General features: G+C 40.3%; 3 protein-coding genes across 3 annotated transcripts; 1 reads left to right on the plus strand and 2 right to left on the minus strand.

Moving 5' to 3' along the window:
• The first annotated feature begins 21,136 nt into the window (after nucleotides 1–21,136).
• LOC147420646 (pentatricopeptide repeat-containing protein At4g18520, chloroplastic-like) lies at nucleotides 21,137–24,711 on the plus strand. Its single transcript, XM_086504866.1, has 2 exons — nucleotides 21,137–21,543; nucleotides 21,844–24,711. Exons 1-2 carry the CDS (start codon nucleotides 21,478–21,480, stop codon nucleotides 23,785–23,787), a joined length of 2,010 nt encoding a protein of 669 aa, XP_086360992.1. The 5' UTR covers nucleotides 21,137–21,477; the 3' UTR covers nucleotides 23,788–24,711.
• A 1,297-nt stretch (nucleotides 24,712–26,008) lies between these two features.
• On the minus strand, nucleotides 26,009–26,548 carry LOC147420647 (uncharacterized). Its single transcript, XM_086504565.1, has one exon. It carries the CDS (start codon nucleotides 26,546–26,548, stop codon nucleotides 26,009–26,011), a length of 540 nt encoding a protein of 179 aa, XP_086360691.1.
• Nucleotides 26,549–27,819: 1,271 nt separating this feature from the next.
• On the minus strand, nucleotides 27,820–30,255 carry LOC147420648 (uncharacterized). Its single transcript, XM_086504566.1, has one exon. It carries the CDS (start codon nucleotides 30,034–30,036, stop codon nucleotides 27,820–27,822), a length of 2,217 nt encoding a protein of 738 aa, XP_086360692.1. The 5' UTR covers nucleotides 30,037–30,255.
• Nucleotides 30,256–72,089: the final 41,834 nt, after the last annotated feature.

The following is a 72,089-nucleotide window of genomic DNA, read 5'->3' on the forward strand; positions in this document are numbered from 1 at the left end:
GCTTTTGAAAATCTTAAGTACCTTCTCACCCATGGACCTATCCCATTTGTACCTAATCTCCAAAAACCATTTGAAGCACATTGTGATGCTTCAGACAATTGCATTGGCTCAATTTTAAATCAATAAGTCCACTCAATAGCTTATGAAAGTAGACGACTTTGTTATGCAAAGCGTCATGCTTCCATCTATGAGAAGGAACTCATGGCAGTTACTCATGCTCTCTCAATTTAGAAACATTGCCTTCTGGGAGCATATTTTACGATCAAGTTAGGCCTTCAGTATTTTTCTTTCTCAATGTAAGTTGTTTGAAAAGCAGATGAGGTGGGTCAATTTTCTGTCCATATTTCATTTCTAAATTCTACACACTTCTTGAAGTAAGAACGTGGTGGCAGATGCTCTCTCTCCATGGCCCCAAGTAAATGCATGATGAGTATACATCATCAAGAGTTGGAATCTCTAAAAATGTTCCTTGGTGACTCCGACTTTGGTGAAATCTGGCAACAACTACAAACTTGTATTGAAATTTTTCCCTACTCTAATAAGGATGGTTATCTTTATTTTCATCAAGCTCTTTGTGTGGTGCATCCACTTAGAACAAAGGTGATGGATGAAGCACATGCTTCTCCTTACACGGGACATTGAGGCATAAAGTCCACAACATAGGCCTTAGAAAGATATGTGTATAGGCCAACACTAAGAGCTAACATAGACAATTATGTCAAAGAATGTATACCATTCCAAAAAGCTAAGTATAAAGCTGCTGGTTTACTTCAACCCCTACCCGTACCTTAAGTACCCTGAGAAAGTATTGCCATAGATTTTATAATTGATTTGCCCCACAAACCCCAAATAGAAATGATGCAATATGAACTATTTTAGACACATTCAGTTAGAAAGCTCATTTCATTCCATTAAGAAAGACCATTAAAGCTGATCACATGGTCAAGATCTTTTTGGCCCATATTTTTAAGCATCATGGTATGCCCAAAATGATTATCAGTGATCGCAACCCACAAATGACCAGTAATTTTTGGTGAGCGTGTTTTACGAACTTAGAAACTAAGTTGAATTTATCTTTAACTTATCATCCTCATCTTTAACTTATAATCCTCAGAGAGATGGACAAAGCAAAATCGCTAACTCCACAATCCTATATATTGTAAAGTGCTATGTCTCAGATAACCAACAAGAATGGAGAAGTATCTCCCTCTTGCAGAATTTGCCTTTAATAGCACTGTACATTCTTCTAAAGAAAAAGCTCCTTTTGAGGTTATTTATGCCAAACCACATCTTCCCCCAATCCTTCTCACCAAGGATAAGATATTCGTAGTTGATGAATTTGTTCGAGATCTGGATACCGCTTACACACAAGTGAAACGCGCTTTCTTTGAATCTCAAGAAAAATATAAGGAAGCAGCGGATAGACATCGTTGTGATCTCAAGCTAAGTGAAGAACAATGTGTTCTTCTTAAGTCTAGTAAAGCACAACTTAAGAACCATACCAATCAAAAAGGCAAAGTCGTCAAATTTTCCAACAAATACTATGGCCCATTTAAGATTACAAAATATATAAATGGCATAACATTTAGATTGGATCTTCCAAAAACTTGGAAAATCCATAATGCTTTTCACACAAGCCTTCTACAACCTTTAGTTGGCAAGCCTCCTGCAAAACCAATTATAAAAGATCCCCCTGAGGTAGATGAAACTGATGAAATTAGGAGCAGCAACTAATTAAAGCTCGAAAGTACTCATCATAAGTATTTAGTAAATTTTAAGAATTACTCTCCTCTAGATGCTCAGTGGATGACGGAATTAGAATTGCAAGATTTTTCAAACATCCTACATTAGTATCATGAAGCTCTACAGTTGAGAACAATTGTTTAGAAGCCAGAGGGATGTAATATTTTTAGCTACAGTTACAGATAAATGAAAATGATTTTTGTGCACACATAATAAATTTATGAATTGGTACCAATTATGAACAGGTATATTTTCCATTGCAATGTGCCATTTGGAAATTTATTTGTGTTGAAATATTATGATAAGTAGAACAATAGCCGGACGCAGTGCAGAATAGCTCAAAATAAGCACATAAATAATATGGCGTTCTCAGTTCGCTCAAAAAAGCTATAATTTAATAGTTTTGTTGTGGTTGCCCAAGAAGTGGCTAGCCGGACACAGTGGAAAAACGACTCAACGAGAGCCGACAAATTGAGCTGGGAGAGTCATGAATTCGACCAAGCTATCAATGCACCAGATTGGCCAGAAAACCGAGTCTTAATACTCGTATTTAAGTAAAAGCTTTAAAACCTTGAGAAAATAAGCGACCACCAATTTGAACATGATTAGACTTAATAAACTTTAAAAAAATCCAATCCTAGCGTAAGAAAAATGCAACAACTAAGATTTTCTATTTTGCGAGCTGTTCTCTCTCTCTCTCTCTCTCTCTCTCTCTCTCTCTCTCTCTCTCTCTCTCTCTCTCTCTCTCTCTCTCTCTCTCTCTCTCTCTCTCTCTCTCTCTCTCTCTCTCTCGCCATCTAGCCGAAATTAGCATGTGCTAGGCATGTAAGCAGGTAGCACTACCTATTGGGTGTGCTTTGCACCATTTGTGGGACACAGAGAGAGGTCCCTCTCTCTTAGTACTCAGTTCAGCCCTCCTTCTCTCTCTCTCTCTCTCTCTCTCTCTCTCTCTCTCTCTCTCTCTCTCTCATAAGCCATCTCTTGCTGCTCAGAGCTCTTGTGAGAGGAATACAGAGTCTACACAACTTGCAATGAAGATATAGGATTGAGCTTGTGTGCATCCCTGTGGGGAATAAATGCACTCAGACAAGCCCAATAGTGGCTGCCCACACCAAATTTTGATATTTTGACGAATTCTAAAAGCAATTTTCAGCCAAGAAGCATGCGAGTAGATAATAGTAGAAGCTTTTTTACTGTAAGAAATTACAGTACGAAATAGACATAGTCGTTCTTGGCTATAGGTATGATTAATTTCAATCAGCTTATGAAACCATGCGTCTTTATGCATCAAAAAAGTATTTGGGACATGAACAATGAATTCAGTTTTGGGTTCACGTAATTGTAACCGTTTAGAAATCAACAAAAATCTCCTTCAAGGGGGGGACCAGCACATCCTTTGGTCCCTAGTGATGTGTCAATTTTTTGCATTGTTTTTTCAATTTTATGTTGCACAAAATTCCACGTGAAGTAGTAGATTGGCTTTAAGATATTAAGTACCCGCTTTTGTTTTTTGTAACATACAGAAAAGCAAAAATTGTACTCGCAAGAAGAGTTTGACGAAGCTCTTGAACACAAGTTCAGTCAATTGATGAAGGGAAAAAAGCCCTTTCGAAAGAAAAGCAAAACAGAGGATTACAACGGTTATTTGGGCCGGAGATCGACTTTCGAGGTGGTTGGTGGATCTAAGAAGCATGTTTGTTTTGAGAATGAACCCCAGTTCTTCTTCATCGACATCAGAGTGTTTCAATGATTTCTCTTCCTCTAGTTTCGATGAGGATGAGAAAAGGTGAAAGAAGCAAAGAAAGACCAAGAAAAGAAAATCCGAGAAAAAGCCTAGAAATCACACAAGGCAATTAATAGTTTAGAGGAAGAGACCTTGTCCTCTTCGAACATATTAGATAGTGATACCCACCCTTTTGATACCATTTATAGTAAGAAGAAAAATCACAAGTTGAGAGAGTCACTGAGTACAACAACTTTGAGAAGAAGAAAAAGAAGACCAAAGAGTTCAAGGATAGGGGTCAAGCAGTAAAGTTTGACACTCTTTTGGGCTTTAGGGATTCCCATCAAGCTCTTACTTACACACAACAGTTTACACCAATTACTCTGGGGCCAATTTTTATGAAGCCCCCAAAGTATAAAAGACGTATCTTTTCTTAAGGATAATGCTCAGACATGGTGTTCAACCCTACTTTTGAACAAGAAAGTTCCAAAGACATGGTAAAGTTCAAGAAAGTATTCCCTTCGACATGGTTGACTAAGGAGTACGAACAGGATGTCATCACTGTGTGATGACATCAAATTGTGAACCCATCTGAGGTTGATGAAAGACAATAGTTGTGCGACAGATTGTCAACAATTTTCGAATATCTATTTTCCAGTTGCTTAGCAAAAGTCCAAGAGCATTTGGCACACACAAAGGACATATTTTCCATGCATTCAAGCTCCTTAACTTACCCGTCGGACAAGCTAGTGTCCAAGTCAATAGCAAAAGAGTCTTCCAAGGAGGAGAAGAAGAAGAAATCGATAAGGCCCAAAGTGACAGAAAAACAACGTGCTCAAGGAGGGCAAGTGTTATGGATGTGGCGTGAACAGGGGCACATCATTTTGAAGTGTCTAAAGAAAGAACGAAAGGAAACAATCAATGGTTCATCAAAGAGCTCCAAAGATTCATAATGATGTGCCAATGGAACTATCAAGTCCCTAAGGCATATGAAAAAGAACAGAAGGGTAGGCTAGGTTCACCCATAATTTGGCCAAGGGCAAGAAATTTTTGGCTCTTGAAGTAAAGTGCATGGAGTACTTCGTAGATTCCCCTCAATTTTGAGCTATACCTAGAGGCTTTTGGACTTTTAGCAATGTCTATTCCTTAAGTGCGCATCCCCAATCAACGGGTTGAATGTGGTGCAGTGTGTGTCGTACGAGAGGGCATCCACTCCACTCCTTTGTCACAGATTACCTAGATTGAATAAAGTCACTAATTTCTCTTTGAGATTTTAGGGGATTGTTAGGCCGACATTACTCTATAGAATGACTTCATGAAAAGATGTATACTGAATTGGAAATTTTCTCAATCGAACTTGTTTACATATGATCTTTCATGTGTGTATTGTTAGAGCATGTACTAAAAAAATAAAATATCTGTAGCATTTTGTTTGATAAATATAGTGCATCTAAATATTTGTTAGAGATCAATGAGATATGGATGTGATGGCTGAATGAGTCAAGAATGTGACTGTAGTCCATCAATACTTCTATCTGAATGAGATGACTAGATACTAATCTTAGTGTATGAAGTGTTTTGAAAGGATGAGATGGCTAGATAGTAATCTATGTGTATCAAGAATTCTAGATTAGATGAGATGATTAGATTGATTGTTTGCATCTCAGTGTTCAATGTGAACTAAGGGTTTGATTTGTGTCGTGCATGCTATGTGAATATACTGTCTTGTTTGAGATGGTCAACTCTGAGAAAGGATATGAATCTGATAGTAACTAGATTTAGTAGATCGAGACATCTATGAAGGAATTGGTAGTGCTAAATGGTAGTGCAACAGGCTGCAACACCGACTCGGGCAGAGGAGCACCAAGTATCAGGAGCCTAGAGCAAAGGAAATTTTGGGAAGCAAGTGACTTGAGAGGCAGGGATCGAGCAGGTAGAGGACTGCAGGCAGCGAGTTGCACACATCAGACACTATCATACAGTCGGGAAGCTATTGCAAAGCTTGGCATCAGCAGAAGGACGAGCTCACAGTGCAAATGTGTAGGAACAGCTAGTGAATCGAGGGCAGTTCAATTGGGTGGCAAGCCATTGAAGACCATCCGAGCAGTGTGCAGGAAGCAGGTCCGTGAGCAAGAGTCGGGGCAGGTAGCACTGGCACGCAGCAGGCAAGGCGCACACACTCGTCATCTCGTCAGCCTGCCGACAGTCGTAAGGTTCTGCAGTTTTCCATAGAGAATTTTATTTTAGATTTTCAAGCCCACACACTTTAGTGTGTGCAAGGGCTTGCTCCCACCGAGCTTACGACAAACCCTCCCCCTTGATCCATTTGACCCCCGATTCTCCGACTCCTCACCCCGAGCTTGAGAGAGACCAAGCTTGGGATATCAGCTGAGAGAGAGAGAGAGAGAGAGAGAACCACTCCTCCACCATCTTAAAAGGAGCTGCAAAAGAGTGACAGAGAGAGCGAGTGGGATTTGTGAAAGAGATTTTTCTCGAGAGAGAGAGAGAGCGAGTAAGAGAGAGAGAGAACAAGATTTTGACTCGGTTCAACACAGGACTTCTCGACATTGACACCGCTCTTGCCGTCTCGACACCCACATACTCGCCTCGACGTCGACGATTCGCCATCGCCTTGACATTCCACAGTTTCAACACTGTGTTTGCACCACGGCATCGACTTTTTTGCCCTATAGCTATTCGGCTAGCCACTCTCGTTCGACGACAGGGGAAGACATCGACATCGGCGATTAGAGCCGTTTCGACACTGATTCTCGCATTTTGGTATCGGCTCAACATTACTTCCATTACGTGCGGATTTTTGACATCCAACCTAATACCGATTTCACTTGGACGACATTTTTTCGTGATCGATAGCTGTGCTTGTCCACACACGGGTGAGGTGCCTCTCCCATAGAGGAGTGCCACTCGACATTAGCACCGAGTGTACCAATTGCGCTCTACATCACGGTTTGCGGCTATGACACCTTTGGCGGGTATTCAACTAGCGCATTTGGCGAAAATCGGCACATACCGACACCGACACGCAGGTTACAAGTTACAGAGGGCTTTTCAACCCGTTTACACGCAGATTCTCCAAGTTTCTAGACACAGCACTTTCACAGGCTATTTAGCAGTCTTTTGGACATCAGTTTTTCTGGGAATAGATGCATTGACAGATGCATTTTTGTGTGAGCTACTGGAATTAGGGTTGCAGAGAAACGCACACAGCTTGGAAAAGACGAAGGAAGCTCAAGGCACACAATAGAGAGTGTGTTACTTAGTATGCAATGGAAAGATAGATAGCCCTAGAGTGATGGGCGTATATACAATGCTCGGGAGGGAAAACCTCCCGACAGTCACTACCACATGTATATGGTAACAAAATTGTTGGAACTAGGGTTGCAGAGAAACGCACACAGCTTGGAGAAGATGAAGGAAGCTCAAGGCACACAATAGAGAGTGTGTTACTTAGTATGCAATGGAAAGATAGATAGCCCTAGAGTGACAGACGTATATACAATGCTCGGGGGAAAAAACCTCCTAAAGAGGGAAAAAATGCCCCGGTGGTCCTAGTGTGTTCACACACATCACTACCACATGTATATGGTAACAAATCCCCCCTGGAGTGATGCGGTGAACGAGAGCTGGCACATGAGTAAAGGGAAGTGCCATGCCCTGAGGACATGATCAGTCCACAAAGGGGAGTAAGCCCAAAGCTTTGCGGAAAGATTCAAGCTTCTCACGAGACAATGCCTTTGTGAAAAGATCTGCAAGGTTGTCCTATGTTGGCACATAAGCCAAGCTGATCTCTCCTGCTGAGAGCCTCTCCCTGACAAAGTGGTAATGCACCTCAATGTGCTTTGTGTGAGCATGAAAAACTGGGTTCCTCGCAACTGCCAATGCGCCCTGACTGTCAGTGTAGATAGTGTTGGCAGTGTCCTGTCCAACACCCAAATCAGCCATAAGGCGTCTGAGCCATACACACTCAACCGTAGCTGTGAAGCACTAGTGCCCTGTACTCAGCCTCACAACTCGAAGTGGCCGCAGTTGGTTGCGTCTTACTCAACCATGATATACATGAACTGCCAAGCATGAAACAAAAACCACTTGTGGGCACTCGCGTGTCAAAACACCCAGCCCAATCTTAGTCCGAAAAAGCATGTAAGTCTGGCAGCAATGATCCCCCCTTGGGATAAAACAAGCCAAGATGTAAAGTGCCACTAAGGTAGCGGAAAATCCTCTTGATAGCCTACCAATGGTTAGACCTTGGGCTATGCATAAATTTGCTGACCTGTGAGACTGCAAACTGAATATCTGGCCTCGTGTTGCATACATAAATGAGGCAGCCAACAACAGTTTGGTAAAGAGTGACATCAGCAGGATCGCTAGCATCATGTAGACTCAACTTCAAACCTGTTTCCATGGGAGTGGCAATAGGTTTGCAATCCTCAAGTCCAAACTTACATAGCAATGTCTCTATGTAGCTTTTCTAAGACAAGGCAATACCACCATCACACTGCTTAAACTGTATACCCAAGTAATGATGCAATAGCCCCAAATCTTTCATCTTGAAAGTAGCATTCAAATCAGCCTTAAATTCAGTAATATGTCTCTCATTTGGTCCAATGATCAACAAATCATCGACATAAAGAACCACAATGAGAAGTACATCACCCTCACGCTTTACATACAATGTGCTTTCTATTGGACTGTTACGAAAGCCTCGTTTAACCAAATGAGTGTCGGCTTTCTCAAACCAAGCACGAGGAGATTGCTTCAACCCATACAAAGCCTTCTTACATCTGCACAATCTGTCCTCTTGTCCTTTTATGACAAAACCACGAGGCTGGGTTACATAAACTTCCTCAAATATGTCAGCATTCAAGAAAGCAGTAACAATGTCTGATTGATGTACATCCGAACCAAAATGAGCTGCCAATGCACATAGAAAATGCACAGTAGTCATACGACAAGTGGGAGCAAAAGTTTCTTCATAATCGATGCCTTTTTGCTGTGCATAACCCTTTGCAACAAGTCGAGCCTTATGGCGATCGATCTCACCATCCGGCTTGCATTTCAACTTGTAAACCCACTTCATACCAATGGCCTTTTTGCCAGGAGGCAAATCACATAAAGTCCATGTGTCATTTTCTATAGGTGCATCATATTCTGATTGCATGGCAACCATCCAATTTTTTGAATTCTGTGCTTCATCAAAAGACAGAGGCTCCTCAACATCATGTAACCTAGACACAACCAAAGCATAACAATTTAATGCATAAGATGCATGGCGAGAGCCTGAACGAGTACGATCAGACAAAGGTGCATCCAATTTACTGTCACGCAAAGTGTGCACCAGTCATTTTGGCATACCTCTAGCCTGCTCATTTTTAGCCCTTTCCTCATTAAGTACATCATGTACATCTGCATCAGTAATAGGCTGATCTGTAACATTTTCAAACACCCCCATAGGCTGTATATTTGCCTCATTGGAAATTACATTCGTATTTCCACCATTGAAAAGAGGCAACAAAGTGTAATAAATGTCTTGTGAGCTTACATTACTGTCTCTAGTACATGACAACAAGGGCTGAACAGTATCTTTCACAAACACTCCATCCCGTGAAACCAGAATACGCTTTGTTTGCGGCTGATATAACCTATAACCTTTGCTTTCAACACTATAACCAACAAAAATACATTTGACAGCCTTATCATCCAATTTTTTGCGCTGTGTTTGTGGCACCAAAGCATATGCCAAACAACCAAAAACACGCATGTGCTCAATAGAAGGCTTTCTATCATGCCATGCTTCACATGGAGTAATAGACTGCAAAGCTTTCGTAGGACACCTGCTAAGTACATAAGTGGCACACATGATGGCCTCAAGCCAAAAAGAATGCGGCAAAGCTTGACTTTTGACCATACATCGTGCCATTTCCGCTAGTGACCTATTTTTCCTCTGAGCAACACCATTTTGCTGAGGTGTATAAGGCATTGTACATTGGTGTTTTATCCCACGACTAGCCAGAAATGCATTAAAATTATGAGACATATACTCCCCCCCTCGATTGGAATGAAGGGTGCCCATAGTACATTTCGAGACATTTTCAGCCATAGCCAGAAATTGTTTGAAGCACATAAAAACTTCAAACTTCGCTTTAAGCAGAAAAACCCATGCATGCCTAGAGTAATCATCAATGAAAGTCACGAAGTAAAGGTAATTGCCCAAGGACGGAGTTTGCATGGGCCCACAAACATCACTATGCACAAGCTGCAACCTGCATGTGGCCCGAACTGAACCATTCTTTGGAAACTTAGAACGCTGCGTCTTACCCAAAATACAGCCTTCACAAACATGTTTGACAGGTGCTTCAAGAGGTGGCAAAGAAGCAACCATATCAGATTTCTGCAAACGCAGCAAACTGGCAAAATTCAGATGACCAAACCGTGCATGCCAAAGTTTTGCATATGAAATAGCCCTTGAATCTGCAACAGCATTTGCAAAATTTTGTCCACACTTGTCATACAAAGTGAGCTTATAAAGCCCACGGCACAAAAGGCCAGATACAACAATTTCATCACCAAAACTAAGATCATAAACTGTACATCTATCATCCACAAATTTGACTACAAGTCCAAGTCTAGCAAGTGCGGATACAAACAAGAGATTCTTCTTGATCCCAGTTACATAAAGTGCATCAACAAGTTTGAAGGAACTGCCATTTGTAGCAGTAAGCACAATCTTTTCAACTCTCTGAACCGAATAAGAGGCATTGTTGGTGCAAGTGACTGAATTCCCACGAGGGACAGACTCGAGAGAGGTAAACAATTCACGATGTGAGGTAATGTGCTTTGTAGCACCACTGTCGAAATACCACACATGTGAATCTACAGTAACTGACAAGCATGCATCATGGACATCAGGATTGTAAGTGTACTGTGCGCTAAAAGCCCATTCTGCATCAACATCAGCAACACAATCTCCTTTCACAAAAGACTCAACAATGGCTGCATTTGTATTGAAACCAGCATTTGCAGTGGAACCACCCTCTTTCTTCTTAGCCTCTTTGGCCTTCAACTTAGGACATGACATGATCAAGTGATCATTAGCTTTACAATAATGGCAACGCATCTTCTTTTTGCCCTTGTCACCAGAATTTCCAGACGAATTGTTGCCAGCAGAAGCATTAGGAACAAAAGTCTTGCCACTCATAGCAGAACCATAAGAAGTGGCCGCATTGTTGTTACCACCCTTTCTTTGAGAAGCAATAAAAGCCTGTTCAACTGCACGCTGCCTAGTTCTGTTTTTTTGGAAAGTGACTCTTGTAATAGCAATGTGCATAATGCATCAAACTTGACAACTTCAGGATTTCCTTGGGTCATCAGTCTCCAAGTACTAGCAAAAGTCTGGTAGGAATCTGGTAAGGCATCAAGAACAGTCTGCACAAGGGAACTGTCTGAAATGACTTCACCTGCAAAAATAAGTTGCTCATTGATATCCTTGAAAACAACGAGAAAAGTGTCCATATCATCTTCCTCATGCATAATCTTCGACTCCAGCTCTTTACGCAGCAAAGCAATTTTAGCCTCATTGTGGCTTGCATAAAGACCTGCTAGAATATCCCAAGCCTGTTTTGTAAATTTTGTTAAACGAATGCAAGGAACAATGGTGCGCTTCACAGAAAACACAATCAATGCATGAGCCTGCGTATCCTTTACATCCCAACGAGCTTGTTCTGCCGTAGGCAAAACAACTCTAATAGCAGCAATCCTTGCAGCAAGACCTACAACATCCTCAACATCGCCTACATCCTCAGAACCAGGATGTACATCAATGCCCTGCACAATGTTCTAGACGCCCTTTGACACAAGAACATGTTGCATCATATAAGCCCACATAGGGTAGTTGTCTCCATCCAAACTGTCCTCAACAGCAAACATCTTGAACACATCTGTGTTGTTGTCAGCCATGGTAAATGCTGCACCTGATGTGAAAACTGCCCGAAAATAGGAGGAACAGAGTGGGAACAACACGTGCTATATAGCACAAACCGTAGAAGACTATGAGGCACCTGTTATGCAGAAAACGGCACTGACAAAAATTCTGCACAAAATGATGAAATAGCCTGTGCAATACTGCCTGTAGTGTAAACGAAGGCCGAAATGAGCCCGAATCAAAAATCTGAGCAGACTCGGCTCTACGAGCTTACCCGAAATTTTTGTCGACCTGCGAATGCTTGCCAAAGCTCACTAAAATCGGAGAAAGTGAGCAGGGGTGTGCTAGAGCAGCTGGCGATTAAGCCAGGGAGGACGCAACCTGCTCTGATACCAATTGTTGGAATTAGGGTGGCAGAGAAACGCACACAACTTGGAGAAGACGAAGGAATCTCAAGGCACACAATAGAGAGTGTGACACTTAGTATGCAATGGAAAGATAGATAGCCCTAGAGTGATGGGTGTATATCCAATGCTCAGGGGAAAAAACCTCCTAAAGAGGGAAAAAATGCCCCGACAGTCCTAGTGTGTTCACACACATCACTACCACATGTATATGGTAACATGAGCACACTTAGTGCTACTAAGCTCCTTTGAGAGCAAATATCCCTGCAGGGAACACTCTTACTGCATGCAGCAGTTATTGGCGCTCGTTTGAGTGTGGTCACTAGATGTACGTTGAGTTGCAGACAATGCCCATTGTACGTCATAAGGAGTCATTTTTTGGCTAGTTTGGCAGTTTTCCCGATTGTTTCTGAGACTTAGACGGGAAGAGCCCTTTGAGAGACTGTGGCTAGTCCATTTGTGTCTACATTAGCCTTTGAAGGGTTGATAGCATGAGGTTTTTTTTGAGCTGGGATATTCTCAAATGTTGAGATACCTTCAGTGATACAGGTAGCTGGAGTTTCCCTTTACGGTACCCTCACCATAGGACATGTATCTGGACGGTTTTTTGTGCTTTTGACTCCAAGTTGGTGGTCACACAACAGAGGTTTTGCACATTATATACCCATTGATTGGTCTTTTGAGCAGTTTATGCGTTTTTGAGTTGACTTTTGACCGTTTTATGCGTTCTTGGAAGTTCTAGCTATTCTTACACAGTGATTGTACTACAATTTGGTTTGATTTTTCGCTCCTACTATAGGGGACACTTTGCTGAAATTGTCCCAGGCAATTCACCATAAAGTTTTTTTGGCTACATTCTCTTCATCATGGCTGCGAGTAGTGCTTCCGAAAGAGAAGAGTACTATATCAAAAAGTTTGATGGCTCAAACATTGTCATTTGACGACGATAGTGCATGCAAGATGTTTTGATTAACAAAGGCTTGATAGCACCCTTGCGTGCAAGAAAAGAGAATGTCTACACTGATGATGAGTAGGATGACTTGAATGAGCATGCTATGGTGACCATTCGCCTACACCTTGGTGAATCCATTTACTTTACCATAATGGGATAATACCAACACCAAATATTTGTGGCATGCTGTATGTCAGGCTTTGGATGGCAATAATGCCTTGAACAAGGTTTTCTTGATGAAGGAATTGATGCGCATGAACATGACTGAAGGCAGTAATGTTAGTTCTCATTTGAATGATTTCAACAACTTGTTTTCACAGCTTACTTCAAAAGGTCTCAATTTCGATGACAAAATGAAGGCCATTTTCTTGCTATGTTTGCTACCATCGTCATAGGATACTTTCAACACAGCCATAAGTAATTATGCACCCAATGGCAAGCTAGATTTTAGTAGTGTTGATGGTGCATTGCTCAATAAAGAGATTCAACGTCAATCTCTTGATGCGAGTGGGCATGGTGATGCATATGTGGCTATTGTCAATTGTGACAAGCAAAAGGCAGCATGGTCATAGTCACGGTCGTTCACAGGATCGCAGGCAAGGTTGTAGCAAGAGTCGCGGTAAAGGCATACAAAATGTAGAGTGTTATTACTGCCATAAAAGGGACACTTGAAGAAAGATTGTCATACAATGCAGCGTTATAAGAGCAAAGAAAAAGTAAAGTCTGAAAAACCTAAAAGCAGCGTGAAGATTGAAGAGTTTAATGTGGTTGAGTCTCCAACCATTGAAAACGTTTCTGAAGTGTCAAATGATGTGTTGATTTTTCACATTGGATTTGAGTTCTGGTGCATTGTTAGCTCATGATGAGTGTTATGCGCAAAATTGGATTATGGACTTGGGTGCTAGCTTTCACGTGACTCCTCACAAGGAGTGGTTTTCTACATACACTGCCACACATGGCATGGTGAAGCTATGCAATTCTTGTTAGCTTGATATATGCGGTGTGGCAGCATCAAGTTTTCTATATGTAATGGCACTAAGTTTATGCTGCATAATCTCAGACATGTACCCAAATTGACAAAGAGTTTGATGTCAGTTGGACAACTGGATGATTTGGGTTACACTACCATATTTTCTCATGGTTCTTGGATCATCAAGAAGGGAAATCTGGTCATGCTTAACACTAGTCTGGTAACCTAAAGGACATAAAAGTGTCCTTTCAGAAAATTTCCAAAACCATAGTAGATCCACTCATTTTGAAAAATCCTTTCATGAGCTTATAGTTCAAGGACTACTACATATGGAAAAAATGAGAAACTTGTAAAATTCTTCATCTCTTGGTCACAACAAGCCTCCAAAGTTGATGGACCGGTGAATTTTGCCCAAAATAGCCATTTCTTACGGTTGATTGCATATAAACAACAGTGGGAATTTTTGTAGGACATGAGATAAAATGCCCTGTTAATTTCAATGGGTTGGTGATCAAAACATAAGGGTTTCTTTTTTCTCACTTTTTTTTTGAGGAAAAAAAATAGGTACGAAAAAGGTGCATTTTTTCCATTCTACGTACCTGTCATCAAAGTTTCTATAGTCACACTCAATACTGATACTATATACATGTTTTCGTAGTTCCCCTTGGGCCTTTGGATTCAAAAGGAGCCATGGAGCATGTCAAAATAATAATAGATCTCTTACTAAGTGGAACCTTCGAGACAATGATAAAGTGCTAAATACAGCAAACATGACAAAACTGGGTTTAACATTATGACCTCTAGAGTCCCATTGAAACTACTCAATATCTAGCCAAATTTTTAGTTATTGATTAGATATGGTTACTACCTACAAAATACACACAATTGGCCTAAGGAACTAGCAATATTGAGAAAGCTATGCTTGCTACACTAAAATATCTCATATTCTTCAATAATAATAAAAAATCAACCATCATCATATACTATGCTATATAGCATATTAGGTCCCCCAAAACTTAAGGAAGATTAGATTTATGTTATACATTCCACTTACACAATCAAAATTGCATTTGATATCAAGAAAGCCACCAAAAAAATCATAAAAGTGCTAATTTTGGCCAAAAAATAGGATTATGCAATTCTTGTAAGTTGGTCATAACTTTCAATTTTAACACTTAGTTCTCTCTAGAAGCATCAAAAAAGGTTGAGAACTATGAGGTCTTATTCTCTAGCAATCTAAACCTCACAAACATGAAGTTTAGAGTGGTATAGTTGCAAAAATTTCAAAAAAAAAGAAGCCAAAAACAGGTTCTGTTTTTTCACACAGTTTAGGTTCAAAAATTTTGTGCAAGATTAACGTTAATGGTGAGATCAATATTCCAAAAAAAATGTCAAGTTTTTTTCAGCTCATAAGGTAACTTTCTGGATATATAGCAGCTATAAATTCATTTTCCTACTCTTCAAATAATTCAAGCAAAATGGTCACTTAATAGGACACAAAAGTGTCCAAGGACATAAAAGTGTCATGTTACCATTCTATTGTTAAGGCCAAAATTCTAGCACATTGTACTCACTTTATGCCTCTTCTGTGAAAGAGAATTCTATTTGTGTAGCCGAGCTGCCGTCTACGGAGTTGTGGCATAGCCGGCTAGGATATATGATTAGAAAGGGAATGAAAGTCTTGGAGCATTCTGGTTATATCCCTGTGTTAGATTACTCTAACTTCTCTTTATGCGAGCATTGTATCTATGGAAAACAGAGTAGGTTGACATCAGCGCCTTTGGACAAAGAGTTAGGGAGTCCTCTAGATCTCGTTCATAGCAACGTGTGCAGACATATGCCAGTCAAGTCTCTAGGGGGAGCATTATACTTCCTAACATTCATAGACAACTCTACTAGAAAGGTGTGGGTTTATCTTTTGAAGCAGAAGAGCGACGTCTTTTGTGTCTTTCAGAAGTTCTTAGCATTGGTAGAGAACCAATTGGGTAGAAAGCTCAAAGCTTTGTGCAGTGACAATGGAGGCGAGTACTCTCCTCCTAGTTCAAGGACTTTTGCATCAAAAGAGGCATTAGAAGACAATTTACCATGCCTTACACACTTGGCCAAAACGGGGTGGCTGAAAGGATAAATAGAACCATTACCTCAAGAATTTTGGGGAGAAGCTGTTACGACGATTGCATACTTGATCAATTGGTCACCTAGTACACCACTAAAGTACAAGGTTGCAGGAGACGTGGACGAGCAAAAAGCCCAGTTATGCCAGATTACGTGTATTTGGGTGTGAGGCATTCTCACATGTGCCAAAAGCGCTTAGACAAAAACTGGACCCAGATCACACAAGTGTATCTTCATTGGATATGGTGTAGACGCAGAGATGGGATATTGTTTCTGGCACTCGGAATCTAAGAAGGTCATATGCAATTCACACGTGATATTCAAGGAGTTTAAGATGCATAAAAAGCTAGAAAAAGACATTGAGAATTGCAGAGTACGATTTGAGATTGTCTCCTCACTGCCAGTTACACAGAATGTTGGATGTGATAGTGATGTACCTTCCACTAGTACACACACACACACACACACACACACATGTTGCTCCAGAGAGAGAAGAATCCAACAGTCAGGTACTTTGGAGATCTACTCATACATCTCATGCACCTGAGCGTCTTGAGCCAGGATTAGACTACTTGCTAGTCACTAATTGCAATGAATTCACCTACTACAAAGAGGCCATTCAAATGGATGATAGCGTGAAGTGGGAAGAGGCTATGCAATCTGAGTATAACTCAATTTTAGCCAATGAAACTTGGGAATTGACAGAGTTACCTACGGGTAAACAGGTATTGCCATGCAAATGGGTGTACAAGAAGAAGTATATCACAGACGATCCCGAGCCTAAGTATAAGGCAAGATTGGTTGCTAAAGGGTTCAAGAAAACAAAAGACATGGATTTTGATGAAATTTTTTCTCCAGTAGTCAAGATGACTAGATTGCGTCTTGTGCTTGGACTAGTATCCATTAAGGACTTGGAATTGGTCCAAATGGATGTGAAGATAGTGTTTCTTCATGGGGATCTTGAAGAGGATGTCTACATGAAACAGCTAGAGGGTTTTGTAATAAAGCATGAGAAACCAATAAGGGTAGAGCTGGTGTTCAGACTCAACAAAGATTTGTATGGATTAAAGCAAGGCTCAAGACAATGGTACATCAATTTTGATAATTACATTCAGTCCCAGGGTTACATACGGAGCCAAGAGGAACACTGCTTGTACACAAAGAGGTTGAATGATGGTTCCCTCATCATTCTGATTTTGTACGTAGATAATATGCTCATAACTGGGAAGTCAAAAGATGAGATTGCACTTCTCAAGGATGCCTTAAGCAAGCAGTTTGCTATGGAACATTTGGGCGATGCTCACCACTTTCTTGGTACGCGTATCAAGAGAGATCACAAATATGGTATACTTAAAATTTCGCAGAAAGAGTATATTCACAAGGTCTTGCAACATTTTAATATGCTAGGGGGGAAAGCATTGAGTACCCCTATGGCTGCATACAAAAAACTTAGCAAGCATGATTGTCCCAAATCGGATGCTGAAAAGACAGAGATGGCAAAGGTGTCGTATTCTTGGCAGTTGGCAGTCTTATGTTCGCAATGATTAGCACACGGCCAGACATTGCATATGCAGTGGGAGTGATCAGCAGGTTTATGGCAAATCCAAGCAGAAAGCATTGGGAAACAGTGAAGCACATCTTGAGATACGTCAAGGACTTAGCTAGCAAGTGCTTATGCTTTGGGAACAATGATGCATCCATAGTTGGATACACAGATCTGGATTATGCGGGTTGTGTGGACACTAGGTGATCCACATTTGGCTACATTTCTCGCTGGAGCGTCAATTTCTTGGAGGTCATGAATCCAGAATTACACTTCGTCTTCCACCACTAAGGTAGAGTATGTTGCAGCTTCGAGTTCCAGTAAGGAAGTTGTGTGGTTATCTCGTCTAGTGGAAGATTTTGGTACACTTCAGACTTCAATGCTACATTGTGACAATCAGAGTGCGATTGCGTTAGCAAAGAACCCCGTGTTTCACTCCAAGTCAAAACACATAGAGGTCTGGTATCATGTGGTACGGGATATTTTAGCTAACAAACACATTGAGTTAGTCAAGGTTCACACGGATGAAAACCCAGTGGATGCTCTAACAAAGAGTCTAGCCTCAGAGTGGTTCGTACATTGCATAGAGATGATGGGCGTAGGGTGAAGCTCACAATTTTGTACATTTGTACATAATAGCCCCTACATTCTTTAGCCACTTGGGCCACGTGGGCCTTCAACTGGGAGATTGTTGGCCCGTGGCCAGTTATGGACGAGCGGAATAATAAGTGGGCGACCGCCCACTTATTATTTTGTTCATAAAGATAATAAGGAGGATAGAGTGAAACCCTCTCAAGATCCACTAACAAGACTGTGTCTATTGTTCTTCTTCCCCTTCCCTCTCTCTGGCACTCTCCATCCCAGCTCTATCAAATGACCACTTCTCGACCCTTACTATTCTCAACTGAATCTTTAGTTCCCATAGTCAACCACAATTCTTCTATGATGGTGCCAAGGAATTCCTAAAAATACATCACACCCTTCCAATGGAAAACTGTTGAAATCGTCATGCCCTAAGTAACCCTAACAATGTAATGCCAATTTGCCTACGACAGTAGTTCCCAGCAACTTCAACTCTTGGTGTCGATAACATTGCATCCGTTTGTGGTCCCATGTCTTCAAGCTTGATTTCTAAAGTGAAACACCAATTCTGTTGAAATGAAGTTGGCCTCGCTATCACCGTCAAAGAAAATTATGGCTTTTGAATCTTTTACTTTGCGCCACGCCCCGTAGAGCTCTACACTCATACTGTCATGATCCTCAAGCGTCCCTATATAGTCTAGTACACTTCTGCCTTTGTTTTCCCCATCTCAGGGAACTTTGGTAAAACATGCCCCATGTCACCACATCCAGAACACTTTCCTTGTTTGTAGTATTCCGTCTTCTACTTGGCAAACAAATGAGGGATTTTGGGTTCCTTTTTTGCACCAACTTCTTGGCTTTCTTCTTTCCTTTTGAGGCGTCTTTCTCAACAACCTTGGACACTGGCTCGTTGATATCTTCTTTGGACAATAGCATTGAATCTCCTTCCACGGATTGCAAAAGTATCTTTCCATTTATTCCTTCACCTTTCCCGAAAGAAGCGGCCGGTAGGATGTATCCCTTTATCTCTAGTTGTGCCCTTCACTACCTCTCATATTTGTGTGTGTGTGTGTGAAACCAAAGATCAATTTGTCAAGGAAAAACAAGCAACATCAATGAATCAAGAACTTCACTTGTCAAAGAACAGTCCTAACATTTGCAATTTTTGATATACACCACACAAAATAGTAAATCCTCGAAATCAAGTACTTCACTTGTCAGAGCACAATAGTAGAATTAGCAATCAATGGATATACATGCCACTCAAAATAGGGAGAAAATTTGCATTTTTTATCCAATTAGCTTGACCATTGAGTAGAGATTTCATCTAAATTTTCCCCTAAGAATACAACACTTAACCTGCCGAACTTCACACTTTGCTTTCAAGTTTAAAACAAACAAGCAAAGCGTGACATAAAGGAAAGAACATTAATCCTGAAATTTCACGTACCAGCCTTTAAAGAGGTAGCTTGCGGATTAGAAGTTCAATGTTTTTCGGATACTTATGTGTCATAAAATCTAATATCTAACCAACCCAAATGATTTTCTCATATTAAACTGATCATTTAATGTGGGAGAATAAACGACAACAAGGGTTAAGGTATAGACATGTGCTTAAAGATCTATCGCAACACGTGGACAATGGAAAAGGGGCCCAAATGAGAGATGGTCTATCAAAGAGCAAGGCTAACCAATGGAGCATAAGACCTTAGGGTTAACTTCATTGAATACCTCCAATAGTTAGTGTAAAAGTCCTTTGAACTTAGGTAAGCTAGGGTCGAGCTTGAGGTGGGAACCCGACCCAAGATTGAGGTGGGAACCCGGCCCAAGCTTAAGGTGCTTGAGGTGCTTGACGACTGAGGTGCTTGAGATGCTTGAGGTGCTTGAGATGCTACGGTTGTACTTGAGGTGAGAACCTAACCCAAGCTTAAAGTGCTTAAGGGCGAAGCTTATAGTGGGAACTAGGCCTAAGCTTGAGGGGCTTAAGGTGTCAAAAGTCAAAGATCAAATCCCTATGGTGGGGGGGGGGAGAGCCCTGCATGAGGGGGGATGAAAGAGAACACACACACACCCTCACACAAGGCATGCCTAGTACAAAGAAAGCAAAGCGGACACTTGTCAAGTTCCTCCTCATGTTGCCCTTATGGTGTGCCTGAAGCCTATTGGTTGGCCACCCAAGGGGTCCAATGATAATTTAGGAGATTTTTTAATTGTCTTTGCATTTATCAAGTCCTCTGTCTCAAAGGGGAAAGGGGGACACTTGTCCCAAGGCTACCCTTGTTGCTTGTAATGCCTCCTTCTTGTGATTGGCTAGGCTTGGAGGGGTCCAGTGAGCTTCAAGCATGAGCTACAAGGGAAGGGGGGGGGGGGGGGGGGGGGGGGGTCGACAAAAGCAAGCTAGGAGGTATACTCTCCCACACACAGTCACACACACTCTCATCATGCATTGTGCAAAGTGCAAGAGCTCCCTCTCCTTCTCGAAGCAAGTAGAGGTTGAGTTCCTACACCAACACTCTTGGCTATGGAGTGCAAATCCAACCAAGAGCCATGCTTCAATGCTTAAGCTTGCCATCTTCTCCATCTTTATTACTATGCTGTTATGTATGCTAGCAAGAAGAGTTATGATAAGTGAGGAACTAATTCTTTCTCTTATGAAATGTTTCTTCTTCTTCTTCCCTACCCTCATTCCCTGCTAGCTCTCTCCACCTTCGAAGGTGTTTGAGGTCTTGGGACTGAGGCTTGGCATAGTTAAAGCTTTCTTCAAAGTTTATGTTATGCTTGTGATGCACAAGTAACTGACCACCCACTCTCACAGTCGTTACCACAACAAAAGGGCATCCAAGAGGGGCACATGTAGGTGGGTGGTTGGCCTCTCCGCTCGAGTCTCGCCCCGATTTTGTTACTCCACATTCACAAAGCCCTTGAACAAACCCATCAGCCTTGACTCACATGTGACAATGTCACCTCCACTTGTTGACCTACCCGTAGCAATCCCTAAATTTTCAAAAAATTCAAGTTCCTCGAATCCCTCCCAACTTAGGTCTCTTTATATTGGCCCCTCTACCCAATGAACCTAGAAGTGCTCGACGACCCTTCAATGATTGTATTAGGATGCCCTAGGATTTTGGGTACATAGTCCTGGTCGTTCTTCTTGTGCACTTTTCCCGTGTATGAGGAGAGAGGCCGGGAGTGCCTGACCGACTCCTAAAACAAAACAAAACAAAACAATTCCCAACCTCTTCCCTCTGTTCGGAGTCAGTTCTCCCTGACAAGGTGACCGGAGCTCCTGAGGGGGAAGTGTGGCCCATCTTGCTGGCGGAACGGGACAAGAAGGGTCGAGCTTTGCGCCAATCACTGCACTCTAAGAGTGCCGCCCCTCCACTTTCTTTAGTTAGCCGAGACACCAATTTCGTCAGTGGTCCTCTGGGCACTCTTGCAAGAGAAGAGGAAGAGACTTCCAAGCCCCGAGAGTGGGAATCCATGGCTTTAGCGTCAGCCATGTGCACATGTCACATGCTCAAACGCAGGTTTTGGTAACGAGTTGCTTGCCAGCACGCAGACAACATACCCAAGTAATTGTACTAGCATTTTCTGTATATATTTGCCTGCTTAAATAGCTACAGTTCTGGTTCTTTCCGTACATTTGCCTTTCTCTGTTCATCTCTGTAGTTTAGCCTTTTGCATGATGTGTATGCGTACCATGGATGACTAATTTATGTGTTGAATCGAAGGGAAGGGTGTTTCTGAGAGAGGCAACAGTGCATGTGCAAGCATAATAAATAGTACAGATATGCATCTCTGTTTTTTTTGCAAGGTGTGCACATTTTTCTGTTTTGTTTATCAACCAACGTTCTCGGTGTATGTTTGTGCAGAGAAAGGCAGGTATTCAATTTACAGGTTTAGAGGAGGCGTTAAGTTCATTGGAACAAGGGTTGGTCCAGCTTTCTTTTGAAAATTTTGCCAAGCTTTTGCACAAGTTCAGAAAGGAGAAAGATGGAGCACTTGTGTTGCGTCTGCATTCATACATGGTCAAAAATGGTTTGGAGAAGCATTCATCGCTTGGCAATCATCTCATTCCCCTGCTGGTGGGTATTGGTTGCATGCATTATGCACATGAGGTGTTTGACAAGCTGTTACATCCAAATGAGTGGTCGTGTTACCGTCTCATCAATGCCTACATCAACTATGGAAAACCCCATTCTGCCTTTGTTATTTATGACCAAATGCGTCAGCGCAGTTTTGCATACCCCTATGGATATATTTTTGTTGCCTTGCTCAAGGCTTGCACAGAATGGAAAGACTTTGAACGAGGCATAAAGCTGCATGTGGAGGTTGCCAGGCTAGGTTTGCTTGAAAAAAACCTCCATGTGGGCAGCACCTTGGTTTCTTTTTATAGCAAATGTGGTGTACTTGCTATTGCAGAAGAAGTGCTGCGCAAACTTCCTGTTCAGGATGTTGTCTCATGGAATGCACTCATCACAGGGTATGTTGAGCAAGGGCTTGGTATACAAGCCCTCAGGTGCTTCAAACAAATGCAAATTGATGGTGTCTTTCCTAGTTCCACCACGTTTATCTGCATTTTGAAAGCCTGTGGTAACTTGAAGGCCACTTCTAGGGGCCAAGAGATCCATGCTGACATTGAAAAACGGGCTTTGCGAAATGATAACCAAATGATTGGCAATGCCCTGGTTGATATGTACAGCAAATGTGGCACACTTGAGGTAGCCCGATATGTGTTTGACCAACTTCCCTCTCGAGATATTTGCACTTGGAACTCATTGATTGCAGGGCTTGCTGAACACGGGCATGCGGAGGAAGGTTTGAAGTGCTTTCAACAAATGAGACTTAGAGGGATCTCCCCCGATCTTGTCACTCTTTCTTGCAGCTTAAAAGTTTGTAGTATCATAGGTGCCATTCGTGAAGGGGTAGACATACATGCTGAAATTGAAAGGCTAGGATTACTAGAGAAGGATCTATTTGTTGGGAGCACATTGGTTGATATGTATGCCAAGGCTGGCTTGCTATCTAGAGCGCAGCAAGTCTTCGACAGGCTTTCAATAAGAGGTGTAGTCACATGGACCGCTTTGATTGCGGGATACGCAGAGAAGGGGCTTACTGAGGAAGCATTAACGTGTTTAGATCGAATGCGGTCTGGGGGCTACCTCCCAAATGCGATTACGCTTGTTTGGTGCTTAAAAGCGTGCCAAAATGCGGGCGCAACAGGTAAGGGAGAAGAATTACACGCTGAGATAGAAAGAAGAGGGATGTTGGAACAAGAACTTATGGGGAACTCGTTAGTGGATATGTATGCAAAGTGTGGTTTACTCGCCAAAGCATGCCAAACGTTTGACAAGCTTCCTTGCAGGGATGTAGTTTCGTGGACTGCATTGATGGCTGGGTTTGTCCAGTTTGGAGAAAGCAAGGACGTGTTCAGATTCTTCGACAAAATGGTAGTAGACAGGGTGAGGCCGAATTCAGTCACCTTTACCGTTGTTCTCAGTGCATGTGCCCGCATAGGCCTCTTTAGTACTTGTCAGTCGTATTTTGAGGCTATGCTTGATGATTATGGAATTCCTTCAGCAATAGAGCATTGCAACTGTGTGGTAAATGTTCTTAGCCGTGCGGGCCAAGTAGAACAGGCTTTAGCAATGCTGAAGCTCTTTCCTAGTCTTCTAGCTTGGCAAAGTGTTCTTGGTGCATGCAATCAATTGGGAAGCGTGGATTTTGGAAGAGAGGCCTATGAACATGCAGTGCGTTTGGATGAGAAGCACGCTCTAGCCTATGTGTTGATGGGTCACATTTGTGCAAATGACTGAGTTACACAAACATGAGTGCGTAAGGGGTGAATTACCATGAAGGCTTAGCTTCAGTCAATGTCCAGTTTAGTCATCACCGGCCATGCTGACAACCATGATGTTGTCTGCCGAGGACAAATTGGATGGGGAAAAACCTAATGGCTCATGGCATCTGGTACCTAAATCGATTTAGCTTTTCAAGTTGTTAAGTTGCTCAGTATTATCCTGCCTAGAAACAAGTGCTGATCAACATTATTTTGGAAGTATTCTTCTTAGTTATGTTGTTCTGGTCACAGCATTGGCACGTGTAACTGTGGACCGTCCCCTTTTTGAACTCACTTTGGAGTCCACATAGGTGTGCTCGCAGGTCTCCTTAAAAAAAAGTGTGTTTCCTGGTTAGGCAAAGGGCAATGTACCATTGGACTAGAACCACACAAAGGGTATACTCTTGACCACTATGAACTAGTGCATGCTGGAACAACAGAAGGATCACAAGGGGAGTGTACGCAAGGAGAAATGACTCGCGTATTTAAGAGCAAATGTTCCGTTACAGAGCTACTCTTGGAAATGTAAATTAAATCCGTCTATGAATCGCAGCTGCTCATATAGTTTTGGTTACATAGCGACCTATGGAAATGTAGATTGAATCCATAACATGGCTGCAGGTTCCGTGGGATGTTTAACATCGTACAAAGGATGCTCTCCCCATGATCTGTGGTGGAACAACAGAACAATCATGATGGGATCAAAATATGGAGACAAGTACAAAGAGAGAGAGATAGAGTCAGTCTAGTTGAATAACTTGACAATACACAAGTTCTAATACGAATTGATGGCCAGGGTCATTTACATGGTGTTCCATAACTGAAATTCAAGCATAGTTACTCATAACAGGAAACGAAAATGGGCATGAATTGCCATTCCTTGTAACTATGAATTCGAGTGTGTCCAAGTTTTGGTGCTAGGATTAATACTCTAATAAATTGGATAATGAATGGGCTAAAATGACCAGAATGCCTAATAAAGGCCAAATATTTGTGTAACTATGCAATGCAGACTTAGTACATGATTTGTGACAAGACAAGCTCCACCACCACCCTCCTCTTCAACGTAAGATGGCGAGTCCAATTCCAAGATGGTGAAGAAGATAAATTTGAAGTAGGTTGAGAAACAGGCTTGGTAGGATCTATAACACTTGTTGGTAGAACAAAACTCTGAGTTGATACAATCATGTTCAATATAACCCTGAAAAAGTGGTAATTAATATCAATGTCTCTAGTTTCACCCATCAGTAACTTGGAAAGCAGTGATATCTATTTGAAGTTGAATGGCTTGACTTTGTGCCTGTCCGAGTGCCTTGTTCTCAAATGCATGTACTTGAAAGTTTTTATGCCTCAAAATCAGCTTTTGATGCTCTTTGGGGTGTTCTTGGACTTTCTTATAGGTTACCAAAAGAGTGCTCCTAAGGAAAAAGCTCTCAAAAGGTTGTGATAACACGTTTTAGGGTTAGTGTGACGCCCTCGTTCGGGGCGTCGCGGAAACGGGGCCGCGCCGGCTCACCTGCGATGCAAACGGGACATGCAGGCAAGCAAACGCACATACAAGAACGCAACTTGAAAACTGAACGCAAGAGGGACACGAGAATGAGGGACGCGAACGAATGATCAATATCATAAGAAAGTGCCGAATACAAGGGACGCAAGTAATCACTTGAAAACGGGGCTGGCAAGTTGGGGGAAGTGGCACATACTTCCCTTATATACACCCTCGGGTTGAGAGAGCTTGACGCCCATGTCAAGCCGGGGTTTTGAGGAGTGCCGATACAAAAATTGATGCCGAGGTTTTGGGGCGGATATTTACAAGGAGGGGAGTTAGATGTTGCCACCAAAATGTCTAGCTACCTAGGGTGATACTAGTTACAAAGTGGGGGGGAGGACTACTCTATGTGGTTGTCATTTAGGAGGGGAGTGCCGATACAAAAATTGATGCCGAGGTTTTGGGGCGGATATTTACAAGGAGGGGAGTTAGATGTTGCCACCAAAATGTCTAGCTACCTAGGGTGATGCTAGTTACAAAGTGGGGGGGAGGACTACTCTATGTGGTTGTCATTTAGGAGAGGAGTGCCGATACAAAAATTGATGCCGAGGTTTTGGGGCAGATATTTACAAGGAGGGGAGTTAGATGTTGCCACCAAAATGTCTAGCTACCTAGGGTGATGCTAGTTACAAAGTGGGGGGGAGGACTACTCTATGTGGTTGTCATTTAGTGGGTTGTCCTCCTCTTCAGTTGGCATGTTGTAGAAGCACTGCACAAGGGGTCTCCCAAGTCGGAGCATGATTTCTTCAGGTACCCAAGTGCATTCCGTCATAGGGCGATTTCGCCATTTGACATAGAATAATTGTCCCCGGCGCCCAAAGCGCGACTTTAGGATGGCCTCTGGCTCATGTGGCGGGCCATCCTTTACATATTCGGGGAGGCTTCTACCATAGGTGTTATCCGGCACGAACCTTTTGAGTAGACTTACATGGAAGGCGTTGTGGATGTTGATGTGTGATGGGAGGTCCAGCTTGTAGGTGATGTCGTTGTAGGACTTCGGCACTTTGTATGGCCCATAGTAGCGGTGGTTGAACTTCGGGGAGAGGCCTTGAGGGAGGGTGATATTCTGGGAGCTGACGAGGACTAAGTCACCTTCTTGGAGGAGTTCGGCAGGCCTGCGCTTTTGGTTGGCGTATTTGGCGATGCGTACCTTGCTTTGCTCGAGACTTTTCTTTGCCCTTTGCATGCGGGTTTGCCATTGTTGAAGAAACTCTTCACATTCCAGATCCTGGGCATGCACGTTGCCGGTTGCCAGTGCAAGAGGTGTGATGACTTCTTTACCTGTGGAGAGCTCAAAGGGGGTGTAGCCAGTGCTGCTATGGATGGAGTTGTTGTAGTGGAATTCCAGTTCGTCCATGTATTCGGACCAGTCCTTCTAATCTGCTTTGACGTAGCTGCGGATGTAGTCTTCAATGCCTTGGTTGACTCTTTCAGTCTGGCCATCGGTTTCTGGGTGGTAGGCAGAGGAGAAGCAGAGCTGGGTTCCTAGCAGCTTGAAGAGCTCGCGCCAGAGGTCGCTGAGGAAGCGGGTGTCGCGATCAGAAACTATGGCTAAGGGGAGGCCGTGGTATTTGAAGACTTTGGCGAAGAAGTGTTTGGCTACTTGGTAAGCTGTGACGGGAGGCTTTGCAGGTATGAAGTGAGCTTGCTTGGTGAAGTAGTCGACGACCACCATGATGGTAGTGTGGCCGTGGGAGGGGGGGAGGTTGACGATGAAGTCCATACTTACCATGTCGCAAGGCCGGGAGGGTGTTGGCATGGGGTGGAGGAGGCCAGCAGGCTTGACTCGTTGAGCTTTGACCAGTTGACAGGTTGGGCAGGTACGCACGTAGTCGATTACGTCGTCCTTCATCTTTGGCCACATGTAGTGTTGATGGAGTTTGTCATAAGATCGCTTCTGGCCCCCATGTCCAGCTAGCTTGCAGTCATGAGCCTCCCACATGAGATCTTTCTTGAGCTCTGGGTCATTGGGAATGTAGATTTTTCCATGCGCATAGAAGAGGTTATCTCTGACTTCAAAGAGACCCACTGCCGCTTTACCAGATATGTGGTCGTGGAGCATGCGGAGGACAGCAGGATCAGCTTTCTGAGCGTCGAGGATGCGTTGGCGTAGCGTGCTGGTTGCTGAGGAGATAGCGTTGAGGGTAGGCATTCGACTGAAGCGAGCATTTCCTTCTCATGTGTAGTCCATCTTGTTTCTACATCGGTGAACTTGTGAGATTCGTAGGCGATGGGTTGCTGCTCTTGCATGAGGACTCCACCAATGGCACCATCGGAGGCATCTGTATGTACTTCAAATGGTTTGGTGAAGTCGGGTAGTCGGAGGACAGGGGTACTACACATGGCAATCTTCAGGTTCTCAAAAGCTTCTTCTTCTCTGGGTGTCCACTGAAAAGGTTTGTGGCCTTTGGTCATCTCTGTAAGTGGGGCCGCAATCTTGCTGAAGTCGCGGATGAATCAGCGGGTGTACTGACAGAAACCCACAAATTCTCGGACTTTTTTGATGGAGGTCGGTGGGGCCCACTTGATGACGGCGTCGACTTTCTTAGGGTCCACCATAATGCCTTCGGACGTGACGATGAAGCCCAAGAACTCGATTTTCTGGACAGCGAACTCACATTTCTCAAGCTTTGCATAAAGTTGGTGTTCCCGGAGGCGCTGGAGTACTACTGCGGCATGCTTCTGGTGCTCTTCTAAGGTCTTGCTGTAAATGAGCACATCATCTATGTAAGTGATGAGAAAGTCGTCAATCATGTCACGGAAACTGTCGTGGATTATTCTGCAGAAGGTGCCAGGACCGCCGGTGAGACCGAAACCCAGGACAAGCCATTCCCAGGAGCTGTAGCGTGTGCGGAAGGCGGTCTTCGCAATGTCTTTAAGAGCAATGCGGACTTGGTGATAGCCTGAGCGGAGATCGATGCGCGTGAAGTATTTGGCACCCTGTAATCTATCCAGGAGGTCTTCCATGAGGGGAACTGGGTACTTGTTTTTGATAGTTATTTTGTTGAGGGCCTGATAATCCACACAGAGCCGCATCGAGCCATCTTTCTTCTTGACGAACAGAACTGGGGCCCTAAAAGGAGAGCTGCTAGGCCGGATGAAACCTTGATCTTCCAATTCCTGGAGTTGCTTCTTGAGCTCTTTGAGCTCGGTGTCGTTCATGCGGTAGGGGGCCTTCGCCGGGGGTGTGCTTCCTGGGATGAGGTCAATTTCATGTTGAATTTGACGAGGAGGGGGTAGGCCGGGGAGGAGTTCTGGAGGCATGAAATCCTTGTACTTCTGAAGGATGGGGGTACGGGAGGGGTCACCCACTTTGGCCGGCTCGATGCTGATGGAGTTGAGCCTTGCTGTGGGCTGCTCCTTTGCCTGCATTATGCAGAGGTGAATCTGAGCTCCTTTCTTGAGGGCCCGCTCTGCTTGCTTTGCACTCATGAGATTGAGTCTGGGGGATGAGTGTTCTGGAACTTTCTGTTTGCCTTTCATCGCTGCTAACTGAGCAGGGTCTTGGCGGTTGATGGGAGGCGAGTTGGTTTGAAGATGCGCCTGGCGGGTGAAAGCTTGATTTGTTGTGAGTCTGGCGCCTTGTACTGTCACTGCTTTGCCCTGATTATTTAGCAGTAATTGGTCCACCTTCATGCCTAGTAGTGCAATGAGGTACTTGTCGTTGAAGGAGAGACCAATGATTGCCTCAAAGTCGTCCATTGGGACCACTATGAAATCAAGTCGACATGTGAATTCACCCAACTCGATCCTGACTTGACGAGCTGCCTTGACATTGTTATCCTTTCCTTGGGCAAACTTTACTGTCGTTTCGTTGACGGTGGTGAGACGTAGGCCCAGGCGCGCGGCACATTGTGGCGAGAGAAAATTGTGTGTGGCGCCTGAGTCTACCATGATCCATTGTTGCTGGGACCCAATTGTTGCTTGGACATATAAGTTCTGAATGTCCGTTATTGCCGCGGCCATGCATTTCGGGTGGAGGGAAACTGCTCCAATCCGGGGTTGCTGGTTAGCAACAGGGCTAGCCAGTTCTTCGACGCTTATTCGGGGGGGGGGGGGGGGGGGGGAGGGTGGTTCTTCTATCTGGAGGGTGTTGACCCTGCTAGATGAGGAGGCTGCTTGATTGCGTTTGCGTACACAAGGATAGTAGGGGCCATGAGAAATCCTGCAGTCACGGCACCAGACACGATCGGGGCGCGGATTGTTATTGTTGCCTTTGTAAGTATTGGAGGAAAAATTGCTAGATGTGGTGCTGTAGGAATTGCTCGCCAAAGAGCTACGTGGTGGTGAGCGGGGCTCGTTGCTTTTGTAACTGGGTATAAATTCGCGGCCTCGCCCGGCGGGTGGGTTAGACCAGTTATTGGAGGCAAAATTGTTGGGGCGAGGGTTGTGTGTAATGACACCTGGGGTTGAGTTTGTATCTCGTAGCTTTTCGGCCATGTTGGCGGCCCCTTCCCAGGTGTTGGGATTCTGCTTCTCTACTTCGCGACGGGCCCAGGGTTTAAGACCGTACAGGAATCCATGTAGCCTGTCTGCTGTGTGCATAAGTGGAAGTTGAAGCATCAGGCGGCGGTACTTGACAACGTAATCTGATATGGGGCCGTCTTGGCGTAGATCGCGCCACGAATCTCTGACTTTGTTTCCTTCATTCTCTGGGACAAAGTAGCTGAGCATGTCTCTTTGTAAGTCGTCCCAGTCCTCCCAATGCTTGGATGGCTGTTCAGTGAGGAACCACACATAGGCGTCGTCGGCCAGGAAGGTTTTGGCCACTTGCACCCATCAGCGTCTACCTATATTGTTCCACTGTATGTAGTCTTCAACCTCACTGAACCACTTGTTGAGTTCCAGTGAGGTGCGATGGCCTCTGTATTTCTCTGGGGGAATGGGTTTGAATTTGCCCAGTTTATTTTCATCTTCTAGAGTTCTCTCAGGGTTGTAGTAGCGCCCTTCACTTCGGTCATCCATGTAGCCTTCATCTTCGTCGATTGTCTCCAATCTTCTGGGTCGCGGTCGTCTTTGTGTGTTTCGCCGCGTGTTGACATTACTAGGCCCCGGGCGGTCTTCATGTCGCTGGCCTAGCTGTGTTTGCAGTAGGTCGCTCAGATTAGCGGACATCACGTTGATTTGGTGTTCTACGGAGGCCATGATGCGTGCCTCCAGTCATTCTTCCATTGATTCTTGTTGGTCTTGTCGCGACTTCTTCTCTTTGTTCTTCTTCGGGGCTCTATGCAGTTCCGGTTCCGTCCTGTATCCTTCTTCATCTTCTTGATTTCCCGCCATTGGGGTGCTCTTGTGGCCGGAGTCGAGGAGAATTCAAAAATATTGAAAAACTGGGAAACTGCGAGAAAACGGCTTGAAAAACTTTGAAAACTATGAAACAGTGTACAAAAGGGTCCAAAACGACGAAAACTGCGAAAAACGGCTCAAAAACGGTGAAAACCGGTCCCAAACGGTGTAAGACGGGGCAAAACGAGGTAAAACACTGAAAAACGATGGGGAACGTGGAGAAACGCGTCAAAACGGGCCAAGAATGCGGAGAACGCGGTGAAAACGGGGCGAAACGCGGGTCAAACGAGGCAAAACGGTGAAAAACTGTGAGGAACGTGGAGAAAACGCGAGGAACGGGGCAAAACGGGGCATTCAGGCAAGGGACGTGGTGAAACGGGGCAAAACAGGGCAACACGGGCCGAGAACGCGGAGAAAACGTGGAAAAACGAGGCAGACGGGCCGAAAACGTGGTGACAACCACGGGCCACGGGCCGACGTCGGGTCGGCGGGGATTCGAGCCGAAGCTCTGATACCAAGTGTGACGCCCTCGTTCGGGGCGTCGCGGAAACGGGGCCGCGCCGGCTCACCTGCGATGCAAACGGGACCTGCAGGCAAGCAAACGCACATACAAGAACGCAACTTGAAAACTGAACGCAAGAGAGACACGAGAATGAGGGACGCGAACGAATGATCAATATCATAAGAAAGTGCCGAATACAAGGGACGCAAGTAATCACTTGAAAACGGGGCTGGCAAGTTGGGGGAAGTGGCACATACTTCCCTTATAGTTAGGGTTTCCATCAACTCCTACTTGCGCACTTAATTTTTCTTGGCAAATATTTCTCTTTAAAATCTCCTCAGTTTTCTTCCTAGGAAACTTTGGTACAATTTCTCTCTCTTAAGTATAGTTGATTTTCTCTCTATACTCTTTGAAATCTTCTCTCTAGATATTTTGGCAACTTTTTCTCTGTAAATTCTCTCCCTAGAATCTGAAAACTATTTTCCTCTCTCTCTCTCTCTCTCTCTCTATATATATATATATATATATATATATATATATATATATGTCATCCTATCAAGGACATAACCCCTTATGCCATAATCCACACAAATGTGCTAGCACTCGGTGTTTAGAAAAAAGCATGTGCGATAAGATTCTCCACCTACCATTCCTTATCCCCTACCATCCTTATCCTCCACCTCTCTCTACCTTTTGATCTGTCCACTTTGTAAAACCTCGTGGGATGACATCATCGCTTACCCAAACGAAAAGAATATTACCGACGACATAATCCCTTATGTCATAATCCACACGGTTGTGCTAACACTCAATGTTTAGAAAAAAGCGTGTGCGATAAGATTCTCCATCTACCACTCTTTATCTTCCACCTCTCTTTACCTTTTGACTTGTCCACTTTGTAAAACAATAAACCACCTTGGATAGTGACACCCACTAGTGCAAAGTAATACCCACTCATGTAAAATGAGATCCACTACCTTACCCACCAAAGCGTTACCTTGAGCCTCAAGCCAAGTCTTTCCAATATAAAGGAGCCCACGCCTCATTGTAAGACCATCTTGGGTTTGAGTTCTAGTTTTCCCTCATCCATCTCGGATAGAGTCTCATTACTCATAGTAAGCTTAGCGTTAACCATTGTACAAACCTTCACAAATATAAGCTTTTCCCTTTCATGTATCGATCCCCTGCACATATAGTGTATTTCGTTTGTTACATTTGTAACCCTTTTGATTCATAATACACCGCTTCTGCCTGCAACTATATGGTGTGCGTATTTTGTATACATATACATATATATCGTATCATCTCAGAGTAAGTCTAGTTGTATCTCATAGTAGAAGTCTCGTCTCAAGCTTAGCATAGCCTCTTCTATACATTTTCATATCGATTCCTTGCACACTCTTGTATTACACGTTTTCTATTTAGCATCATACTACATACCTTCCACTTGCCTCTTGCCCTTTGTGCATATGCCAAGTTCTTCTCAAACTTTGATTTGAAAAGAGGATTTTAGCAATTCAAAGTACACCAAAAAGACAGTTGTAAGACAACTTCTGTGGTACTGCAAGGTATGTTTCAATGAATATCCATGCCCATGGGATCAATGAATGCTCCATGCGAATGCCAGCTAAGAGTAGAAATTATCTTTGGCCCTATCAAGGATTGCTGCTTATTTAGTACATCTAGAGGACATCTTGATATACTCTAAAAGTATAGAATTAACATTTAAAGAAGCTTTCTTACGCTCTTGGGCATTACATGACTAGTTTTGTCCTATGCCGAATGTAGCTTCACGCTAGAAGAAGCTAAATTTTAAAGGGTAAAGATTTGCAATGGATCCATAAAACTCGAAGAGCATGTGTTAGCCAAAATTGCAAACATTCCCAATCAACTAAGGAATGTTAAAGAGTTTCAGATTTTTTTGGGATGTCTTAATTGGATAATTTGGAACATTTCTTACCTAGCTACCCTTACAATTTTTTTTTCGAAAGCTTCTACATAAAAATAGTTCAAAGAAATGGGATGCTTTATATACTAAAGCTGTCGAACTAATGAAGATGATATGCAATCAGCTCTCAAGTTGCCTAGTGACAAACAACTTCTTCTTTATACAGATACTTCTCTCAAAACATACTGTGCTCTATGAAGAACGTTCGAACAAAAGTTTCTTGGTATGTAGATCTGCCAGTGGCACCTTTCTAAAGGCAACACAAAATTACACGTTTGCTCAACAAGAAATACTTGTGACCAAACTCAGCATCAAGAAATTTTGGCTCTTTTTATTAAGAATTTTTAAAATTATCCACATGAATCTTGATAAGTGCTCCATATTTCTAACATTAAAAAATACCAATGAGCAACCAAACTCAACGTCGAGAAATTCTATCTCTTTTTATTGTGATAAATTTCTTATTCTCTGCATGGATCTTAATAATTCCCTCAGATTTCTAACATCTAAAAATGCCAGTGAAGACAAACATCTATTGCGATATGCATCCTAGTTTGCTCCATGGAACTACACCTATGAACGTATTAAAGGTTCAAAAAACCCTTCTAAGCCAACTCCTTTCAGAAGCAAGTGGAGTGATATTAGTGCTTAGCCAAGCAACAAGGATCTTACAAGTGACATAATCACTTATGTCTTTTATACCATTGCTTAGCCAAGCAAGGAGAATCTAACAAGTGACATAAACACTTATGTCATACGCCACGGCTATACTAGCATTAGGTGATTAGAAAAAAGCAAGAGCGATAAGATTCTCCACCTACCACCACCTTTTGACCAAGGAATCCCAAACTTTGAGTGAGGGCTTTTTCGAGCAGTGATAAAATCGACCGAGTTAATGAGAGGCACTTTATCAAAACACACATAGCCAAGAGTTCCTATAAGTCACTCATTTATTCACTCGAGAGACTAAATAAATTGGCCCCAGAATTCCTGAAGATGGCGGTTAAGTTTAAGAATGGCTATGCTAAGCAAGAGGCACGTGCTAACAAGCTTGACATTGGATAACTCTTGATCTTGTTCTTTCTTGTGTTTTCTTCTAGCGAGTAAAAGAAACCTCATAGCTTTTCAATTGCCCAAAGGAATTTTGTAAGTTTGTGAAGATCATTTTTCCCAAACACTGGTCTAACATTGCTAACATACTGTTTACAGGCCTTCCTATGCATCAACACTCGACCTTGCAGGCAACTCCCAGAGAGACTGTCTCATCATTACCTTGATTGTGTAATATCAATTTTGTGAATGCTGCAAAGAGAGATGTGCCACTTGGCAATATGTCATTGGAGTATGGGATTTCTATTATACGCAAAAAAGAGAAGCAAAAAAGAGAAGCAAAAAAGCACTAAAATTATCGCACATCATAACCTAAAGTATACATAGCACGCCAAGGTAGACGACGCTTTCTCTTCCATAGGTAATTTGTGTACGTGTTGTTTGTGTGTGTGTGTGTGTGTGTGTGTGTGTGTGTGTGTGTGTGAGAGAGAGAGAGAGAGAGAGAGAGAGAGAGAGAGAGAGAGAGAGAGAGAGAGAGAGAGATATTTACTGCATGTGCAGTGGCCTTTGAATGTTTGAAGGCTAGCCGAATATGGGGAAGGTAGGAAAGAGTCAGCCATCAATGTCTGTCTCGTTGTTCTTTAACTTGGCTCAAATGGAAGAAAAGTTAGAATCTACAAGTTTAAGAGAGGTTGCCTCATCATTTTTTATTTCTGAAAGAGGTGAGTCACATGACAAGGCGGTAAAAACACTGCAACATTGTTGGAAATGAACTAGAAACAAAAAACCAAACTTGAATTAACACTCTAGACGAGAGACACAAAGTGGCGGAGTCCACTCTTAGCCCCCCCCCCTATCTAGACACCCTTGATAGTATTTCTTTATTTGATTGATGAAATGTTGTGGTTACAACTATTCTGCTCCAATCAGTTCTCTTGAGAGATAATGTTGCAACCATAAGACACAGACAATTATTGAGCTTTTGACGACATTGAGGACGACTCTTTCACCTTTGGAACCACTTTTGACAGAAAAAGGAATCACTTGTTTCAGGGATTGAAGTATGACAACGTGGAACGAAGAAAGATTAAGAAAGAATTCAAGGACGATGACTGAAGTGTAAATTTTGACTTTTTTTGGGCCATAAGGATACGGCCTTGTATTTTATTCGGCAGTTTGAAACTGCTTTCTCTAGAGGCAACTTCATAGAAACCCCCAAGGTTCAAAGGATGGCATCCCACCTCAAAGGGAATGCACAGACATGGTGGCCTATGCTTCTATTGTACAAAAAAGCATCTTGAAATTTGGTCAAGTTTAAAAAGTTGTTTTCATCTATATGGTGGACAGCCTAGTTTTAGGCTGATGTTTTTATGGCAATGGAATCAACTTAGGAAGAAAGAAGAAGATTCCTTTCAACCTAAGTGTACAGTAGCAGGTGAGATCTTTTAACGTGACTCAGTAATCTAGTTTTTGCCTTCTTCAATATTTGAATTCATTTCTTTTTAACATTTAAAATATTTTTTAAAATCTTAAACAATCTCAAAAAAAGAATGATTGCATGTTAGTACTACAGGTTTCTTTTGGCAAGTAGCCAGATAGACAAAATGTAAACACAAAGACCAGACTGATTCTTTCAAAATAATCTCTTGAAAGATAAAGTATATATTTGAGGTAGTACATCGTTGGATTGGGTAGTTACAAAATCATGTTGTTAACACTAGTTTGGTAACCTACTAGGACATAAAAGTGTCGATTTAGGGTTTTGGAAAAAAAATCAATACTCATAGTATATGTGTGAATTTTCAAAAATCCTTACAGGAGCTTCAAGCTTAGAACCCATTTCAATTTTGAAAAATAAAAAAAATGCCTATCTCTTGATTTCTTGGTCATGCAAAGCTTCCAAAGCCAAGGTAGAGCTGCATTTTACAAAAAACAACATACTTTCACGATCACCGTCATGGTACACCATATATAAAATTGTTCATGCTACTAACCTATTTTTCCCATGAACTTCAGTGGGTTCCTAGTCTTAGTATATGGCTGCTATAGCCACAAAAAATCTTAAACTATACGTAGCATTAGATACAAAAAAGTGGAATTTTTTGCATTTTGCTGACTTATCCTTCATGTTCGCTTACCCACACCCATATTCTACACTATGTAACATGTCCATTTCTATAGCTTGGTACTTCACCCTCATATTGACACCCAAAAACTATCAAAGACATGCAAAATTTTCTTATTATGATCATTCATGACACAATCACAAGACACAAAAAATACGAGAATGAAGACATTGGGTTCTACATTATGACCATTGTAGCCTCCTTGAAAACTAGCTATTTATACCCAAATTGGTTTGTATGCTTAGATATGGACCTAAGCTACAAGTAGACAATGTTCATTGAATGTAATGACCAATATTGAACATAATACATTTTTGATGCAAAATGAGTGCGATTTTGGTAAAGTGGAATTATCTTTCCAACTTCGTATTTTTAGCTCTTTGGGGTATTAGGTTCTTCAAAACTCATGAAAGAAGCCTTACATAGTTGAGAGACTATATTCACAATCAAAACTACCTTTGTATATCATAAACATATCCAAAATATTCATGAAAGTGCACAATTTCTCTTTAAATCCGCCTGGTGAAATTTTGATAGTTAGGCAATAACTTTGAATATATATGCTTTCCATGTCTTAGAAGCATTAGAAAACCTTTAGAATAGCAAAGACTAATTATGAAGCACCCTAGAATCCACTTAGAGGCATTCTAGGATGGCCTATGGCCAATTTTATAGAAGATGGTAAAAAAAGACACACGTTTTTTGGACAGTTTAAGTTGGAAAATCCTTGTTAAACACATTGTTAGAGAAAAAATCAATAGCCCAAAAAAAAATCCAAGTTTTTTCAGCTCATAAGCTATCTTTATGAATATCAAAACATTCAAAAACCAAACTAGCATCTCCTACAATAATTCTTGGAAATTGCTTGGTTAACTAGACATAGAAGTGTCCAAGGACATAAAAATGTCATCTTACCAATCTAGTGTTAAAGCACTGCCCTATAGGATAGAAACATGCCAAACTGATTTTGGAGTGATATAACTTTTCTAATTTTGTAGCTAGATGAAGTGACCATAATATATGAGGGCATAATATGTGAGGGCATAAAGACGTGAATTGAAAAAAAAAACTTGTTTATAAGGTGGAACTGAATTTTTTTTTGCCTGAAGGATTTTCCTCTTTCTTTTAAGCTTCTTCATCTTATGCTTTTGGGCTAAGGCATGGAAAAGTTGGTCAATTGCAATGGCTTCAAGTACATTCCTTGGAGGGATCCTTGCTCCCAAAGTATTGAACACAACCTGACCTCAAAAAGGTGGTGGTGTGCTTCCCAATTATTCCTAGAAAGATTTGCTTGACAGGCGTCAAGCTCTTCATTGCGTTGCTGCCTCCTTCTCTGCTAAGGCTTGTTGCCATGTTTTTTCTTTTTCTAACTGCTTATCCTCCTTTGATTTGGCAACCTCTTCTTTATTAGTGTTCTTTAATTTCATACTTTCAATATACTGAGTGGATGTAAGTATCAAATTGTTCGTGTAATCAACAAAAGCTTCTCTACTAGCTTGCCTCACACATACTTCTAACATTGGAGCCCGAAGAAGATCAATGATCTTATTGCTCGCTGTAATGTTCTCTCTTTATCATTTGAAATGGGAGGGATATTTTCATTTGAAAACTCACTTGTTTGGTTCAAACCTTGGGATTGCATCACAGCTGAAGAATCCCTTCCTTGGTGCTGATTGGAATGTTTCCTGTGAGTTGGTGGATGTAATGACAATTGTGCAGGACTTTGTTGACATCTGACTTCCTTTTCTTCATTGGTTGTTGTGAACACATAAGATTCTATTAATATTTCATTAGGTCCATCTAAGATGTCCACATAATCTGAAATTTCGTTGCTTCCATCAAATTTGTGAAGCTCATCCCATTGGATGCTACATTGTGTTGAGCTGCCAGACTATTTAGAGCTAGAGTTGCCTCATCTTCTATGACTGCATCCATTGGTGTTTTTGGAACTTGGAAAATGTCTTCATCTAGTGTAGGTGTTGTCTCTTCCACAATGTGGATGTAATTACATGGCATTCTATCAAATTTCATTGCGGTTGGATTAAGTGGTCATATTCTCGTTGCTCGGAAGCTTGCCTTGACGCTTTCCTCAGCAATAAGGGATGAGCACATAACCTTTGCTACAATCGAGGCTCTCTCAAATTTTCTAGCTTGGCTTGAAGCTATTTTTTGCTTCCATATATCCCCTTCCTTTTGGAATTGAACCTTGAGAGAATTGAAGACAGACACTTAAAGGGGTTAGAGCTTGTGTGATGTATAGGCTGGTAAAGTGACGATAACAATACTTGTGTCGTATGATTTAGCTAACACTTCTAGCGAGACATGACTTCCATGGACATCAAGTATAAGAAGATGTATGTTGTCTTTACCTATTTTTTTTCTCAATGGCCTTTTTGTAGCGTTGTAGCCATGCTTGAAAAATCTCCCTTGTCATCCACACCTTCTTTTGAACATCCATTGTAGTTCCCTCTTCACAGTCTTGGATGTAATTGCTCGCTATCCGGCTGCCTTTGAAAATATAGTATCATGGAATTTCTTGCTATGCTACATTGACACAATACAATATTGTCATCCATTCACGGGAGTTGCATGTTATACCATAGATAGCCTTGGCTCCTTTTGCAGCTAATACCTTCATGCCCTTGTCCCTTAAACCTTGGAAACATGTTTCATTTGCATTCCAAATATTGGAGGGTGGATAGTTGTGTAATGTATATAATTGTTGAAGGTTTTCATGTAGCTATTTGAAAATCTTGGGTCTAATTTGGATTTCTCTAGACTAATCTAAGCTTTATAAACTCTAAAAACAAGGTGTGGGTGTCTCTTTCAAAAGGCCTCCCACCAACTCTTTCCTGGGATACCATTGGAGAAGAGAGTATTCCTTGTTTGACACATTTGAAACTCTAAAAACCATGTTTGGGTGTCTCTTTTGAAAGGCCCCCCACCACCTCTTTCTCGGGATACCAGTGGAGAACATAGTATGCCTTGTTTGACACATTTCTGCAACCTTAAGCTTCACATCTATAACAAAGACACCATGTCGTGAGTCACACTTCATGAAAATCCATTGTAGTAATGCATGCTCTTCCTGTGGTTGTTAAGGCGGTTGTTGGCCCTTTCTTCTTTTTTTGGGTCCTTCTTTCTTCCCAATTAGCAATCGTTGCTCGATTCATGCCAAATTGGAGAGCACTTATATAGGTCATCTTCTCTAGCTTGAAGAGATTTTGCCATAGCATGTTCTGTCCAAGCTAGTTGAGTACGTTTTTTTCTTGTTTCTTTGGTTTTCTTACAGAATCTGCTGCTATATTGCACACAAAATGGTCTTCAGGTAGAGGTTAAATTGGTGTGGCACGTGAAGGCAACTTTGGTTTTGTGAACAAAGGCTTGGCGTGTAGAAGCAATGGAGGGTTTCTTTGCGATCGTATGCTTTGGCTACTTTTGTTGAGTGTGTTCACCACAAACCTACTCTTCATATGCTGGCTTCCTGTAATGGGCTTTTGTACCTTGCTGCTGCTGGCCATTTCACTTCTCCTAGGTGTTAACCTTTCCCTCCTCTTTCCCATAGTATTTTTGCAAGCATGAACATAAAAAAGTAAGTGAATGTGACCTATTGTTTATTTTCATGGATTAAAGATCATTGTTGTATATAAATGAGAAATTTACTTACATGCAACAAGTACTTAATTTTGTTTGTCATTGAAGAGGTGAACGTACTCTTTCATTGAAAATGTCTTCTTGGGGATGTGCTCTACTATCTTCAGTGATTGAGTTGTGCGCTTGAAGTGGTTGAGGATGAAGTCTTACAGCTAGTAAATGTTCTTTTTGGGGAGCAATACAAAGCAAGGCGGGCATGACATGCACTCTGCTGCAACAACATACTCTACCACCATGTTTATGTACCAAAAGCTCACTGCATAATACACTCACAATGGGCAGGAGATTCCATGATAAGAATATAGCATTTCTATATTGTATTATGTTTATGATGGAATATCTGCTTGCTTAAGGCTATGAAGGTAGAAGGCTATTTGTTTGATGTTCCTTATGGAGTCTCTGCTTGCTCAAGACTATGAGGGTTGATGGCTATGGTTGCAATTTGTATGAATGCAGATGGTAGAGGAAAATGATTTTTTGGCTTCTTAGTCCAATTATATGCATTGCCTTAATGTAGACCTCTTTAAGCAAAGAGGCCCTGAATAATCTCAACCATCATATTAACAATGAATCTAATGCATTTGTCTGTATCTAGTTGAATATGAATACATGAGTTTGATTAATGGAGTCTGTGACTTGGTCTATGACATGTTGTTAGTTTAAATGTCGTGTCTAAGATCTTACTTATGCCTACACCTCTTCTTTAATATAGGCAACTTCCATGATTACGGAGAGTGTTTTGCGTGCTATGATGAGCAATTGTGGATCTTAAACAAAAGAGGAGCACTGTTATTGAAAGAGAAGTTGCATGGGCATCTTGTGTGTCAATTCAAAAGCCTCTCAAAAGATTTTGGGTTACCAAACACGTGTGATATGGGTGATAGCTAGGAGATGGCACGTCCCTTTTCTTTTTTTAAGCTCCACATTGGAAAAGTTGCATATTTCTGAAGCGTTTGTTAATTTTTACAAGGAAATTTTTGTCTCCTAAAGCTTCCTCTTTTTTGGCCCCTCTACCCTAGTAGTTGAGCAGTGTGAGTGACACTAAGTCTATGGTCACGTAAGGCTTAGTTAACAGTTATAGATAACTAAGCCAAATATGCCAGACAGAGCATTAAATGAATAACTAAGCCTGTTGTATGGTAACACAAAGCTTATTTATTCATTCAACTTCCCAACTATGCTTTAAACCTCACAAAACCATGTCAAAATTGCCATAGTTACAAAGGGTAAGCATAGTTATTCATTTAATGCTCTTCTTTGGGTGTGATCAAAATTAGCATAGTTACAAAGGGTAAGCATAGTTATTCATTTAGTGCTCTCCTTTGGCCGATAACTAAGCATTGTGTGACCATAGCCTAATATGCGCAATTCCCTTGAAACATGGTTTGAAATATTTACTAGATTGCCCTCTTTCCCTAAAGCCACATGTAAGCCATAGTATATATATATACATATATATATATATATATATATATATATATATATATATATATATATATATATATATATATATATATATATATATATATATATATATATATTATACATATATATATATATATATATTATACATACATAAATACACACACACACACACACACACACACACACACACACACACACACACACACACACATATATACATAGATGTATATATGTGTATAGTATATATATAATTCATTCACTCAACTACATAGTGAAAATATTTATTGAAATTCTTGTTCTAAAGTAGTGTTGCTATTTAACTTTGCAGTTATTCATCTATGTCTCTATGAGCAACCACGGTAATCTTGTCTTTCACCCCGAGTATGTTACCATAGCTACTCATGTGTGAGGGTTTTGAGTCTCTATATTGAAGTTGGTTGTTGCACAGTCTAAGGTAATGGTCAAACGAGGCATAGTTATCAGTTATTTTATAGATAATTATGCCTCAACATTCATGCAAGGAATTTTGCAAGGCTCAGTTCTATGATGCACACAAAGTTTGTAACTATGCCAAAATTGGCATAGTAGCTTCCGTAACCGGCTTGAAGCCTTTAATGAAGCAAAAGACTGCCGTATTCAAAATTCAACAGCCTGTAGTCTACTTAGTCCATGGATCTCTCTCTCTCTCTCTCTCTCTCTCTCTCTCTACCGGCTGTTGGTGTGCACTTGCTGATTTTAACCTCCACCTATGTAAGTTACTTGTAGAAGCTTAGTTTTGCATAGTTATTCTAATGGATAACTATGCAGTATTTGACCATGCCATGGATGCAACCTAAACCCAAGGATCCTCATTTGTTACCCATTTATTTATTTTGGACAATCTTAAGCATTTAGAGTAGGATTTGTTATTTCACATATTTAGACTATGGTTCCTAATCATGCTAAGTGTGCCAAATGTATGACACAAATTCTACCAAATTCATTGTCAATCCTATATATATGATCTTGTGTAGATAAATGCTATCAAGTAATTGATGAAGTTCATTGAGGTCCACCATGCTAGCTACTATGAATGATGTTACTAATTTTCTTGTTTTGAACAATCTTAGGCATTGCCTATGTTTTGTTATTTTACACATGTAAATATTGGTTTGATTCTCACAAAAATCAAAATAGGATAATTATGTGATGGACACTTTTCATGCAAGTAGAAGTCCACTTCAACTAACTTTTTGGAGTTCAAGTAGAGAGCAATTAAAGAGTCAAAAGTGTAAGTTTTGGACCACTACTCTGATGCAGCTTCTAGGAACTTTATTCGCTTTGAAAGGGGATAAAATAGCAGTTCACCTATTGAAGATACTCTTGGACTTCTCATCTTCATAATGGAGTCTCTTGAGCATGATTGCTGTCCAAAAAGGCACACGTGCAATGTGTGATTTTGAGAGTACTTAAGAAGATCCATCAGAGTAACAATTCCTTGAGGAGTCTACTATTAAGAACCTCCTATATAATATGTGTTCACCCTTTGTTAAAAGGTTGACATGAATAGATTGAGCCCTCTTTTTTGATGAATCAATGGATTTAGAAAACTCTCTTGATAATGTACCTATGCTAAATGCAATTGTTTCTGAGAATCAAACCAATACTTGCAAGTGTGAAATAACAAGTCATAGTCAATGTCGAAGATTGTTCATAATAAGTAAACCAAATAGTAACATCGTCCTTACTAACTTTTATGGTGCAGATTAATACACTTCATCAATTACTTGATATCATTTATCTACACAACATCATATAAAGATATTGATAATGAACTTGGTAGATTTTATGTCATACATTTAGCACACTAAGCATGATTAGTAACCACTAATATAAAATCAAAGAGTATCTAAGTAAAATGTTAATGCAATTTGAAACTCAATAGATAACACTAACCTCATGGATGCTTGAATTGTAAAACCTGCCTTTGAGGTACTATGAGCGAAAGAAAATCAACATTTAACCTCTTCATATAATTAAAAACATGTAAATTTTTGGACCATTATTTAGTGCACAACTACTTTAGGTGTCATCCAAAAGTACAATGAAGACTGATAGGTAGAATTTGGAAGCTTATGATGGGAATGTTGGGATATGTGGACTGTGGGCCTAATTTTTAAAATTTCACATAAATAATTAATCCCTTTGTTAACTCGTTTTGATTGCATTACCTATTTGTGGAGAAGCTTCCTTCCATTAATCCATAATTCCTTGATTTTTATTTCTTTAGGCCAACTAATTATTCCCATAACCATTTCTCCATAAATATGTGTGTGTGCATGTGCATGTGCGCGTGTGTGTAACAAAGGATATAAATTGCTTTTTTGACTTTCTCATCACACAAGCCAAGAAGGACTATATTTGGTGCTACATGGGGTCATGGGCTTAAACCTTTCCCTACAAGGGCGGTTTGTCAGTTGATATTACAATTGACTCTAAGGTTGAGCCCATTGTAGGGGATTCCTATTTTGGGGGTAGAACCTTTAATGCAATCCCTCATGTCAAGAGACCTTTAACTAGGCACATATAGCTTTTGGGTCCAAGAACCCCTATTCCCACATACTTTCATGGCAAGGCTACCAAAATCAAGAGGCACCAAATGTCCCATAGTGCTAAGGGGGCTTTCCCACTAAGCACAAGGTGTTTTCCTTGTAAAGGGCGCAGTCACACGTTGTGGCAACCTAACTCCATGGAGGTGATTCATAAATGAGTTTTTTGTAGCAAAGGTTAAATACTTCTTGAAGAGCTTGTCTATCTCAATCCATCGGACAATCAAGGATTTTGAATCTTATCAATTGGAAAAAATGAAATCACTCTCTCATTCTCTTTAAGAGGCCATACGCCAAACTATGTTACTCTCCACCCAACCATCTCCATTTATACGAGCCCATGGTCTATATCTTTAGGAACCCCTTAACTCTAGAAACGGCTTAAGAACATTTGTGTGAGGGACATGTTCGGGTCTAGCTTTTGCTAAACCCCTATAAGACATCCCTCCCACTTGGGACCAACACTAAGACAAGACTCCTACTATCTCCAATGCCAACCCAAAGGGTTTCTAGGACGTTCTCAACATTCTCTTATAATCATTTTGTTATCAGGTACCCTCCTAATTTCGTCTATACATTTCTGTCCTCTACCTAGTAAAAAGAAGTCTTCAAACTAGGTTGTGCTATTAGTCAGGGTAGACTGGCTGAAGTACTCTATTGATTCTCCTTGATTCAAGGGTAATAACCCCTTTTTCTTGAATGGCCTAGGTACAAGAATTATCATGTTCCCCTAAGAGGAGGCCAATTACTTGCTACTCACAATCCCTTATCTTGTTTTTAACCCACTTCATAGATTGAAACCCCTTCCCTCATAGAGGATTTCTTTAAATAAACATAAATATCTTGAGATCACTTTCGGCCATCTAGCCTTCCAGATCTGCTGGAATCTACACTTATCTGACACGTTTCCACCTTTCCAACATGCTATTTATCTTAGCTCTACAAGCAACACACCTATACCCTCGTCATCCTTCCTCAAACAAGTCCCAAATGACTAAAGTCTCTATCGCTCTATGGTAGCTCCTTCACACATTTCCAATTTAACTTTTACTTTTGTGGAAAAGGCTCTATTTCTTGCTTTAAGTTTATTTTTAAATCACATCAAAAGGTGGAGCTACAGTTTGGGATGGTTTGGATGAGCGAGATAGCCTATTTGGTCCCTAGTAGTTCCAAAATTTTTGTTTTCATGTAAGCAATTAAAACAAGTTCCTTAATTACACATCTTTCTCCCAGAGCCACGATCCTTTCAATTGCCTATCGTCACCTTTTCCATTGGCATCTAGCCTACCTAGACTAGGGCGTTTTTCAATGACTTCACAAGCAGACCACCCGGCCAAGCACATCACAACCATTCATTCCAATCCAAGATATGAATGACAATCATTCTTGACAGATCAAAACGCATAAGATCAATAGTTACCAATTCTAGCAAAAAAGAATCGTCCTTTACGTTGGAGCCCCCAGACATTCCTAGCTTGTCCTTATCAAAGTAGTACTACTTGTCCCTATTGTATCGGTTATCCTCATCCGAACCCTATTCCTTCTCCTCCTAGTGTAAGCCTTTTGATTACCTTCCTTGAATTAGCCATTTCTTGGTTCCTAATTCTCTTCAACTAAACAAACAACGTGTCTCAAGGAAGTTTTATGGTTTTGTTTTATCTTGACCTTATAGTTTAACTCCATCTTTGCCTAAATTACTTCGTAATCCCCTCTTTATATCCAAGGCAATCCATGGCCATCTCCTTGGAGGCGGTGGGACTTTTGGTTAGGAATCACCTATAAGGCATCTCCGTAAAAGCCATTCCCTACTCCCCCCAAATTCCCCGAAGAAAGAAAACTTGAGAGAATAAGGTAAGAATGAATAAAGTGTTAATAGTGTGTTTGCATAGTGCGACATCTTCTACTCTACCTTAATTTTTGTTCGGTTTTGAAAATGTAGCCTATTTTGTGAGAAGGTGATAATTCATTCGTTCCTACATAAGGTTGAATGTGATGAATGCGATGAGTCTACTGTGTAACTTTTCTAGCATATGTTATGGTCATGGACTACCTTATTACAAAATGACATGTATGAAAATTTGAGTGGAATAATTCATTCTACCACTCTTAGAATTTGTGAGATGCAATCTTTTAGGAATGCATGATAAGTCTCATGCAAATATGCAAGTGCTTACAACCTTATCTATAATTTCTAAAGATGAGGTGAATGTGTGATATGACTTTAAAATCTCTAAAATTACAATGTGGTGAATATAATGCAACACCTCTTGTGGTCGAGTATATGATTACATTTCTTTTTGAATTCATGGAATGGAGTTTAGTCATACTTATAATCAAAAGAAAGGGCTAGTACTTACTTGTTATTAAATGGAGAGAGAGAGAGAGAGAGAGAGAGAGAGAGAGAGAGAGAGAGAGAGAGAGAGAGAGAGAGAGAGAGAGAGAGAGAGAGAGAGAGAGAGAGAGTGAGAGCTGCTTGCCTCCACAAGATCTTTGTTGGAAATTTTAGACCTTTTGCTCTTGGTTTCCCTGACAAGGTTGGTTGTAGAGGGAGGGTTGCTTGACAGAGGAAGGACCTCTTCTTCTTTGTCTTTTGCCTCTTCTTCTTTAAATGGGGTGAACTTCAAGAGCATGAGCTTGACGTGGTTGAGTAAACCAAGAGGAACTTGAGGGAATGGGGGGGATGGATGAGAATACCCTAGGAGGATGGGGATAATGATAGGTAAGTAAGATCCAAGTAAGAAATTGTTACCATATACATGTGGTAGTGATGTGTGTGAAGACACTTAGGACCATCGAAGCATTTTTTTCCCCCACTAGAAGGTTTTCTCCCTCCTGCATTTATATACGTCCATCACTCTAGGGCTATCTATCTCCATTGCACACTAAGTAACACGCTCTTTGTTGTGTTCCTTGAGCTTCCTTCTTCTTCTCCAAGCTGTGTGTGCTTTCTTGCAACCCTAATTCCAACAATTGGTATCAGAGTAGGTTGCATCCTCCCGCGCTTAGTCGTCAACAGCTCTAGCACATGCGTGTCCACTTTCTTTGATTTTTGTGAGTTTTAGCAAGCATCAACATGTCAACAGATAATTCAAGCGAGCTTGTAGGGTGTGGTTTACTCAAATTTTTGATTCGGGCTCATTTTGGCCTACGTTTCCACTACAGGTAGTACTATGTAGGCTATTTTGTCATTTTGTGTAGAAATTCTATGAGTGCCATTCTATGCTATAAGAGGTCCCTTACAGTCTTCTACAATTTGTGCTATATAGCATGTGTTGTCCCCGCTTCATTTCTACTCTTTTCGGGCAGTTTTCACATTAGGTATAACATTTGCCATGGCTGACAACAACACAGATGTGCTCAAGATGTTTTCTGTTGAGGATAGATTGAATGGGGACAATTACCCTATGTGGGATTATATGATGGAACATGTCCTTGTGTCAAATGGTGTTTGGAATATTGTGCAGGGCATTGATGTACGTCCTGGTTCTGAGGATGTAGGCGACGTTGAGGATGTTGCAGGTTTTGGTGGTAGGATTGATGTTGCCAGAGCTATTTTGCCTATGGCTGAGCGAGATCATTGGGATGTAAAAGATACACATGCTCATGCAATGATTGTGTTTTCTATAAAGCACACTATTACTCCTCACATTCGTTCAATGAAATATACAAAACAGGATTGGAATAGTCTGGATGGTCTTTATGCAAGTTGCAATGAGGCAAAAATTGCATTGCTGCATAAAGAGCTGGAGTCAAAGATTATGAATGAGGAAGATGATATGGACACTTTCCTTGCTTGTCAAGGATATCAATGAGAAACTTATTTTTGCAAGCAAAGTCATTTCTGGCAGTTCCCTTGTGGAGAGTGTTCTTGATGTTTTGTCAGATTCTCACCAGACTTTTGCTGGTACTTGGAGACTTATGACCCAAGGAAATCTAGAAGTTGTCAAGTTTTATGCATTATGCACATTGCTACTGCAAGATTCACTTTGAGAAAAAACAAGACTAGACAACTTGCAATTGATTAAAAATTTATTGCTGCTCAAAGAAAAGGTGATAAAAACAATGTAGCCACTTTTCATGGTTCATCTATGAGTGGTAAATCACCTGTTCCTAATGCTTCTGCTGGCAATAATTCATCTGGGAATTCTAGTGAAAAGAGAAAAAAGAAGATGCGTTGCCATTATTGTAAAGCTAATGATCACTTGATCAAGCAATGTCCTAAGTTGAAAGCCAAAGAGGCTAAGGAGAAAGAGATTGGTTCCACTACAAATGCAGCTATGGTTGAGCCTTCTGTGAATGGAGACAGTGATATTGATGTTGATGCAGAATGGGGTTTTAGTGTAGAGTGCACTTATGATCCTTCTGTCCATGATACATGCATGTCAGCTCTGCTGCAGATTCACATGTGTGGTATTTTGACAGTGGTGCTACAAATCACATTACCTCACATCATGATTTGTTTACCTCTCTTGAGTCAATCCCTCATGGGAATTCTGTCACTTGTGCCAACAATGCCTCTTATCCAGTTTAGGGAGTTGGAAAGATTGTGCTTACTACTGCAAATGGTAGTTCTTTCACACTTGTTGATGCATTGTATGTACTTGGGATCAAGAAGAATCTTTTTGTATGTATCTGAACTTGCTTGACTTGGTCTTGTAGTCAAATTTGTGGATGACCGATGTATTGTACATGATCTCAGTTTTGGTGATGAAATTGTTGCATCTATCATTTTATGTCTTGGGCTGTATAAGCTCACGTGGTACAACAAGTGTGGGTACAATTCTGCAAATGCAGTTGTGGATTCTAAGGTTATTGTAGATGAAAATTGGCATGCACGTTATGGGCATCTGAATTTTTCTAGTTTGTTGTGTTTATAGAAATCTAATATGGTTGGTTCTTTGCCGCCTCTTGAAGCACCTGCCAAGCTTGTTTGTGAAGGTTGTATTTTAGGTAAGATGCAATATTCAAAGTTTCTCCAAAGGATGGTTCAGTTAGGGCCACATGTAGGTTGTAGCTTGTGCATAGTGATGTTTGTGGACCCATGCAAAATTTATCATTGGAAAATTACCTTTACTTTGTGACTTTCATTGATGATAACTCCAGGCATGCATGGGTGTATCCACTTAAGGCAAAGTCCAAAGTGTTTTTGTGCTTCAAGCAATTTTTGGCTATGGTTGAAAATGTCTTGAAATGTACTATGAACACCCTTTGTTCCGATCGGGGGGGGGGGGGGGGAGTATATGTCTTATGAATTTAATGCATTTCTGGCTAATTGTGGGATAAAACACCAATGTACAGTTCTGTATACACCTCACAAAATGGTGTTGCTGAGAAAAAAAATAGGTCTCCTACAAAAATGGCAAGATGTTTGGTCAAAAGTCCAGCTTTACCACATTTGTTTTGGCTTGAGGCTATTATGTGTTCCACTTATGTACTTAACAGGCGTCCTGCAAAATCTTTGCATTCTATGACTCCATATGAAGCATGGCATGATAGAAAGCCTTCTATTAAGCACATGCGTGTTTTTGGCTGTTTGGTATATGCTTTGGTCCCAAAAACGTTCGTAAAAAATTGGATGATAAGGCTATCAAATGTTTTTTTGTTGATCATAGTGCTGAAAGAAAAGGTTACAAATTGTATCATCTGCAAACAAAGTGTATCTTGGTCTCACGTGATATTGTGATTGTGGAAGATTCTATTAAGTCCTTGCTGTCATGTACTAGAGAAAGTAATGTAAGCTCACAAGACATTTATGACACTTTGTTGCCTCTTTTCAGTGGTGGAAGTTCTAATGTAAATTCCAATGAGGCAAATGTTCAGCCTATGGGGGTTTTTGAAAATGTTACATATCAGCCTATTATTGATGCACATGTACATGATGTACTTGATGAGGAAAGGGTTGAGAATGAGCAGGCTAGAGATATTCCAAAATGGTTGGTGCATACTTTGTGTGACAGTAATTGAATGCACCTTTGTCTGGTTGTTCGTTCATGTTCTTGCCATGTATCTTATGCATCACATTGTTATGCTTTGGCTGTGTCTAGCTTATGTGATTTTGAGGAACCTCTATCTTTTGATAAAGCACAAAATTCAAAAAATTGGATGGTTGCCATGCAATCTAAATATTATGCACTTATAGAAAACAACACACGGACTTTATGTGATTTTCCTCCTAGCAAAAAGGCCATTGGTACAAAGTGGGTTTACAAATGAAAATGCAAGCAGATGGTGAGATTGATTGCTATAAGGCTTGACTTGTTGCAAAGGCTTATGTACAACAAAAACGCATCGATTACTAAGACACCTTTGCTCTGACTTATAGTATTAATACTGTGCATTTTCTATGTGCATTGGTAGCTCATTTTGATTGGGATGTACATCAGTCAGACATTGTTACTGCTTTCTTGAATGGTGACATATTTGAGGAAGTTTATGCGACACAGCCTCACTGTTTTGTAAAGAAAAGACAAAAGGATAAAGTGTGCAAATGTAAGAAAGCTTTGTATTGGTTGAAGCAATCTCCTCGTGCTTGGTATGAGAAGGCTGACACTCATTTGGTCAAACGAGGCTTTTGTAACAGTCCAACAAAAAGCACATTGTATGTAAAGCGTGAGGGTGATGTACTTCTCATTGTCGTTCTCTATGTGGATGATTTGCTGATCACTAGATCAAATGAGAAACATATTGCTGAATTTAAAGTTGATGTGAATGCTACTTTCAAGATGAAAGATTTGGGGATGTTGCATCATTACTTGGTCATACAGTTTAAGCAGTGTGATGGTGGTACTGCCTTCTGTCGAACAAGTTACATAAAGACATTGCTATGTAAGTTTGGACGTGAGGAATGCAAACCTATTGCCGCTCCCATGGAAACAAGTTTGAAATTGAGTCTTCATGATGTTGGTGATCTTGCTAATGTCACTCTTTACCAAATTGTTGTTGGTTGCCTTATTATGTATGCAACACGAGGTTGAATATTCAGTTTGCAGTCTCATAGGTCAACAGATTCATGCATAGCCCATGGTCTAAGCAATAGTCGATTGTCAAGAGTATTTTTTGCTACTTGAGTGGCACTTTACATCTTGGATTTTTTAATACAAAGGGAGAATAATTGCCGCAAGACTTACATGCATTTTTAGACTCGGATTGGGTTGATTGTTTTGACATGCGAGTGTCCACAAGTTGTTTTTGTTTCATGCTCTATAGTTCATGTATCTCATGGTTGAGCAAGAAGAAACCTATTGCGGCCACTTCTAGTTGTGAGGCTAAGTACAGGGTAGTCTTCACAACTACAATTGAGTGTGTATGGATCAAACGCCTTATGGATAATTTGGTTGTTGGATGGGACACTACGAACACTATCTACACAGACAGTTAGAGCGTATTGGTAGTTGCAAGAAACCCAATTTTTCATGCTCGCACAAAGCACATTGAGGTGCATTACCACAATGTCAGGGAGAGACTCTCAACATGAGAGATCATCTTGGCTTATGTGCCAACACAAGACAACCTTGTAGATATTTTCACAAAGGCATTGTCTTGTGAGAAGTTTGAATCTTTTTGCAAAACTTTGGGCTTACTCCCCTTTGTGGATTAATCATTTCCTCAGGGCATGGCACTTACCTATACTCTATACATGTGCCAGTTCTCATTCACCACATCATTCCCAGGGGTTATTTGTTACCATATACATGTGGTAGTGATGTGTGTGAACACACTTAGGACCGTCGGGGCATTTTTTCCCTCACTAGGAGGTTTCCCCCCGTACATTGTATATATGCCCATCACTCTAGAGGGCTATCTATTATTATTGCACACTAAGAAATACACTCTTTGTTGTGCGTCTTGAGCTTCCTTCGTCTTCTCCAAGCCGTGTGTGTTTTTTTGCAATCCTAATTCCAACAACTATAGGGCAAAGAGAAGGAAATCTTAAGAAGGGTAAAGCTAGGACTGTAGAAGGAGAGCCTCTTGCTAGGGAGAAGGATGTTCAAAGGCAAGGGCTAGGAAAAATATTTTTTTTACAAACCTAAGTGGAGAGAGAAGGCAAGAATAAACGGGAAATGAAGCTCAAGGTTCCCTAGCTAAAACTATGCATAGATGCAAGGGAGGGTGAATTGGAGTTTCTGAGAGGGAAGGAATGGATCTTCTTGGAAGGTTATGGGGGTGAGAGAAGCTTAAGGGTGAAGTGTAGCATACATATGTACATATGAAGACTTCTTAAAAAAGAGTCTTATTGTATAGCAATGGACTCCAAAGCTCTAATATATTTTAGTTTACTAGTTAACAAATCCACTCAATTCTAGTTTGAGCTATTCCCAGGGGATTCACCATGGAAAAATTACCATACCATGTAAGTGCAAGGGAGGGTTTTTTTTTACAAGATATATAAGCATATAAGTTAGGGACAGGCCCCCAATAATTAATCTCTCAAGCTTAAAAATAAAGGAGGGGGTATCATATTTATGGGGGGGGGGGGGGGGGGGGGGGGGGGGGGGGGAGGGGGGAGGGGGGGTTTGCAGTGAGAAAAGGGAAAAAATGAGAGGAAGTTTTTGTGTTTCAAAATTATGGCTTCCCAAAAGAGTCTGCCCTCGAACTTGTGAGTCAATAGCTACAAAGATACATGCAAGAACTAACATTGCTTTGTATCAATTGCTTGTTTTGTGATTATAGTTCATTTGTTGAGGGTTGAAGCTATAAAGAGTTTGTATAGATGCAAATTTACATGGAGAAACTAAAACAACTTTATAATCATGTTCTTTGAGTATTTTAGATGGGTCGAAATTGTACAAGTAGCTAGAGTGCAGGCTGAATGGGCACATAATTTGAAAGTCAAACTAAGACACATTGAGGGTACATCTAGTTATCGATAGAAGTGGTTCCTTAGTACATTGCCAGTCACTATGCTACACGCTCTTTGTAAGAAGATTTATTGGTATGTATGCATACTATAGACGCTTCATAGCAAAATTCTCTCAAATAGCAGGACCATTACACGACTTAACAAAGAAGAACGTTAAGTACTCATGGACTGCTAAGGAGAAAAATTCTTTTGACAAGCTCAAAGAGAAGCTTACCTCCCAACCAATCCTTATATGCTTATGGATCTCTCAAAGCCATTTGAGGTCCAATGTGATTCAGGTTGGACAACTCATCCAGAATCTTCTCTTGGAAGTCCCATGGTGTGAAAGCCTCACAAAACTGCTTTTGTAATGTGGCCCAAGTCAAAAAGTGGTTCTTTGCAAACTCCTTGTACCTCTATCTGCTAAGACTTCCAAGTTGGGGTAGGCATCTTCTCTACTAAGGCCATGATCCTGTAGAGGGATACACATCTCCTAGCATGGTCATCTGCATCGTTCGTGAAGAGACCTTTGAAAGTTGGGAACTTGATGTTCACCTTAGCCAAAATGCTTGTCAACTCCTCCATGGCTATTTGCTCCTGAGCTTGTTGCTCATTGTATTGGGGAAGGTGACCTAGGAGGTGAAGAACTGGTTGAGAGAGTGGAGGTAGCCGCATAGGAAGATAGGGGTAGCAGGGCTGGTGGACTTCTACAGGGCGCAAGTGTTTGCCACTTTTGATGGTAGTACTTCAAAGGACTCAATAGAGGAATTTTCCGCTCTTTTTATTGTCCTGTATGTGTCATGTAGTAATCAAAAGCCCACCCAAGCTTTGGACACAAAGACCTTTAACTTACTCAACACTAGTCCAAACTCTACTAGACTAGGGTGAGTGACTAGGCCACCTAGCTAGACCTACACAAGAGACAAGTAGACCAAGATGAGAGACTCCTAGACCAAGAGGACGAGAGCCAAGACAATATGGTTGAGGACTAAGCTGGTTGAGGTCCCAAGCTAGAGACCAACCACACTAGTCAAGACCAATAGACTAGCATAGGTGAGAGCTTAGACCAGCTAGCTCCTTGACTCAATTATAACTGGGAGAAGAAAGACTTTTGGGAGGCCTCAACGTGGATATTAGTGTGAGAGCTACGACTTTGACGACCCAGAGATCCTCCACACTATAGAGGCATTTGACACCATGTGGACTTTAGCAGACAATGCTTCCCCCATTGCCTAGGGATGCCACCTTGATGCCACCTATTCTGACTAAGTTTTGAGTACCGTCTTGTTATTTTATAACGAGATGGCATAGCGGCTAGCCTCAAGAATCCTGCCATGTGTTCCACATGGAGTTGCTAATGGGGGGATTACACAAGATTACATCATGGGACCTTAAGAGTCATCCCACCTACATAGATCTTTCACCATTAGCAACTCCATGTGTTCCACATGGAGTTACTAATGGGGGGAGTAACTCCATGTGTTCCACATGGAGTTACTAATGGGGGGAGTACACTAGATTACATCATGGGACCTTAAGAGGCATCCCACCTACATAGCTCTTTCACCATTCCATCCACACCCATTAGAGCATGGCATGGCATCTTCATGATCATACATACGACACCCCTCCCCCCATGGCTTTGCCCATGACAAGCAAGGAATTTTCCATGGCTTCCCCGATGACAAGCAAAGCCTCTTTTGCAAATAAACCAAAATTTATGGTCACAAACAAGAATCTCTCCACACTGGAGATGGAGATGAAGAAAGGAGGGAGGAATGGAGGAATGAAGAGGAAATTATTCTCATAAGAAAAGGAATAATGGAAGAGGATAAGGGGAGCCATATTTTTATTTATAATGGGCTGGCATAGTGGCGAGCCTCATAAAACTTGACATGTGTGCCACATGGATTTGCTAATTGGGGGGATGGGCGAGTATACTAGATTACATCATGTGACCTCAAGAAGCATTCCACCTACTTAGCTCTTTCACCATTTTATCCATATCCCTAGGATCAGATCACACATACCTCTCTCTCTCTCTCTCTCTCTCTCTCTCTCTCTCTCTCTCTCTCTCTTTCTCTCTCTCTCTCTCTCTCTCTCTCTCTCCCCCTCTCTCTCTTATGGCATAACACATGTCTATATAGCTGTATATCGAGATCCCTTAGGGTTCTAAGAGAATATAGCCTGTCCCAATAGTGTACTAGTTGAAAGAAGTGGTAGGGCTATGGTCTACAATAGCTCACAATGGCTGATGAGATGATTTAAGATGAACCACTGTGGTGGACTAAAGTGCCACAACATCTATCCTCCTCTCATAGAGAAGAAGAGAGGGGTGCAAACCCAGTTATTGATAAGAGAGAGCCACCTGTTGCTTGATGATCTAGAATGCTCTGATCAAGCACTGTTAATAGCTATACACAAGAAAGCTACACCATTCTTGTATTATTTAATTTGGCGGACCCAATTGTAATATTTTTTGGGTCTCAACCAAGTTTCTAGATTGTAACTTATTAAATGTGCGGATTAGTGGAACCCATGGTAGAAAGTAGGATGTAATTTTGATGAGTTAGTACCTCCAAGGCTAACGTATATAAGCCAATTTTTGTAACCTTAAGGACAACTTTTGAATTAATCATCGTTTGAGCTCAACTAAGCGTGCTGTGACTGTGTATTTTTTGTGAGAGAGTGAGTGAGGTCTTCTTCTACTCCCTACGTGCACTATGGAAGCTACATTGTGAAGGCAACTACACCATCAAATTAGCAATAGCGAGAGCTATGTTTCAATGCAAAAGCTTGCACAATTTTGGTCTCTTCACAAAGATCTCTCCCATAGGCTTTGAAGTGAGTTTTCTCTCTAATCGTGTGTCCGTTTTGTGATTGCTTTATATCATTGCATTCACGATGATTTTAACTACACTTTAGGCTTGAGACTTTAGGGTAGTGTCGTCTAGGTATGTAGAGGCTACTCCTTGATTTTTGTGACAATTTGATAACATTAGGTCATGTTTCGGAGAGCGTAAACACTGTAGATACGATAGTGGTTGCGTATACATAGTGTGATTTGAGATGATTTCCCTTGGTAGTGATTGTCTCTAGAAGGTCAAGTAGGTGATTGACACCCATCAATTTGTTTCCATGTGCCTATGCGTCAAGTTCCATCCTTGGTTGACATCTTGTTTGTTGGCCTAGCTCTCACTTTGCTAGCAACTGTGAACAACTTATTTGCCTGCCAACATTGGTGCCATAGCTGGGGATGAGAGCCCTAGGTAGGTGACCTTAGACTAGTCCTATGAGGTAGAAGTTCCTTTGATTTGCCAGAGTCTTGTTATTTTACTTTGGGTAGGATCCAAGAGGTTCTAGGGAGCGTGTGTCTTGCATGGGTCTTTCGTGGTAGACAATTTTAGTTAGTTTAGTATATTTGTTGGTGTTTGAGTGGTTGGGGTGTTGCAAAAGTGTTTACCAGTCCGTGTGTGGAAGTAAGTGTTTTTATATTCACAATCCAAAACCTCACATGATGAGTAGGACTAGTTGTAGATAGGACATTTGATTGTGATCTAGAGATTTTCATCATGGAAATTGCTGTTTGTATGCTTCTTTGCATTTGTGATCTTTGAAAAGTTGATTTCTAGGGATAACATGCAGTAAAAAAGTTGAAAGGACAATTGTGCACGGCTAGATGATGTTGGGCATAAAAGAATACATATGCAAGAGATCAGGATAAGAAAACTACATTTTTGCATCAACGAACATCATAAGCGTATGATGTCTTAGGGATGAAAAAACAGACTGCACCAAAGTGTTCTAAAGGGGTGTTTCTCCCTTTGTACACCTTGAGACTAAAGTTTTGACCAACATTTGGTCCCCAAAAGATAAAAGTCGTGTGTTGAAAATGGAACAAATGGGAAACCTGTGATTCTGTGCATATTTTTGCATAAAATGGGTAAAAATGATTGAAAAGCAGAGTTGGAGAATTGTGGATGCTTGTGGATGAAATCTGGTCAAAAGTTCATCAGTAGACATCATATTGGTATGATATCTGAAGTATGAATCTGGCAGTTATATCCATAGTCTGCATATTGGGTAGAACACATACACCAAGTTTCATCTCATTTGGGCATATAGTCTAAGTATTTAGAGAGTTTTACTCTTTTTGGGAAGTTCCTTGGTAAAAAGTGGTAATAAGGTACAATTTTGATATCCAAATTTTGATGTGAGCCCATGTGCATGCTGTACACATCAAGGGGCACTTGACAAAGAAATAGAACTTAATTCTGACCACTTAGACATCATACGCATATGATGTCTAAGAGACCTGATTTTGGGTCAAAAGACACATTTTGGTGGCCATTGTGATTAAGAGAAGTTAGGAAGTATATATACAAAATTCCATTGAAGTTTGAAGCAATTTGGTTTCTAAAGATGAAGAGATGGATTTGGAATAAGTGAATTCTTGATTTGACCATATCTAGCACAAATTGCATTTTGAAGGTTTCAATGAGCTGCTTGTGTGTTGGAGAATCTCTGGAGTATTCCACTTCATTTTGACTAGATAGACATCATATGCGTATGATGTCTCAATGGCATTTTTAGTGACCAAAGGCGACAACCAAGGTGTTAAACATCCCAAAGCAAGCTTAAGGACCAAGTTTCACCCAATTTGGATCATTTTTGGCTTAGTTAACCTCTTGGAGAAGTTGGCAATGACCAAGGACTACATAGGAGAAATTGACCTATCTACATGGGTTAAAACTTCAAAGTAAGCCTAGATTTGGACTAAGTACATCAAGGAGATTACATGATTTAAGTTTGAGTCAATTTTGAGAATTTAGACATCAAACACATATGATGTCTATCGGCCAATTTAGTGCTCAGATTGAGAATTTACTGGTCCAAAACTCTTCCCTATGATCCTAGCATTCCATCAATCTTATCAAATTAGGGCGTGGAACTCATTTAAGGGTCCTGTCTTTATAAATAACAGTAAGTGAGAATTATTGATTTGACAAAGATTTGTAGAGTCTAAAGTTTTTTACAGACAGCTAGAACCAAGGATCTTGCAAGTTGGTGATCAGTTAGAATTGCAAAGTACTCTACCAATTTAAAAAGCGGTTTGGAAGAAACTCAGGACAAAAGAGCAACTGCAAGCAACCAGAACCAAGGATCTTGCAAGTTGGTGATCAATTAGAATTGCAAAGTACCCTACCAATTTAAAAAGTGGTTTGGAAGAAACTCAAGACAAAAGAGAAACTGCAAGCAGACTTTTAAGGTAAGAGGTTTGGGTTCATAGTTGTCTATGTGAAGAATTTGATGAATTTGAGATTTGGTAGGTGTCTTCAAAGATATCGAAGAATGGTAGGAGATCAAGTTAGCTTAGTGTCAATAGAAGAGAGTGTAAACCAAGCAAGGATATATCCCCTAGCACCAATCATAGAAGAGGGCAGTGATACTGACACCTCTTCTGGAGGATCATATCAATGGATGGTTACAATTGGAGGTTTCCAACAACAAGGGACCATGGGGGGTAGAACCTCTCAAAAACCCTTAAACACGCCAAAATACATTGCAATTTTTCTAAAGAGAACCAATGACCATGGGGCCCTGATGTATGCTGATGTTTGATGACGTCAATGCATTTGTATTGAAGAACGACCAGCAAGAGGATTTGGAGTAATCATGGTAACCGACGATGGTGATAGGCTTTGTGATGAGGAGGGAAACCACTATCTCATTGTAAAAGACCCCAAAAAATTACAATCAATATAAAAACAACATAGAAAAATGGAAGATGATTATGGAGACCCCAAAAATACCTCCTACACTCACTCTTTTTGGAGCCTGCTATATTCATGACGGGAAAGTGGAGAGAAGCGATAGTTCAGGAAAATATTGGGTTTTACAAGTACAAGGAGGGAAGAGTCACCTCTTACTATTGGTGCATGGAGCCCCATGTGAATGACTTAATCATAGACAAAGTCCTTTACTTGTTTTTGTATGATTTGTTAATGGGAAACCATATTATTTTTTGTATGATTTGTTAATGGGACAAGAATACAAGCCAATTCACCCAAACGATGTAGGGAATGTAAAAATGCTAGAGCCGATGACACAAGCTTTGGTAGTAAAGTAAAAGCCCATAGAAATCCCAAGCAAGTTGTAAGGTTTCCAGTTTCCGAAACCTTAAAGATTGTATAAAGCTTAATGATTATTGAAAAAGCAATGTAGAATTGTTCGACCATGGCAAATATTGGTATTTTTGGATCTTAAGCACAACAAACTCCAAGCTAGAATTTTTTTGAGCAGAATTTCGATAAAATCTTGAAAAGTTACGGGCTCTGAAAGGTTACACTATGAATTTAATTAGTTAAGTAAAATTGGATCGTTTCAGTAATTATTATTAATAAAGACTTTCTTATCCTAAGGTTCTAGAAATTACTGATATTTCCAATTTTCATTATTAAAAATCAATGAAATTAGTAAAAATCGATTTTGGAAGCTAGCAGGGTTGTGTGGCATTGTGGGGAACCTGCCTGGGACTAGATTTAGCAGCAGGGGACGTTTTTTGATCTTTTGGGCTGCTTGGGATGCAAGTTATTGCCATTTTCCAGCCTGTGAGTGCCCAGAAACCTATAAATATGACCCTTGCTTCACAATTTCAGACAGACTCGGAGCATTGACACACTCTCTCTCATCTAGAGAGACCGCTATGCAAAAATCACTAGAGATCAAGCTCTAGTTGGTTAATTAAACGGTAATTAGTCTAATCCTTCTTAATTAACAAAGCTCGGTTAACCTATTTTCTTAATAAATAAAAGATTAATCCTATGTATACTAAAAAATCCTCTCTTAATTAAATATTATCTACTGATTGTTGTAATTAAGCTTAGGGATATTAAGCTAATTAATTATTATATCATATTAGGGTTAAAATTATCCATATTAATCATAAATTAATGGAAATTATATTAATTACGTTTAGATTAAATTGAGATAATTGTCAGAGCTGTGTTAGACTGTCATTAATCTAGGAAAATTATCTTATAATTTTTTGAGAAATTTTTAGAATTAATTAAGCATAATTACACTGTTTTTGAGAGAAAAATAAAGGGGAAAATAATCAAATTGATTCAAAATGCTTTGAGTTATTTATCAGAGGTTAACTACATCTTAGAAAACTCGTGATATATATGTTAACCTCAGATAATTAATTTACCTAATTATCTTAGCAGAATTGAACTATTTTTTGGGATAAATTAAAAGGTGGAAATTTGCAAATTGATTCAAAATTCTTTGAGTTATTTATCAGAGGTTAGTTATATCTTAGGGAACCCATGATAATTATGTTAGGCTCAGATAATTAATTTACGTAATTATCTTAGCAGAATTATATTGTTTTTGGGAAAAATTAAAAGGAGGAAATTAGCAAATTGATTCAAAATGCTTTGTGTTATTTATTAGAGGTTAATCATATCTTAGAAAACCTGTGATGATTATGTTAACCTTAGATAATTAATTTACCTAATTATCTTAGCAGAATTATACTATTTTTGGGATAAATTAAAAAGGGGAAATTAGAAAATTGATTCACAATGCTTTGAGTTATTTATTAGAGGTTAATCACATCTTAGGGAACTCCTAATAATTATGTTAATCTCAATAAATTAACTAACTACTTTAGCAGAATTACACTGTTTTTAGGACAAATTAAAAGGGGAAAATTAGCAAATTGATTCAAAATGCTTTGCGTTATTTATCAAAGGTTAATCACATCTTAGGGAACCTATGATATTTATGTTAAGTACAGATAATTAATTTACTTAATTATCTTAGTAGAATTATACTATTTTTAGAGCAAATTAAAAGGGGAAAATTAGCAAATTGATTTGAAATGCTTTGAGTTATTTATCAAAGGTTAATCACATCTTAGAAAACTCGTGACAATTATGTTAAGCTCAGATAATTAATTTACCTAATTATCTCAGTATAATTACACTATTTTTTGAAAAAAAATAAAAGGGGGAAATTAGAAAACTAACCCAAAAAGATTTGAGCTAATTATTAGAGGTAATTACAACTAAAGTAACCCATGATTATTATCTTAACCTCAGATAATTATTTTAGATAATTATCCTAGTAGAAAACCACTATTATTGAGGGTAAATTAAAAGGGGAAATTAGTAAATTATGTGCTTTGATTACATGCTATTTATTAGAGCTAGATTATATGATAAAGAGGTTGTGATAATTATGTCAAGGTTAGAAAAGTAGTATAGAAATTTATCTAAGTCAAATTATACTAATTTTAGATAAAAACTAAAGGGAAAATTTAGTAAATTATTCTATATGATTACATGCTATTTATCAGAGCTAGATTATAGGATAGAGAGGCCGTGATAATTATGTCAAGGTTAGAAAAGTAGGATAGATATTTATCTAAGTCAAATTACACTAATTCTAGCTAATAACTAAAGAGGAAAATTAGTAAATCATGCTATATGATTACATACTATTTATTAGAGATAGATTACATGATGAAAAAGCCATGATAATTATGTCAAAGTTAGAAAGGTAGTATAAGTTGTAGAATAATAAGATAATTATTAGAGGTCAAAAATATCTTTATATACTTGTGATAAATATACCATAGTTAATTAGTGAGTTTAGAAAATTATAATTGACCAAAAGTCCTATTTTTAGCAAAAGACTAATTAAAATAAATAGACTTTGCGGTCAAAAGTTTTTAGGAAAATTATAGTAAGTGTAAATCTATGATATAAAGCTGAGGAAATGAAATTTCAAAGAGAAAATAAATATAAATAATATTAAGCTCAAAATAAGCAGATTCCAAGCTTGAAATTTGATGGGAAAATTAGGAAAAAGATATAAGAAAATTAGGATAGCCTAGAAGACCTTTAAGGAAGCTATGGCAAAAGTTATCATACCTTTATAGACAAATAAGAAATTACTAGGTCAAGAATTTACCAATTAAGACTACAAATTTAACCTTGAATGGGTTACGGGGGTTACGGTTGAATACAAAGGTTAAGTCTAGATTTCAAATAATTTACCTGATGATTAGACATCCTTTTTATAAGGATAAGAAGTTATGGCACCTAAAGGACTCGAGCAAATCCTACATCTGATGATAAGGATGTAGCTCCAAAAAGAACTAGAACGTCGCATGACGACGAAGCTGGGCTTAGTAATAAGCCTACAGAGGAGAGTCTCCAGGCGCCAGTGCAACAACAGATGGCCGATCAATCCCAGGTGGGTTTCCCATTATTCAATTAAGTCTTTAAATAGCTTAAGTTCTTTTATAAGTTAGCATTGCATATGTAAGGAGTGAGTAAGAATAAGAAAAGGAATAATTGACAAAAAATGGAGGGTAACTTTCAACATGCATTGTTTAAAATGTAGGAAAGAATTGTTTGGATTAAAATTTGTTGAATTAGGAAGGATATGATTGATCATCCTTAAGACAGCTTGTCTCAAGACACCTTTGACTCCTTGGTATAAATTGATGATAATGATGGCTGGGCCAGCCACGGATAAGTCGGTTACCCCCTGAACGATGATTTTCTACTCTGTGTCATGTCTTGATGTTTCTACATAAGTTAGGATACCGTTTTTTATCCTAGGGGAGCCGCCCGGTTGTATGGGCAACTGGTTTGGTGTATGGGCACCCGGAACCTTGGGTGGGGGTTTATCCACTCCGGATTATGAATAAGAAATGGGTTCCGTTTTTTCACCCTTAGGTGGTCTTGATACAAGAAGAGTACTGGTCATGGTTATCATGGACAATGTTTGTTTACTAAAAGAATGTTTTCAATACTGTTTTCAAGGGCTGTTTTAATAAAATCCTGTTATGAAGGATAAAAGGAATCATTGTTTTAATTGTGATAAGAACGTGGTAGAAATTAAATAACAAAAGAATCATGTGTGAGTGCAGGGTGGTAAGTGGGGATGGACTAAGGTTGTCAATCATGGACGGGTGGACCTGATTAGTTAGGTAACTATCCATCCCTGCGCACTAAAACATTTAGAAAACTTCTTCATTTGGAAGAGGAGTCCACCAGCAACTGTGCCCTCATATCTGTTAGAGGGAAAAAAGCGTTGGTTGAGGATACCTTAGCCCAATTGTGGCAGTTTTAGGGCCGAAATAGTTTTTTCAGACTTTTAATACGTTGTCCCGTGTCCGCTGCGAGACAGGACTAGGTCTGCTTCTAAGGCTATAGACCCAAGCCATTGTCAATGGTAAAGGTCTATTCCTTGGATTTTTCTTGTTTAGAGATTCTGATTTTTATCAGACCTAGAGACCTGTCAAGGATCCCATCCCGATCTCGGTATTGGTGGGTTGGGGATCTCACACAAGTCTACAAATCCCTTCTCAGATAATTACAACACAACATCATAATAAAAAAAAACCATTGCCTAACCCTCATAACTCGCAAGCATGCCACTATCATTTCAAGTGTGGCTCGAACAATTTACAACACCAGACCTGAACACAAAAGGGGGTGGATATCAAGCCACATCAGGGCTAGAAACACCACAAAAACCACCACTCCATCAACAATACCAGGATGAGAATAGAACAAGAATGCTAAATCCGACCAAGAGCGAAACACCACATCGAGGACAAGAACGAGAAGAAATAAGCTAAGCAGAGGAACGACTACTTGCTAGACCAATAATATAGTATGGATTAGGAGCACCACTAGGGGAGGAACATGTTCCATATCCTAGGCCAGAAAGGTCTCATAGAGGAGGAATAGAGGATCCTATGTTTAGAAGAATAGATCACCAGAGGATCAAACCTTCTCAAGTCCAAAAATGGGTTAACAAGATATAATTTGGAAATAGGGATCCAAGAGATCAAGTGGAAGCCTTTGTGCATGTCATTAAGGTTGAGGAAGTACTAGAATCTCCCACACAGCTTGCAAGATTTGGGTTAACTCTAGAGGAGGATGCCTCCACCTGGTTTGACTTTGTTGAATGTAGAGATTTCGAGTCAATGGAGGGGGTATTTGACAAGTTTATCAAGGAATTCTCTCAAAGAGGTATATCTCATAAATACGGTCTCGCAAATCCATAAGTTCAAGCAGAAAGAGGGAGAATCCATTAGAAAATCAACCTTAAGGTTGAAATGCTATGTAAAATTCTACCTTGTGGAAGAGTTACCAACTCAGTCTTGACTCATGTTGATATTTCTCCAAGGACTGAGAAATGCAGACCTTCAGAAGGATTTGCATATGAAGAATATCTCAACTCTAAACGAGTTGACCAAGGAGGATCTATACCTAGTAGGCAATTTTGCTGCCTAGAAGGAAGGGGACTATAGGGATTTAAACGATGATTTATCACCACAACATAGTGGAGCTAAGTCTACAAAGTTAGCACAAAAGAGTGAAGCAACTATAAATCAGTGCTCAAAAGGATAAACCCAATTGTTAAGCCACATGCTAAGCAACCTAAGTAGTGTGCCATTAAGCAAAAGAGGATGATTCATGCTATGGAAGAGTGTTACGACAACAAGGGATATGTGAGAGAGCGACAATATGACCCACCGGCCCAAGTAGCATCTCCTCAGGTACCACCAATGCCCAGGTATACAATAGGAAATTTGCCACGACTAGAAGGGGTTGAACGACCATTGCTAGTTTTAGGGCAACAACCACCTCTACTAGGAATGAGACTAGTAGGCATTAGGTATGCACCCACTATAGAGGAATTGGAGGAACACGCCTTAGTGCTTGTGCCTGTGTATTATGAAGAGCCAAGTGAATATGGGTCTAGTTCAGCATACTATCCACCCAAAGAGCCGAAAGAACCAAAACCTTGGAGCATGATTGGGAATGTTGGATCACCAACAACATCTCATGCTGCAGGAGAAGGTAGATACAGTTTGGATGAGCGCACATTGATGTTCATAGTAGATGGTGGGTTAACAAGACAAAGGTCGGCCTATCAATAGAGAGCGGCTCTAGGAGCACCATGCAAACCTTAGGACCGTGCTATAAGTGTAGCGATGACCACATTATGAAAGACATTCCTCATACAGAGATCGTTAGAGTGAATGCATACTATCCAGATTGCGGCATTACTCATTTGATCAGTGAATGTCCAAAAAATCCAAATAAAAATAGTGAAAACAACATTAAAAATACTAGGGGCGATCCCATCAAGTTGTGGTGTTGAAAATGAAATGGTGATACCTATAAAGATTGTCACAAGGGTGCAAGCTCAAAAAGCAAGGGAAGAACTGATAATTGAGGAACCCAAAATAGATGCACCTAGTTATGAACAAAAAAGTCAATGTAGCACTTAGAAGGCTCGAAAAGCGCGCATGAAAGCTAGGAAGGAACGTGAACAGACAGCCCTAGTGGAGGAATTAAAACAAACCAGGGATATATTAGAGAGATTAGAGAACCAAACTAATCTTGAGTTGGAAATTCCAAAGACCAGAGGACCTAATGAGAAAAAGAGACCAAAAAGTGCAAGTTTGAGAGGATCTGTATTTGTTGAAAAGGTGAATGAATCTCTAATCGCACTTATGAAAACCTACAAAGTGCGGCTACAAACTAACCAAAACAAGGAACAAAAATGGATGAAATATCCTTACGTTTAATTAGAAAAGCAAAGGTTGGAGATGTGTCAAAAAATGATCCAAACTGCCCAAGCTTTGCTAGAGCCATCGGCAAGCAAGCCAAAGAGTTGGATATAAGTTCTAGCTCCAACACCGATAATGCCACCAAGGCATGAAACTGAAGGATCCATCAAGAATCCCACAGTTGAATTAGAAAAGCCAAGGATAGTAATGAAGACCATAGATCATGCATTTGAGGGATTCCATCCTATGATACAAGAGGCCTACACAGAAGATGATGGCTTAGATGAGCTTTGGAGACAAACACGAGAAGCAAATGAGGAAAATGGATTGAGCTAGAGAGTTAACCAAACCAGTAAAGGGAGGGATGTCTTTCTTCCACCTATTGAGGAGTTTGAGACAAGATCTCAAGCAGATTTGGATATTTTCTCATATTAGGGGGATAGAGGATCAATACGATCTTTAGAGAGTCAACCTCAATCTTTGAGAACCTTACCCTCTTACATGGGAGAGTATGAAGCGAAGTCTGATGTGAAGGAGGTGCCATCACAATGACTCTCATCAAGAAAGGCTATGGACTCTAAAGGATTGATAGACATATTGTCTACGCATGTGACTTGCACTATTACACTAGTAGATCTTCTCCAAATAAGACCAAACATGTAGGTGACTATTGAAAAATGCTTGGAGAAGTTTGGGGTAAAAAATCCAACATCACAGATACAAGAAGGGAGCCAAGAACTGGAAAAACCTCAATTGAATACAAGACCAACACCATTAAACAAGGTTGGAGAGTATTGCAAGGGTGAAGATGGAAGTACTACACTTCCAATAGAATTACAAAGTGTAACGACCATGGGAATTTTTGATAGTGGAGGTGGTGTTGCTATTCCCACCAAGGAAATTTGGAAAAAATGGGGAAAACCAGCCTTGAGGGCTACCAAGATGAAATTGCAATTAGCAGATGGCTATATGGAGAAACCACTAGGGCTTCTTGAGAGAGTGATTTGTTACTTCTTACAGCATTGAGTATGATCATACCTTTGCTATAGTTGACTTTGACAAGAATAACAATTACAACAATGTCATACTTGGACGATCATTCATGCGACAATTGAAGACTAGGGATATTATCGCATATACCTCCGACATATGGAACCCACGACATGTATAAACCTTAAAGACCAAAATTACAAAGACGTGAATCAAATCCCAGTGGAGGAGTTTGATTCAGCTAAAATAGCAAGATCGGAGCTTCTAGCATGGTTAGGTAAGCGCCAGGTAAGCCCAAAGAGCTATGGATATGTGGTGCATCACATTGTGGGATTTTGAAGCGCGAAGAGTGTATTCTAGAAAGAGCTATTGAAGACAATGAATACAATCTTGAACCTTTTCTTGAAGAAGCTCTAGAACCATTGGAAGGGACCCATATTCTAGCAACCCTAGATGTGTGTGCTATTTTGGATGGCCCCACAATAAAATTATATGACAAGGACAGTTATGACATGGTTCCATACTATATGGTCAATATAGTAAATGCAAATGATGAGAAATTAGTCCTGGAAAAACTCAGAGATGATCAACTGGTGAGTGCCAAAGAAGAGGAGAATTATTATGACTCCCCAGAGCATTTTGAGAGAGTAGATGACACAGATAATGAATGCTCTGACAACTCGAGTGAAAAGGAAAAAATGATAGCAGATGTCCATTTTTATGATTTTCTAAATAAAAAACTTAGACATCAAGAGTGCTACAAGAAAAAGAGAGCTGAAAACAAGCCAATAGAGAACCCTATGCCTACAGTAAGGGGTAAAACACAATTTTTGATGCCTGTAAAGGCTGAAGATTGTGTTAAGGACAAGATATCTAGAAGGTTCTCTAAAGCTCAAGATCCATAAACAAAATAGATCATAAGAGACCTACAAAAACAAACCATAAAGTCAAAATCTGAAACAAAACCCAAACAAACAAAAGAACCAGGGTTAAACGAGTTTTGAGAAACTAAATGGACCAAGGTGGAGAGAAAGAAGAAGTACCAAGAACTTAAGATAAGTCTCAGGGAAGTATGGACAATGGAACTAGAAAGTGGGGAGGGAGAAGACAAGAAAAATATGGAAAAATGAGTGTGCCATCCCACTATATAAAGTTCACTATCCAAGATCGGTAGGTAGTGATGATGCAACCTCTACGAAAGCAAAAGGACAAGGAGTCCTACAATGGGCCTGAGAATGCAAAGAAGATAGACTTGGGAGGACCGAGAGAAGAGACACAACCAGCCTACATAACAATGGATCTAAATTTGGAAGAGGAGGAGAAGCTCATAAGTCTTCTCAAGGAGTACAAGGACATGTTCGCTTGGTCATATAAAGACCTAAAAGGCATAGATCCTATGATATTCCAGCACATGATCCCTTTAAAACCAAATGCAAAGTGTAGCCAAAAAAACCTTACACATATAATGATACGTTTGCTAAGTGCATCAAGGAGGAGATTAATAAATTAAAGGAAGATGAGTTTATCTACGAGATAGAACACACCAATTGGATATCTCCCATTGTAGTAGTGCCTAAGAAGAATGGTAAATTGCAACTGTGTGTGAATCTAAAAGAAGGTTAATTCCAACACTATAAGGCATAATTATTCCTTACCTATTATTGACCATGTCCTGGAATGAGTGGTAAGTAAGCGGGCATACTCCTTCTTAAATGGGTTCTTAGAATATAACCAACTTGCAATTGCTCCTGAAGATCAATACAAGAAAGCATTTGCCACTGAATGGAGGATATACATGTATAGGGAAATGCCATTTGGTCTAACCAATGCTCCAAAAACATTTCAGAGATTGATGGCACATGTCTTTAAGGAATACTTGAGGATATTCTTGGAAATATACATGGGTGACTTATGTGTGCACTCTCTTTTTAGAGATCAACATACAGAGCACCTCAAAAAAGTATTCAAGAAGTGTAGGACTTATAAAATCTGTCTTAACCTAGAAAAATGCATATTTATGGTTAGGCAAGGCAACATCTTGGGACATATTGTCTTGGAGAATGGTATGTCTACCGATTTAGACAATATAAAAGTAATTGTAGAGATTCCTAGACTAAACAACACAATGCGAGTACAATACTTTATGGGACACTGTGGTTACTACAGGAGGACAAGCAGATCACCTTTTTAGATTGCCAAATAAGAAGCTCTAGAAGGGGTAGACGATGACTCTAATTAACATTGAAATGATACCAAAATGGTCTCATAAGATAGTCACTTTACTATCCTATGGAGGTGAGCTTGATAGAATAGGGCAAGAAAGTAAAAGAGGAACGGTTCGACAGTCAAGGTATTTTTAATTACTTGGAAAACATCTGTATCATTTAGGCTCAAACGACATTTTGTATGCATAAGTCCGAAAGAGTACAACTGCTATCTTCTGGAAGCACACGTTCACAACTTAGCATTTCATTGCTTGGAAACAAAAACATACCAGCGCTTGAAACAATTAGGAGTTTATTGGCCAAATATACACACTAATGCTCATATGTACATTATTAACTGTGCAACCTACAGGTCTAAAGAATTGGTAGAACATGCGACACTTTTTTAGGTAACAATTGCACCAAAATGGACCCAATAAATAATTGACTATCTAACAATGAGGAAGTTTCCTAAAAATACCTCTAGAGAATGAAAAAGGCCATAGAAATAGAGGTTCAAGACTTTGCATTGATAAAAAATCAACAATATAGGAGAAAAAAGGACAATCATCTCAGGATATGTGCGACCAAAAGCATGTATTTTCTAGTCCTAGAGCAGGCACATGAAGGACTCAGTGGAGGCCATTTTTTAGGGGATAAGAGGATAAAAAATGTTTTAACCACTGGAATATGGTGGCCTACATTACACATGGATGTTGAAAAATATGTGTTCCAATAAGGAGAGATGAGATGCCCTTAAGGCCAATGATGGGAGCCATATATTTTACTAAGTGGGGTATAGATTTTGTTGGATCGATTTTACCCCCGGATTATAGAACTCATGCCCAATATATCATTGTGGCTACGTATTATCTGCCAAAATGCGCTAAAGCTAAGGCCACACAGAAAGTAGATGCAAAGACCATTGCACAATTTTTATATAAAAGTATCTTCATTAGATATGGTCTACCCATAGAAATTATTAGAGATCATGTAACAAAATTCATTTATGAAGTTATTAAAAATCTTTTAGACGAATTCATGGTAGTTCACACAAAGTCTACTCTATACCATCCACATGCTAATGACAGGCTGAAGCTACAAATAAGACTCTTTGTACTATCTTGACCAAAATTGTATCAAATTCAAGAGCAGATTGGGATCAATATTTACACTCTACAATGTCAGCTTATAGCGTAGCCTACAAAACATCTATTGGAACAACACCATACAACATGGTATTTGGTATTAATGCTATCTTACCTATGGAGTTCCTAATACCAACTCTAAGAGTAGCTAAACAACTTGCATGGACATGCATGAATTGTCATAGAATATTATATCTAACTTTACCAATGATTTTCTCATATCAAACTGATCATTTGATATGGGAAGATAAAAGAGGAACAAGGGTTAGGATATAGATATTTTCTTCTAGACCTATCTGAATAGGGGATCAAAAGGAGAACTTGTTGCATCTCAATAAAAGGAGACTGTCTACCAAAGAGCAATGTGCAATAAGTGCTTTTAGATTTACCTCATCAAGGGACCAAGAGGAGAGATGGTTACATCTCAATAGGGGTCCAAAAGGAGGTAGTCTATCAAAGAGCAACGTGCATATAATGGAGCTTAAAGACCTTAGGGTTAGCTTCATTAAAGAACTCCAAAAGTTAGTGTTAAAAAGTTCTTTAACCTTAGACAAGCTAGGGCTAACCTTGAGGTGGGAATCCTACCCAAGCATGAGGTGCCTGTTGGCTTGCTAACTAAAATGCTTAGAGTGTTTGTGGGAACCTTGGCCAAAGTTTGAGGTGATTCCTATGCTTAAATAACTAAGGTTCTTGAAGTGTTTAATTCAAAGGTAAACTCTCAAGAGGCATAAAAGGTTTCCATACTTAATTGACTAAGTGCTTGAAGTGTTCAATTCAAACCAAATGACTTATGAAGCATAAAAGACACATGTCAAAATCCTCCACATGTGGCCCTCATGATGTGATTCAATCCTCTGGATAGGCTTTAAAGGGGTCCAATGAGAATTTAGATGCATAAAAATAAATAACTAAGTTCTTTCTCTCAAAAAGAAAAAGAGGACACATGTCCAAACGATATAATTTTATAATAAGAGAGAGAGAGAGAGAGAGAGAGAGAGAGAGAGAGAGAGAGAGAGAGAGAGAGAGAGAGAGAGAGAGAGAGAGAGAGAGAGAGAGGTGAACCAAGCTTGAGAGGGTGTATACTCTCCCGCACACACACACATATTCTCTCATTGAGTGGAGTGCAAAAGTGCAAGAGCTCCATCTCGTTCTACAAGCTTGTTGCGAAGTTGAGAGCCTACACCAACAATCTTGGCTATGGAATGCAAATCCAACCAAGAGCCATGCTTCAATGCTTAAGCTTGCCATCTTATTCATCTTCATTACTATGCTTTTATGCTATGCTAAGCAAGAAGAGTGATGACAAGTGAGGAACTATTTATTTCTCCTATAAATGATTGTTCTTCCTCGTCCCTACCCTCACTCCCCGCTAGCTCTCTCCACCTTCGAAGGTGTTTGAGGCCTTGGGTCTGAGGCTTTGTTCATGTCAAGTCAATTAAGTACTATGTTTATGTTGCTACCATCAATTAAGTTCAACCTCTATGTTCTCAAAGTAATCTCACAAAAATTCTTACTCTATTCTCTTAATTCCGCTATTGTCAAAGTTCATAGGCCATTTCCATTACATTGGTATCAGAGTATTTGGTTTCTCTTATCTTGTTTGAGAAGAGAGGTCCTTAAGTAGCCTATTAATGGTTGATTTTGTTAATTATATTAGGGTAAGTAGGATTGGGATCTATTATCAGTTTTGTTGAGCCCACTATGTGGGATATGGTGCACACCTCGGGAGATTTGGTCTTAATAATGGGGTATTTTTAGACTTGCCTACGGCTTTACCATTATTGAGCCATAAGAAGTCCGAAAGGAGCTATCTCTTGGCAATTCTACTATGTTAGACCCACTCCACTACTCTCTATAATTAACCAATTCAACCTGTGGGTGTAGATACTTAAGTGCTTATTTTTAAAGGATACGAGGAGCAGCAACTAAGGTTTTGAATTTCCAAAGGATACACTAAGTAAACACATAAGTATAATTAGCATGGATGACAATAACCAAGAGAGTAGAATGAACATTGATAACTTTAATTTTTCCCATGAAGGTGCTAATGATGATGCCCCCATGTTTATCAATTATTTTGTTACTAGGTTGCATCAAGCTATGGGAAACCCTACTTTGCAAGCCAAAGTTACCCAACAACTTCATGCTAATGGGATTTCCCTTCCTCTCCAAGAGGAGAGAGAGTTTAGGAGGCCTCTTGATGAGACTCCCAAAAGAAGCCTCTCTCCCATAAGAGAGAGGAATCCAATGAACAAGAAGTAAGTGAATCCCTAAGTTCCTCTAAAGATGTGGCTCCATGAAGACGGCGATTTTGACTATTGCCAACTCCTCCCAAGAGGAAACGGTCAACCCATAGT

This window comes from Adiantum capillus-veneris, chromosome 28, assembly GCF_014529385.1.
Source record: "Adiantum capillus-veneris isolate H3 chromosome 28, ASM1452938v2, whole genome shotgun sequence".
Classification (NCBI taxonomy): Eukaryota; Viridiplantae; Streptophyta; class Polypodiopsida; order Polypodiales; family Pteridaceae; genus Adiantum; species Adiantum capillus-veneris.

What these genes read in the sequence shown, in the direction of transcription:
- LOC147420647 (XM_086504565.1), bottom strand. Translation starts at nt 26,548, where the DNA reads ATGCAAAGGGCAAAGAAAAGTCTCGAGCAAAGCAAGGTACGCATCGCC.
- LOC147420646 (XM_086504866.1), top strand. Translation starts at nt 21,478, where the DNA reads ATGTCACATGCTCAAACGCAGGTTTTGGTAACGAGTTGCTTGCCAGCA. An exon ending in CACGCAGACAACATACCCAA is followed by an intron (nt 21,544 to 21,843) that starts GTAATTGTACTA and finishes ATGTTTGTGCAG; the next exon opens with AGAAAGGCAGGTATTCAATT.
- LOC147420648 (XM_086504566.1), bottom strand. Translation starts at nt 30,036, where the DNA reads ATGCTCAGCTACTTTGTCCCAGAGAATGAAGGAAACAAAGTCAGAGAT.